This window comes from Melanotaenia boesemani, chromosome 22, assembly GCF_017639745.1.
Source record: "Melanotaenia boesemani isolate fMelBoe1 chromosome 22, fMelBoe1.pri, whole genome shotgun sequence".
NCBI classification, from domain to species: domain Eukaryota; kingdom Metazoa; phylum Chordata; class Actinopteri; order Atheriniformes; family Melanotaeniidae; genus Melanotaenia; species Melanotaenia boesemani.
Window position 1 is genome coordinate 8528232 of NC_055703.1, and position 65876 is coordinate 8594107.

The 65876-nt window shown below is 38.7% G+C and overlaps 3 protein-coding genes across 3 annotated transcripts; all 3 read left to right on the plus strand.

The window, feature by feature from the left end:
* The first annotated feature begins 15174 nt into the window (after nucleotides 1–15174).
* On the plus strand, nucleotides 15175–25112 carry snw1 (SNW domain containing 1). Its single transcript, XM_041976344.1, has 14 exons — nucleotides 15175–15236; nucleotides 15725–15878; nucleotides 15995–16156; nucleotides 16514–16609; nucleotides 19304–19410; nucleotides 19814–19918; nucleotides 20166–20235; nucleotides 20317–20382; nucleotides 20536–20652; nucleotides 20743–20884; nucleotides 21471–21573; nucleotides 22143–22260; nucleotides 22410–22573; nucleotides 23889–25112. The coding sequence occupies exons 1-14, from the start codon at nucleotides 15223–15225 to the stop codon at nucleotides 24088–24090; spliced, it is 1620 nt and encodes a 539-aa protein (XP_041832278.1). The 5' UTR covers nucleotides 15175–15222; the 3' UTR covers nucleotides 24091–25112.
* Nucleotides 25113–35357: 10245 nt separating this feature from the next.
* On the plus strand, nucleotides 35358–49775 carry sptlc2b (serine palmitoyltransferase, long chain base subunit 2b). The gene is made up of 12 exons (XM_041975996.1): nucleotides 35358–35624; nucleotides 38044–38238; nucleotides 38588–38742; nucleotides 39903–40051; nucleotides 40476–40600; nucleotides 42154–42247; nucleotides 42767–42872; nucleotides 43792–44011; nucleotides 44291–44417; nucleotides 46456–46591; nucleotides 46733–46862; nucleotides 47584–49775. The coding sequence occupies exons 1-12, from the start codon at nucleotides 35475–35477 to the stop codon at nucleotides 47695–47697; spliced, it is 1701 nt and encodes a 566-aa protein (XP_041831930.1). The 5' UTR covers nucleotides 35358–35474; the 3' UTR covers nucleotides 47698–49775.
* Nucleotides 49776–50168: 393 nt separating this feature from the next.
* On the plus strand, nucleotides 50169–60615 carry ism2b (isthmin 2b). The gene is made up of 6 exons (XM_041976837.1): nucleotides 50169–50830; nucleotides 54112–54363; nucleotides 55335–55662; nucleotides 57195–57332; nucleotides 57451–57519; nucleotides 57642–60615. The coding sequence occupies exons 1-6, from the start codon at nucleotides 50720–50722 to the stop codon at nucleotides 58157–58159; spliced, it is 1416 nt and encodes a 471-aa protein (XP_041832771.1). The 5' UTR covers nucleotides 50169–50719; the 3' UTR covers nucleotides 58160–60615.
* Nucleotides 60616–65876: the final 5261 nt, after the last annotated feature.

Here is a 65876-nt window from a genome sequence, read left to right on the forward strand (position 1 = left end):
CCTCATTTCAAGTCTTCTCCCCAATTTTGTTGACAGTGATGTTTAAGTGGTCATATCCTCTGATAAAAACCTGTCTGTTCAACTATCATTTCAGATGTGCTTTGAAACACTGTAAAGAGTGTTTTTTCCTACATTTTTACACTTATTTATAATACAAGCTTACATTTCTATATTTTGTGTTTATGCTTTAAATGCTCATGTTTTATTTTATTTTATGTAGTTTGTGGAATAGTTAGACATACATGTAAATGGCGGTTGATGTGTGCAGTTATAAATAATATATCAAGAAGCAGAAGCTGCAGCTCAAACTATTAAGTATAGTTTTCTCTGGATCATTAAAAAAGAAATAGCATAGCTGCTGGACATTAATGTCACTTGTTTGCAATCTGTCACATTCCTTTGAAGAGCTAATCATGCGCGATTAGTCATAAGACCTGTGCTGTGTTAAATGTGATTTGTGACTATAGGTTCACCTAGCTTTGCAAAAGCACCAGATTGCTCATTCAAAAACCTAAATATTAAGGTAGCAATATGTAACTTTCTAACCTTAAAATTAAAATAAAACCTTACATTTATTGTGTACATTTCTGAAGCCGTTGTTGCTTAGGAGCATCTAAAGGCTGAAAAACTGCAAGTTTTTCTTCCAGGACACTGTATCACTTTACAGCTGTACTTCACTTTATACAGCACACTACAAGCCATCAACCAGATATCAACACACTTTAGACACACATCGTGGCTGATTCACCAAACACAAGAGGACATTATTGAAAAATGATAGGAAAAGAAAGAAAGAAAGAAAGAAAGAAAGAAAGAAAGAAAGAAAGAAAGAAAGAAAGAAAGAAAGAAAGAAAGAAAGAAATGACTTTTACTTGCTGAAGAGACCTCAGAGTACAGGTTGGAGGAAAGATGGATGCCAAATTAGCCACCTTAGTTCGAAAATCTGTCATTTCTGTAGTGCTTGTTTAACTGAAAGCATTGCATGATTTAATAAAGCTTTAGTTTCCTCGGGAGTTGATTTTAAGATATTGACCAGTTGGTCACAAAGCAGCCTATCATTAGAAGGTTTGGTGAAATAAAAGCAAGCTAACAATCATTGACTTCAGATTAATTGAGTACATAGATAATGTGAAGAACATCTAAAGAAAAACAAAACAGCACAAATACTTCTGGGTAATTTATCAATTTCAAATTGCAAATAGGCCTTTCCCATAACTGCTAGTATGAATACATTTAAATGAAAATGTTCACATATAAGTATTGTGCATTTTCTTGTAATTTCTAGACTGCATCCCTAGGGTCTTTATAGACTAGAACTTTATTGCCATTGCAACAATTAAATACCTTAATTCTCCCTAGAATCATAGAAAATTACATTAAGCTGCATTATTATGTTTCTCTATAGCTTGTTTGTCAGAGAAAAATAACCCATAATATCTTTATAAAAACAAAACTAAAAGTTATTAAATCTGTAACAATAAATCATAATTTTACTTTTCTTTATGTTTAAAAACAGCCTTGTCTTCAGATTTTCTAGCTATGGCTGAGACTTGTTCCTATGAACTGAAGACAGCCAAGATAATAGTAATTACTTCTTTTCCTCTGTTCATTCCTCCTCTCAAAAACAGCCCAAATTCTTGCATTATCACCACTATCTCAAACTTGAAGGCACTTGGCCAAACCCTAAATTATATCTTCCTCTCAAGCTTGGAAGCTGCTCATTTCCACTTCTGTCTCTCTGTTCATTTCTCTTTCTTGTTCTATACTTATCTCGCTCTCTGGTTTTCTATGGTGACATTAATTGCAATGAGGGGTATGGGTGGCGCTCATTGCTTCAATGTCATGGCAGGCGTACTCAGCAAATGCACAGCCCAATAAGTGTCCACTTCACACTGCTCCCAGATTTATCACTTGTTTCTGTCACAGTGCTTAGGCCAATAACTCTTATTATATGCCATTTACTGCCAAGACTTCATATATCTCATATGCGAACAGTGGACTGTGTCATTTCTAGTTATGTATACTCAGTCAGCATGTGTGTTTTTGTCTGTATGCTTGTGTGTGTGGAATGACATCAAAGAATGTAAGTATCTGAGCTCAAAGAAAGCTTATGTAACCATGTGAATGGTCTGTCAAAAATATTTTCTAGCAGGGTTTTATTTTCATCATGCACATGAGTGGGCTTTTTTCAAATCTGAAGACACATGCTTGTCATGTATGTGAACATGCTTGCAGGGGATGAGATTCTGTTTATGGTCTGGTTGAGTTGGTGCTTCTAAGGCAAAAGTTAAAGCAAATGTTTTGGTAATTGCTGAATACAACTTACAGACCTTTGAGGTTTTATTTGAAGCTCAGTGTAAAGTGACTTCATTCACATCCAGTGATAATGTTTCATCAGGAATCAAGATGGTAATGCACATCTTTTGAAGTCCTTGTTAAGCAGTTATTTATAAACTAAAAACTCAGGTGGGCTCCTCAGAATTGTACATATTAATTAGGTTTTTTTCCCAACAAAACAGAAAACAAAAAATGGTGGGGTATGATTCTGTACCATTTTCCCCAATTCTGTATACATGGGCTGTTTTACATATTATGGAGTACATACCATGTACTACATCCATTGCTTTCATGTAGTATGTGACCTTACAAAAAAATGGCCATGACCATTTTAAGCTGTTTGCAGTTTAGAAAGATGGAAGTAAACAATGGTAAAGCTGCTTTTAGCTTACTTAATGCAAGAAAATATAGAAGAAATTTTAAAAATGTGCAGTTGTCACTTTATGTTCACATAACAAAACAAAAAATGTGACCAAAACAATTCAACCCTTCAAACATTTTCATTATACAGCTTTAATATTTACTTACTTAACATAGGGGTGATGTTTGTCTGAAGCTTTAGAAAAGGTGAAGTACAGCAAATAAATACAAGTGAACAAAACTAGGAAGTTATTATTATGGGATACAGCATGGGTAGGATGCATAATGGAGATTTTTTTAAATGAGTACAAAATCCAGGTACTTTTTTTCTTATACCACATTTTTTTTTTGCATACTGCATACTTTTGGCTAAATCAAAACATATGATTGGTATCGTATATGTTTTAGAAAACAGCCTTGATTTTATCATGCAATCTGCTGCACTGAGTTGTGGTCAGTTATTGAGAGTAAGTGGTAATAGTGGGGTAAATAAGCCTAATACCTCTATACCAGAGTCTGATTCTAAAAGAAACTAAATTATACAAGTGTGACTATCAAAATAGTCATGGACTCAGCAGACCTGCACCGCTCACTGGCAAACAGTGTTTGCAGTTGCTACTAGCTAGTTTAGCTAACAGCCAAGCGGCTAGGTAGCTGCTCATTCTTGGTATGTGTTTTGTTTTCCTCTTCCCAGGAACTGGAAAAAGCAATAAAACTTTTTTACATTTGTTTGATTTTAAGAGAGCACACATTGTGGGTCAAAAATCTAGATGAACAAAATGGCAAAGAAGCTGACAAACTGCTAGCTCGATAGTCCCAATTCGTGAAAATGTCAGGGTGTAGTCTATGTATCAGAAGAAATTATAACCAAACACACATTTGAAAAAAGAAATGCATTTGAGAGCAAAAATAAAAGAAAGAGTTTTTTTCTACAGACATGTGGGACAAATATGGCAGGAGAAAAATGGACAGTTGGGAGAACAAGACACCTATGCAAACAAAAGAAACTGAATGAGACATGGATTTAAGTGAAATAAAGCAGAAGGGAATTAGATGCAGAGATTAAGATTGAAACAAACATATGAGGAGGAATGACAAGCATTACCAACGTGTGATTTATCCATTTAAATTAGTCCAGACTCAGAATTTTTAATCCTTTCCCCCTCAGGTCTTAAATCACCTGCCATCCACAAAGTCACCATCCTTCCCACAGGAAAACACTCATTATGGGCTGCCATTACGTTTGACTGCATCTCTCTGCATAACCTTGAAACACTGTTCACTCAGCCAAAAACACTTCAATCCAGCGGGGAGCCAGGTCAATTGAGTCAATTCTTAGTGACTTCTTTCTCCCACGGGCAGCACAGATGCCATGTTTTTATTATTTTATTTATTTATACAAGCAGGTGCAGGTACATCACGTGGGAGCATAAAGTAATGGATGTAACTGTGTGCATTGATCTCAGAAAGTCCGTCGAGGGAGTAAGACCAGAAAAGAAAGTCCAACACAGACAAAAATCCTGCAGAGTCCAAGTCCTTAAAGACTTACATAAAGATGTCCTTTTATGATAGCTAACATGTATTCTGCCTTGTTATCTGTCAACTCCTGCTATAACAAAAAAGACACAACCACAAAAACCAAACCTGCAATTGTTTACAATGTTGTTTGAAAAAAAAAAACAAGATTTCCATCCTGCCTCATTATTTTATTGTGTGCCCTGGGTGATATTTAACTGTTTGAAGCAGTTATTTTTTAAAATTAGAGATCAGTTTGGTCACGTTTCAGACATTTTGCACCATTTCTTCCCTCTCATAAACAATTTTATACAGCTAATTCAAAATATTTGCATGCATCCAAAATGCACTAACATTTCACATTTCTTTATCTTGTGTAAGAACAAATTATGTCCCTGCGTTTTGGGTGCAACTACACACAGCGCCGCAGTGCTAATCCCTAAGAACAAATCTAATCTGCATTTTTCTGCTGCTTCATTTGTAATGGAAAATACAGCAAAGAAATTAGACCAGGGTGCAAATTATTCTAGGGAGACAGATCACAGAGGAAGGGAACTGTAGCTAATTTCATGCTTTGTATTTACTGCCATACATGGTTAATTTGCGGTCACTTTAAAGAAATGTGTGCCCTGTGAACTTTTATGGTTCCCCCCTCGCCTGAACTGTAAATGGCAGAGCCTGCGTGGAAGCCTTAAAGTCTATATTACAGTTTATTTCATATAGTCCTGATTCAGTCTGATAATACTGAGTAGGAGACAGTAGTGGAAGTTTCATTTGGGTTTGTCACCCTTGACTGGCTCTGAGATGTAAATGACTATCCACCCTCACGCCAATGCCCAATGTGTTCTCAGTGGTCTTCAACCCTTTTAATGCCATCTGTAGAACAAAAATAAGAAGTCAAAGAAAAGAAACAAAATATGAGTTTATATGGCAAAAAAATAAAAAAAAATAGAATCTCAAAGCTTGTTAATTAAATTGGTCTTTATTCATTTATTTATACATTTTTTGCATGAACTACATATGATTTTTTGGTTTGTTTTGTTTTGTTTTTTGTTTTTGTTTTTGTTGTGGCTCAGCCCAGCTCCATTAAAACACCAACAGTCTGCAGACCTACCACTTCTGTGTACACCTACCACTTCTTTTACACACCTTTCAGCTAAGATAAAAAAAAAAAACCTTGGTGTTTCTTGTTAAATGCTGATGTTGATCCAACTAAAAAGCAGTGGTAGAAAACAATTTCAGAACCTGTACATATTTTTTGAAAGAAAACTTCAAATACAGCTATTTGTAAATGTTGAATTGCTGCCTGATTTAAAAAAATCTGCTTATGCACAAGTGCATAAATATTACCAGTAAACTGCAATTAAGTACTGTTTGGTTCCTCTAAAAATTCTACAGCCACTGGGGAATAAAGTAAACCCTTTCAGTTTTTCATGTAAAAACATAATGAAAAAAGATACTTAGTTTTTAAAATTATACAACCTCAGATGAACAACAACATCACACAAATTACACTGTGAAGTTATTTATTTTACAAAAAGTAAGCCAAATTGGAGAAGTGTGTTGAAAAATGATGTGGTTTGTGTTTTGTATAAAGCAGGAAAAATCACAGCTTCAAAACCGTGGATGGCATTTATATCAAGGGCATTGGATATTAAGTCATATTCATGAATGTAGTCAAGATAAAACAATGTTGCATGTAATAAAATACAATTCTTAGTTAAATGCAATTATTTTCATCTCCTCTAAAAGACACAACACTGTCTGGCTTTACCAACGAGGAGCTGTTTTACTCCTCTTAACAGAAGCTAAAAACACAACTCCAGCTCCAGGTCATAGATTAAATATAAAGATGGACATCATGACAGCTTCCTGGAAGGACATTGATACCTCGTCTCAACCACCATGATTTTTGCAGTAGTTAAAAATGGCATCACTGGCGCACGATGGCAGTTCACAGATATACTGACCTCGCTTTTGTGCATTAGAAGGAAGCAGAGACACTTCTTCCATCTTTATATCTCTGCTGCAACCCATATGCCAAGGTAACAGTTAAATCGATTAGATCAGCCAGAGAAGAAAATGATACCAACTTATCTAAGATGTTGTAAAACAACAAAATAGCAAACTCAATGAATCTAAAATGACAAGACGACTGATATCTGAGGGGAATGTTTATGGCACATTCCCGGTTGTGATCCCCAGCTCTACATCTGTTTGAAGTTGCATGCCCAACACTGAGCTCTGTTGTTTATTGGATTGTGATTACTCAAGTTGGAGCTCTCCAATAATTTCCTCCTGCCTCAGGTCCATGCAAAACTACAACACAATGAAATGTGTTAACCAGCTGCTGGTGTTAATTCCTTTGCCTCATAATCGGTTGTTTTCCTCAGTGTTATTTGAGGGTATCAGTTACAGCCTGGATCTCATATCACATCTGATACAATATTATACAAAGAAATATCACACGTTCTTTCTTAATCCCTTAAAACCTGAATTTATTATAAAAGCCGAATTACTCAGACCAGTTTGTCTGGCACCAACAACCGTGTTCAAAGTCACTTAAATCCTCTTTCTTCTCCATTCTGAGTCACCAAAAACCAAATGGAAAAACATGTATTCTTTAAAGAAAATTGGATTATTTGTTTGTGTCATTTATGGTACATTAATTAACCAGCCAGTAAAAAAACAGACTAGCTTGTTTTTGATATTCTGATATTAAATCCTTAAATACCTACTCTCTGGGAGGAAGAAAACCTGAATATCGAGCTGTGTCCCATCCTCCTCAGGAGATGATGCCAGCTGACCTACTGCTAGGTGTGTGCAGAGCACAGCTGCATATCCCACTTCCTGTCTCCTTGAACTGTCGAAAACAGTTAGAGCCGAGTTGCCCCATCATGGCACCCACTCCCAAAACATGCCATCTGATTACAGCAGTCCCCCAGTGAACCTCACTGGCACTTATTATGATAATGAGGTCCATTTCAGAATCCTGGCTGCCTGTGGTGGAGAAGTAAAGCGTTGGCTGCGGGTGCATGAGCAGAAGAGGATGAATCGGAGATTGAAGGAAAATGCAGAAAATTGAGGGGTGGGCCGCCTCAGGAAACCTCCATGCATAAAGATGAAAGCACAGGGGCTAATGTTGCTCCAACAAATCAATCAGACAGTGGTTGCAGGGCACAGCTGGCCTAGCGGTTCACCATAGACACAGGAATTTGTCCAACATGCAGCTGCACATTTGACTATAAACAGATTTCTGTCATCGTGTCCACTTGCACATACTAACACCAGATTCCTCCATCACACAAGGAATTTCAGTGGCTTTAAAAATTGATTATTATGTTATTAATTTATAGAGCTTAAGACTTCATACCATATCATTATTTTTAAAGCACTTTAACAACAACATAAGGACTGTACATTTAATGTAAAAAATGAGAAAAAAAGCATAAAAACAGTACAAATAAAAAACAAGGATAAAAATGCAAACGTTAAAACAGAACAATAAAACAGCTATAAATGACCACATAGGTAGGAGCTATAAGAAATTTAAATAAAAAGAAAGTGCATACAAAGACACAGATGACAACTCACACTTGTTTGAAAGACAAGGAGGAAAAGTATGTTTTCAAACAAGTTTTATAAATACCAAGAGAATGAGCCTGTCTAACCTGCAGTGTGAGCGCACTCCATGTTTTAGAAGCTAAAACTGTAAATCTTTTCTGGATTTATAAAATGTTTTGGGGGGAGTTAAAAGCATCTGGTAAGATGATCTAAGAGCATGTGATGGCATGTAAGGGTGAAGTAGCTCAGACAAATAAAATAGGGCAAGACCATTAAGAGACTTGAAAACAAAGAAAGGAATCTTAAAATGGATTTGTAGATGAATGGGAAGCCAATGAAGGGATGCTAAAACCATAGTTATGCTCTCTGTTCAACCACTGGTTACTGACAAGGTATGCAGAATACCAACTCTGAGTGCACAGCATGTCCAACCTTGAATCAAGTTGGCTACGGCAGCAGAAGACCAAACACTGCTTTGTCCATTAGGGTCACAGGGAACCCAGCATTTAGCAGGCAGGAGGGAGGGTACACTCTGGACAGGTCACCAGTCCACCACAGGGCCAGCATGGATCCATCTTGCCTCATTTCAATGGTCAGTCTGGTAGTGTAATCATGTAGGGGATATACCCTCGGCATATTTTGGGCCCATTAGCACCAATTGAGCATCTTTTAAAAGCCACAGCCTACCTAGGTTGATCGTGTTCAGCCTTTATGACCACATCCTGCAGGATAATGCACCATGTCACAAATGTCAAATCACCTCAAATGCATTTGCAACTTGGGCTTAAAGAGTTAAATTGTGTGCTGCTATATGTTTCTGTTACTTCTGTTTTCTATTGAGAAAAAAATGTACAGGAGCTCTCTCATTTATTGATCACGTTGTTGTGTTGTTCTGTTCCTGCAAATTGAAGATAAATAAATAAAAGAATGGAAATTTTGGCCTGTCAGATACATTGTTCTCTGGGACAAAGGGAACATGCTTATGAAACAATACATTTTCAGCCCCTCCACCACCCTAATGTCCCCCTTTGTTGTCTGCCAAGGCTGCCCTTTGTCACCAATTCTGTTCGTAACTGGACAGATTATGGGCAGAATTTTTAAGTGCAGCCGAGGTGTTGAGGGGGATCCGGTTTGGTGGCCTCTTTGTGAATTATGTGGTTCTGTTGGCTTCATTAGGCTGTGATCTTCAGCTCTCGCTGGAGCAATTCACAGCCAAGTGTGCAGCAGCGAGGATGAGAATCAGCACTTCCAAATCCGAGACCATGGTCCTCAAACGGAAAAGGGTGGAGTGTTTGCTTTGGGTTGGGAATTAAGTCCTGCCCCAAGTGGAAAAATTCAAGTGTCTCGGAGTCTTGTTCACAAGTGAGGGAAGGATGGAGCAGGAGATTGACAGGCAGATCAGTGAGGCATCTGCAGTGATTCAGACTCTGCATCAGTCTGTCCAGTAGGTGTCTACATGATTTACCGGTCAATCTATGCTCGTACCCTCACATATGGTCACGAGCTGTGGGTAGTGACTGAAAGAATGAGATTGCGAATACAAAGGGATTGCTCTCCATTAGAGATAGGGTGAGAACCTCAGTGATCTGGGAGGGGTTCAACGAAGAGTCACTGCTTTTCCACACTGAGAGGAGCCAGATAAAGTGGCTCGGGTCTCCCTGGTGAGGTATTCTGGGTACGTCCCAGGACAAGCTAGAGGGATTACATCTCTCGGCTGGCCTGGGAACGCCTCGGGATTCCCCCTGACAAGCTGGCAATTGTGGCCGGGAGAGGGAAGTCTGGGCTTCCCTGCTTAGGCAGCTGCCCCCGCAACACTTGGATAAGTGGTAGAAAATGGGTGGATGAATGCATTGGAGTATTAGTTACTGACAAAAGTAATGCCATTACAGTAACGTAATGCCTTTACAATACAGTAAAATAACTAGTCTAGGATAAGTAACACCTTTAAAGGCACATAGAAGAAGACAGTAAACATGTAGACCATTTTTAAGTAGCTACCTGCAGTCATCACTGCACCTTAAGCCACTGGATCCACTTTCAGATATTTCAGACATGTGAAATACTGTGGACACTGACAGTCACCGTATATTCACAATTGTACTTGGTATTTGAAGTAATTTCTAAGATTATCTTTACCACTAGATTTCAGTAATTCTTACACTGTACCTTTAAGCTACATACCAAATTTTCGCAGCCTCCTCTGGCAGTATAGCTACTGCTGAGCCAATTTAACTGGTTGTGTGGTGTTAAATGTGCAAGTGCAGTTCTGCAGACGTACAAGTATGTAAAGCCAGGTCATTTTTTACTTTAATAGCTATTGCCTCTAAATTGTAACACCCACCACCAGATGCAGACATGCGGTATTGTTTTTCCCCACAAACAGCCTCTATAAGTTTTCATACCTTCCAATGAACCCAAGAAAGAGCTCCCTTTACTCAAAATTGAACTATTACCGCATCTTAACATCAAAAGGTGCAAAAAAATGAGGCTAAATGGTGGATGCTTAAAAGTTGCCTTCAAATCCTTTACTTCTTTTCGAGGGCTCTGCCTTAAATCTGGAGCGATATATATCTCCCCTGCTGGAGACACTGCAGCTGCTGCTGCTTACTATCAGCACTCTTCATCAAGCAACAGGCTCTTGAGATCAGCCCTGTGTGCTGCTGCTCCACTAGCTCTGCATGCATCTTCCCTTCCCATTTTCAAGGTCAGATCAACGTTGAAGGGCAGAGCAATAGCCACACGTGCAAAGGCATGGACACTGCATGAAATGGGGTTCATCAGAGAGCAACTCTACTTGCTTGTTTATATATTCTGAGCAATTACGTAACAGCGGCAGTCGATGTGTGCAGAGAGCATTTTAATTAGCTCTCAGCAACAAGCTCTATCTATATTATGAAGCAATTTTTATTTTCGATTGGGAAATTAATGGCCTCCTCTCCAAATTGGGAAGGCCACTGAGACTCTGCTGCTCATGGTGGTTCATTTTTCCTCCCAGCATCCTGAATGAGATGTGCAGTGTCCAAGTTGGAGAGCACCCAAATAGAGAATAGAGGGAATAGTATCTCCAACAGCCTGCCTGCTGATGTAAAAAGGGCCTGACTGGCCGCTGCTGGCTCCCTCCATCTCATTCTCAGCTGATGCATTTTCTGTCACTCACACAGAAGTGTGTACAAGCTCACTGACTTACCAAACATAGGCTGCAGTCGCCTTCATCGGCACATCATCAGCTCGCTATTTTTTGTCTGCCTCTTTCTAATGCAAAGCAGATGCAACACAGTAGAGCACACGCTCGTGAAAACACATGCAAGCGTCCTTATTGTCACTTGTGAAAGTGTGTCTGGTTGGATTTGGGCGTGAATCAGTGTGCAGAGCTGACAGCCCTTCTTTGAGTAGTGCTGCCATCTAGTGGTGAATATATGAACTAAATTCGTGTGTGACAGTGGAAAAGCTCTAATTTATGCAATTTGGCTTAAAGAACAAAAATATCAGTTGAATTGTTGTGTGTTGATAGAGTAAACGTAATTGCTTTATTTACAACCACAAGAAGACAACAAAGGCTTTGTGATTTGTTAACTTGGTGTTGCTTCTGGCATCTCTGCAAACATTAAATAGCTTGCTAAAGACCTAATTATCATTACTCCAAAACAACATTTTTTTTTATCTCTTCAGAAATAAAATATTCAGACATATTTCTTGTGCCGAACATCAACCATGTTTTCCTCCTGGTGGCTCCCCATCCTTTAGGTTAAAGGCTCCACTCTCAGTGCCTAGAGTTTATTTAGCCCTCTTAAGCTCTGCAAGTCCTCTGCTAACCTCATTTGATCTAGTCTGTATCTGAACTCCTGACAGCAAAAAATGGAGCACTGAACAGGAGTGACAGCGCTGCAGGAGGGCTAAATAACATTGCCCCTTCACCAACACTTGGTTGAGGTCAGTGAAAAGAGCTAAAGGGAATTCAGCAGCTAATGAAATAGCTTCATAATAGAAGAGTAGCTAGATGGTAGTGGATGCTATGCACTAATGGCCAGTCAGGGAAAGCCTGTTAGGCCAGTAAACAGTAGTTCTCCTCACCTGTCCACTAGATTTATGAATTATATTTTTCCCAATATACAGGAATTTACATCCTTGTAATTCAAACTGATCCCTTGAGAGTGGAGCAGCACTGATACTGACTGTATAAGCTCATTTGGCAGGTAAGGAGTAAATTGAAATAGACTCACACTTGTTTAAGACCATCTCTCTGCCCTCTAAAATCTAAGGTGACACAGTAAAAAGGCCATACGAGATTGTTAGATCAGCTGGAGGACTGCAGTGCAGCAATGAATAAACAAAGTGCCACGTTGGGATTGCCTCACTTTGTCAAACGTGCTGTGCCTCCTGCAGTAAACGTCCTCTGGAGTATCTCAGTTTGTGTGTGCGTGCATATTATGCGTGCATATTATGCATGCAAATACGGATGTGCAGGCGCCTGTGCGTGCATTAACTACACAAGGAGCTGTGTAGTTAGTCTGCTGACCCACTTTGAGTTGTTTTCATTTCTCATTCTCTCCCTGTGAGTAGACACAAGGCCCCTGCTTTCTCTTCATGTCTTTTTAACATATTCCCATTCTCTTACCAGCATTTACCTGTAATAACTGTGACATGCATCACTTCCAGCAGGGAGGAGCTCAGCATTAAGAACAAGTCTCCTATGAAAGCCAGGGAGAGGAAGGAAAGTGTTCCTCTGATTACCTTAGATCAGCTGATGAGAAGTACTCCCCTTTGTCATATTTTGTTTACTGGTTCTAGTAGAATACTTCTTTTTTCTTGCAACATGAGATACCGTTTACTGTGAAAGTTTTAGTTCACATCACAATTAAGACTGGGATACAAACACTGACATAATTGTAAAAACAAACCTACAGCTCTTTCATTCTATATAAACTGGTTAAATCAATGCATTAGGTTTTTACAAAATGAAATCAACAAGTTTATTGTCTCAATTTTTAGATAATTTAAAATCTAACCTTTATCAGGTTGTTTGTGAAGGGTATAAATGCACTGAAGGTACAAGTGAAAGCACAAGGAAACAGCAACTAAATGCAAGAAAATGTCATTTTTGCTATAAAATGAGAGGCAGTGGTCAGTACATGTGCATTTTATGAAATGTTACATTGTGTTACTTTGTGAAGTTTTATTAGTATGTTGTAGCATGATTTAAAAAAACACATCTGTTGGTAAAAATCAGTGGGTTAGATTTATGTGACTTCTTCAGATTCCGCTGTGAAATTAGGTTGTCTCCCAATATACTTTATTTAAAGGTGCCATGTGTTGTTACTGTCACTGTTGACCAATTGTACTGTTGACAGCTTTATGACAGCAGCACAATAAAAAAAAAGTTGGGAAAGAATGTTTACCTATGTGTTACTTCATCTTTCATTTTAATTATACTTTTTAGTCATTTGGGAACTGATGACTCTGATTGTTAGGTTGATTTTTGCAGCAGTAATTTGTGTCAGTTCTTGCTGAATAAATTATTTCAGCTGCGCAACAATAATTCTTGTCTGATTACCTGTTTTTGAGACACCACACAGTTTTAACCATATATATATATATATGTGTCAGTTTGTTATGCAGAACCATGTGGGAAGTTATTATTGGAAAAGCTTCGAAAAGGTCAAGAAATCTGACAAAATACTTGGCAGGTGATCAAATTAAACACCCATCTGTCACCCATCTATTAGAGGCTTCCTTCGTCAAATTAAATTAATGCCGACCAGCATTAATGCCGACAAGCTGCAGACCAGAGAATATAACAAGACCATTGATGTATCTTCCCAAAAACTGGGTCCTGACATCCATTGTTATTCTCGAGGAAACACTCACGCTTAAGTCTAACTTACAAACTCATTCCAGGGATATTCCAGCTGACTGCTGGACAATACTCTCTCCATCAGTAATCCTGATCCTGCTTGTCAAGTTGGGGGAGGCACGATGGTGTCAGGCTCCTCAGTGTTAAATGCCAAGCCTATTAAAAAAAAGAGGAGCACCATGATGATTGGGTTTATTAAAAGCTTTCCTGTCTCGTGCCACAGCCGGTTGTGATTGATCTCCTTTGACGTGTCCTTTTACCCTGTGTCACATTAATAAACTATCTCTCTTCTGAGAGACTGACAGACTTTGGAGAAACCCAAAGGTAGAAGAGGGAGGAAAGATGGGATGGGAAGCAAAAGAAAGAAAGAAGTCAATGACAGCAAAAAGAAAAATGAGAGGCCATCACAACACCAGTCTTTCACTGCAGGGGTGTCGCATTTACTGCTTATCATTATGGCAGGAAAGTCCGAGTCAAGATATTCATCGCATTCATCATAACAGCAGAGTCTATAGGGTGATGTTACATAACGCCTCTCTTCCATGACAAAACTCACTTTGCAAGCTTTTATGTTCTCCATTTGTTCAGTAGTCTGAAACAGCCTGGAGTTTCCTACTGGCTATTTTACAAAGGATCATTTGGCTGCACTTTCTGCTTGTGCTGTTTACTTGTTTGCTGGTAGAACAATACTGAATTAATACTGTGGACCAAAAAACATAAATTTATAAGCATTGTTTAAACTTCTAGTGTGAAGATCAATCCATTTACTAATGTGTTTACTTTAAAGGGTTTCATTTCTTTTCTGTGTCATGGGCCTGTGTGTGTATGTTTTGAATATTTTATTTTTGTAAAGTAAACTAAAACTTGGTAACAAAAAAAAAGCTTAGTTAAAAACTTTAATTTCCTGAAAGCAACTACTGTGCAAAAACTATTCTATATAATTCTAAAAGAGGTGATCAGTGGACATTCAGATGATGTCTTCAGAGAAGCCTGAGTACATTTTGAAGATGTTGTTTTTTGTTTAGTTCTTTTTTTTCTAAACCTGAACTGTACTGTAAAGTTTATAGTATTTTAGTAAGTTGAATTCCAGGTAAGTGAATCTGCTTCAGAGCTTTTTTATTGGTTTGACTGTGCATTGCAGGAATTGTAGCACAGTTCAGTCAGAATGGGAGAATATCTAGTAGTAAAGTCCAAGTGAAATTCAACTGAAAAAAGCTTAAAAAAGGTCTCAAGAAATCTTAATTTATCTGTCACAGTTCTTATTCAGCTGACACCATTCTCACGAACTGTATTATTTATTATCATTTAACCATAATTATAACAGTATCTTAAAATGTGAGGAAATTTGTCTTTTGTCTGCTGTAACTAACACTTCATGTTTTTGCAACTTTGATGCAGACTTTATACTTTGAGATATCATACTGAATATCATATATAATAAAATTTAGATTTAAATAATTGGAAGTAAAAAAAACTACCCTAAATAGCCTACTGCAGTACATTATAGTGACATTATAGTGTGTTACGTTCGGTTCTATCACAGAGCATGCGCACTTTACGCGCAGTTCATCGCTAAGGAAGAAGAGGGAAGGAAAATGTCACTCGCGAGGTGAGTCCACCATCAAGGCCTTATGTGTGTTAAGATTAGTTTAATAATAATCTGATATTTATTTCACTAGGCAATGTGTAGCGTACACAATATACTCAGTGTTTTAAACCGACGTTCATTGCCCGCTATTGTCAGTTTGTTGTGATTAATGCTAACGGTATTAGCTAATGCTAGTAAAATGTCGTTAGCTCTACGTAGCATTAGCTACTGTAGCATCATGCAACTATGGTCAATAGACAAGTTAATCCAATTATGTAACGGTGTTATGAGTTATTGTGTACTTCAGTTTGATTTGCCAAAAACATAATAGTATATAGCTTAAGTTTGACTGGATTTATAGCAGTTTCCCCTTTCATATAACGCCGTAATCACTCCTAAAGTCAAGCTAACCATTGTTGTTAGCGGCTAGGGACAGTTACTGTTTATAGCTTTTGGTTACAATGCGAAATAGTGAAAACGCTAAAGGCATGTTTATCTTGTTTGTTAAGCTTTTTGCCGGCGCCGACCCAGCTGTCACAAGACCAGCTGGAGGCAGAGGAGAGGCTCCGGGCCTTGAAATCCTACTCCACCGCTCTGGTATCGTCCCGCAGAGAGCCCCCTCCATACGGACACAGAAAAGGCTGGGTGCCACGCGCTCTTGAGGTAAAGCCTGTCGTCAGATTTTAACATAGGATTTCTCATTTTGTGCCGATTTAATTTGTTGTGCGTTGTATCGTCCCTACAGTATCTAAACATAAACGTCTCACAACTCTGTGCAGGACTTTGGAGATGGAGGAGCTTTCCCAGAGATCCATGTGGCTCAGTTTCCTCAGGAAATGGGCAGGAAGAAGAGGACATCCAATGCCCTGGCAGTGCAGGTGGATGCAGAAGGAAAGATTAAATATGATGCCATCGCCAGACAAGGACAGGGAAAAGATAAGGTATAAAATTAAGTTTTTATCGTCAAGAAAGACCCTATTAAATCAATGTCATGGTTTGCATGGAATTTCTTTAAAAGATAATACTTTTTCACCATTTGTCGATAGCACTGTGCGTGATACAATCCAGATTATGTGTAAATACTGTCAGTCGAGTTTTCATTGTCTTCAGACAAAACCAGTGAAGCTGCAAATATTATTTTATGCCCTTAGAGAACTTAATTTATAGTTACAAAAGATGAAGTGTTTAGTTGGATGTGATGATTACCCATACTCTTGTTTAATTCTTTGAGGTGCTTACAAGAGGAGGCTTTTTTCCAGGTTTTGTTTCTAAACATTTGTCTTGTTTCATTACTATAGGTGGTCTTCAGTAAGTACACTGACCTGCTTCCAAAGGAAGTTCTTAATGAAGATGCTGCAGGACTACAGAGGCCTGACGAGGAAGCTGTACAAGAGGTAAAATATTGTGCAAAGGGTATTTATTAAAAACTTTTCCAGTTTTAGTTAGAGGTTGCTATCAGATAGAGCTGCAACTAATGACTATTCTGATGGTCGATTAGTCATATTAGTATAAGAACGACTAGTCGACGAATTGGATTTTGTATCTCATAATTATTAATTGGATCTTATTTCTGTTTCAGCTTTGAAATCTTGCATAAGGTTGTTATGCAAGTCCGACATTCCTCTTTAAATGTTCAAGCATTGCAGAAGTACTTCGTGGTACGCAAGGTCCCCTTTACAAGTCTGACATTTATTTAATTTATTTTGTAAGTTTAACGTGAAGTTATTTCAGACTTTTGAAGTTCTCTGCCGCCGTTCTATTCCCCGGTCAGCCGCCATATTTTTCCCCTTGCGGACTTTATTGCGCAAGTGCAACTCTCAGCAGAGATAAGAAAAGACGACGATGTCTCACTCTGTAGTTTTTTTATCTTTTTTTTTTTTTTTTTTTTTGCCAAAAATAGTTGACGGTTAAATTAGTTGTCGACTATTTTCATTGTCGACAGCGACTAATCGTTGCAGCCCTACTATCAGATTAAATAATTAGTGCTGGTCAATGATTAAAAATTTTAATCGCGATTAATCACATTGTTATGCACAAAATGTCTCTTTCCTTTAAAAAAAGACCTACTGCTATATAAAGAAATGCAGTAAATTCTGGTTTACAAACACCACATCAGGGGTCTCCAACCTGCGACTCTGGAGCTGTGAGTGGCTCTCTGGACCTTCTACAATGCCTCTAAATATGTGGCTAAAATATTTTTCTTAAATCTATCTTTCTTGTCATTAGGTTGGAAACCAGGAACTTTTTTTTTTTCTTTTACATCATTTTCCACAAATATTTACATCCTTTAGAAGAAAATCTGTTTATCCTCTTCTTATAAAGGTTTTATGTTTTTCTTTATTTTAAAACCTAAAACTGGAAATTAAAATGTGGTTCTTCAAAAACAACAAATATCCTATGGTGGCTCTTCATTTAAAATATATATTAAGTTGCCTTTTCAAAAGTCTCGTAACATTTGCGGCTCTAACGGAGTTTTATTTAGCTGGCTGAGGGAAAAATGACTCTTTGGATTGAAAAAAGGCTGCAGACCCCTGCACTAAACACATAAACAGGTTTTACAGCAGTTTTCTCTTTAAACAGCAACAGTTAAAATATTTCTTCATATATATTTATAAAATCAAATATTTATGAGAAGGAAGGATGAAATGTTCAGGATTTACTAACTAAAAGGTAAAAATTCAGCAGGATGAATTTAAAGCTGTGAAGCTGCTTCCTTTTAAACACAGAAGGAACAATATGTGATGAATATCAGCATCAGGTGAACAGACAGAAAGCAGGATTATAATCTCACAGCTTCTAGATGGTGAGGAGAGAGAAATAATCACAATATGCACAATAACTTTCATCCATGCACCTCTACTGCTTAATTATCCAGGTTTTTGGCTTATAAATTCATTAAACTTTCATTCTTAGCTTGACTGCACCTGCAGCCTCCCCTACCGGGAGTTAAGGTTTAACATCTCGTTTCCAGGTGTAGCGTCAGGTCTGTAAATGTAACTATAAACATGTGTGGTATCCACAGAAAGTCCAGAATCTCAGCTACCAGCTCAGTAAAACTATTTCTATGACCACGAAACACAGCTAAGACAACAAACAACTCAAAGACCAGGTACACAAAGTCTGAAAACTATGTAAACACAGATGATGTCTCCCCATGAACACGAACAAACGACTCCTCTACTGAAAGCTCACATCTTCCACAGCTGGAAGTTTTATCTCGCTATGACCAAGATTCACCGAACCAGAGGCAGAAGAAGGCCCAATTTATGCTTTACGTTTGTAAAAGTTAGAAAGCGTGTCTTACCTTTCCCGTCTTGCCTAAATTAAAACCGCATTTATTAAAAAATAATAATAATAAATAAAAAGTTTCTTAGTGTTTTTTGGGAGCAGTTTCCCATCCAAAAATCACGATGTTCTTTCCGTCTGTATGAGTTTAATTTTAAGATAATTGTCGGTTCTTCTACTTTCTTAAGTTCCAGACAGAAAACGTCTCTTCGTTTTAATAAACCCGCTCTCTCCTGATTACATCAGACGCACCGCTGCAGCAGAGAAGGGAGACATGGACGCCATGTTTCATTGATCAAAACCAGTGAGCAAAAAAAAAACCTTAATGAACGATTAAAAAATTAACGACGTTAATTAAACGCGCAGCACTATAAATAATATATTTAGACTTTTAGTTAGTTAGAACGCGATTTAACCAACTCTGCATCATGTTCCCAGGGCATTCACTTTCTGTTTTATTTTATTAACTCATAAATTACATTTTGAGTAATGCTTTTTAAATAAGTGTCCTTATTTCTCTGTACATAATCAGTCATACATGTAACTGTAATTGTTTTCTAACAGATTGAAGGCGGCATTTCAAAAGCTTGAAATCTTTTCTGCCTATAGGAGCCAAGAAAGCATCTGATCTCAAGATGCATAAAAAAAGTTTAGTAGCTTTCTGTGGAAGCATTAAGATGTTTATGACTAGAATCACAGACAAAATGATTTTTGACAAGCGTTTACTTAATTTTTAGCCTTACTTTATTTACTTGTTGTCTGGATTATTTGTTCATGGTTATGGTTGTGTATGTGCTTTGTAGCTGACAGAGAAGACTCGCTCTGCCCTGGAAAAACAGGTGTCTCAGAAGATTGCTGCTGCCATGCCTGTAAGAGCTGCAGACAAACAAGCTCCTGCACAATACATCAGGTATGGATTTCAGTTAGACAGTTACCAGTAATTACCATTTTTACATGTGAAAGATCTCAGCAAGGCAGTTGGAAATGTTGCCGATGTTGTCCTGTAATAGGGCTGTAGCAAGAGCAATTTTGATTTAAGGCTTTGTTACCACCTATTTGACAATTAGGATAACAAAATGTCTTATTATCCCTGTCATCCAAAAAACATAGGCCTTCCTGGGATCCCATAGCTGTTTAGTATACCAAGTTATTTTAGTCAAATACTGCCTGAAACTATCTGAAATGTTTAACATCCCAAGTTCAGCTATAGAATTGCCCAGACTAATGCTGCTTTTGCCAGCATTCGTGTATGTGGATGAAAGCAGAGATGTATGCATGATGATACATTTCTTCTTTCTTTGTTGTTTTTTTAGATACACCCCCTCCCAGCAGGGGGTGGCTTTTAATTCAGGGGCCAAACAGAGGGTGATCCGTATGGTGGAAATGCAGAAAGACCCCATGGAACCTCCTCGTTTTAAGTAAGTAAACACATAAGCAGTAAGTCACGGCCAAATTAAATCTTCTAAAGCCTGAGTGGATTACTTAGAATCATTTAGAAAATTTTAAAGCCATTTTTTTTAAAAAATGGGTTGTACGTTTTATGTTATTTTTTAATCAATACACATACAGTTTACATATGGATTGTTAATATTACATTTATGAAGGTCATTTCTTTGTAAAAAGAAAGCGATTATGGGATGTAATGAGGATGATTGTGTGTTTCAGAATCAATAAGAAGATTCCTCGAGGACCACCTTCTCCCCCTGCTCCTGTCATGCATTCTCCAAGCAGAAAGGTAGCATGTGGTTCTTTAATGCTGGATATTAAATCAAAGTGGGCTTTCTTGTGTGCCTAATACTTTGTCACTTTGTTGTAGATGACAGTCAAGGAGCAGCAGGAGTGGAAGATTCCTCCATGCATATCCAACTGGAAGAACGCTAAGGTAATCTGACACCAGAGTTTACTGGAACGTTTATTTTGCTCGTTAGTTGAACATTAAGTTATTTTTGCAAGTTCTTTCTTAATACATAATAATACCTGAAAATATTCATTTTTTTCTGCTCACTTTTTTTCTCTTGTGCTTTATTCGTTTCAGGGTTACACCATCCCTCTTGACAAACGTCTGGCTGCTGATGGAAGGGGTCTGCAAACCGTTCACATTAACGAGAACTTTGCCAAACTGGCCGAGGCCCTTTATATTGCTGACAGAAAGGTGACATGATTGGGAGAAGTGGGTTTGAAATGCTGTACAGTTTGAAATGTACACATTGCTTGAATCTGAACACTGGTTTTGTGTTTTAAGGCCAGAGAGGCGGTGGAGATGAGAGCCCAGGTGGAGAAGAAGATGGCTCAAAAGGAGAAGGAGAAGAAAGAAGAGAAACTCAGGGAGCTGGCTCAAATGGCTCGAGACCACAGGGCAGGAATCAAAAGCCACGGTGACAAAGGTGAGTCCTCAATAAAAGAGCCAAGGAAAAGGTTATTTTTCCGCTTTGTTAATATTCAGAAATGTATGAAAAGTATGTCTGTGTGTATTTGTGGCATATAAATTTTTTGTTGTGTGTGCTAATAGAGCAGACTGTTATCTCTGCTGTATGATGAGGACATTTTGTGCACAGTAAACTGAGAATTGAAGCCTCCCTGACAGGGTTATTTTTGTTTTTTAATGTTTACAAGAAAAGTCAGCTTTGCATGTCATGTTAATTTTTAAGGGATAATTTCAATACAGGGCTTTGACTACAGCTATAAAAATTTGATTAGTCTGTTTTTATTTAGTTTTATATTTTCTGTGATAAATAGAATAGATAATTAGATTTGCCTCTTATAGAAGTGCATTGTCTCATAAATCTTCCTCTCCTTTGCTGTCCATTAGTCTTCTGGTTCATATTTCTTGCATTCTTGTACAATTACTTTGTCCACCTGTTTTTCTCCTACATTTTCTCCCCTTCTTTATGTTATTTTTGTTTAAAATTTGTTTATTTGCTCGCTGTTTTCCCTTTTCTCATCCATCCATCCCCCTCTCTCGTGTGGCAGGTGGTGAGGACAGCGAAGCGAGGGATCGTGACGTGATCCGCCAGGACAGGAGGAAAGACAGACAGCACGAAAGAAACATTTCCAGGGCAGCTCCTGATAAGAGGTGCTGGACACACACTTAAAAACACACCACATGTGAACTCACCTATTCCTCACTGAATTATTCACACAGACAGCAGCGATACTAAATAATCACAGCAGGATCCAGCAGAATACTCAAGCAGTTCCTTGTCTGTGACTCTTTTAATGTGCGACAGCATGATCAGCGTGTTGTGTGTGAAGTCTCCGTGGGCACTGTTGGGTTGTCTCTTGATGGGGTTGTGGGTCCCTGGAGAAGTGGGGAAAGTGAGAACTAATTACAGTCACAATTCTAGCTATCAGAGAGTAGAGACCTTATTATTTAAAGATTACTTTCACTTCGCTTTGAGGTGGCTGTTTGCTTGAGTACTAACACGATCCTAAAGTCACTAAGTACACAGGGGAAAATAGCTGATTTAATACATAAACATATTAAAGCTCAAAGTGCAGAATCCCATTACTTTTCCTGAAGTCAGCCACTAGTCTTGCTATAAGGTAGTTGTGTAATGGTAATACAGCTACTCACTAACAAGTCTTCTTTTCTGAGTTGTGTTTTTTTTTTGCTAACAGTCTATTTTTTGATGTCTGTTCCAGATCGAAGCTACAGAGAGATCAGGACAGAGACATCAGTGAGCTCATTGCTCTGGGGAAACCCAACCCTCGTTCCTCCAGTGAGGCTCAGTATGACCAGCGGCTCTTCAATCAGAACAAGGTTTAATAAATTTTATATATAAACGTTATAAAATAGAAACCCTAAGCCAGGTAATGGATGCATACTGCAAAAATAGTTAAAGCTGTTTCATTTTTACTTGTCGAATGAGGTAAGACTCACTCTTCCTTTTGTTGCCTGTGTTTTTTCAGGGTATGGATAGCGGTTTTGCTGGCGGTGAAGATGAAACGTACAACGTGTACGACCAGCCGTTCCGCAGCGGCAGAGACATGGCCTCCAACATCTACAGGCCTACCAAGAACATCGACAAGGACGCCTACGCAGATGACTTTGACTCACTCATGCGGAACAACAGGTATCGTGTTTCTTTTATTATCATATATTTTAATGTAATTCATGTTTATTTTTACTGTGCTGTATACTTGTCTGCCTGTTTACCTGATTTCTTAACAAGGAAAATGAATGCCTGGTCTTTTTGCTGGTGGTAAATGCCAACAAATGAAGCACTGAGGGAAGAAGAAACATATTTAACTGGCTCATGAAAAAGTTAAAGGTTTCTGATAGAAATCAGGTCAAGATTTCAGGTCAAGACCAATATTTTAATTTCATTTGCAGCTTGTTATTGTAGTTGATTGTGGTTTAGGGATTTATAAACATATCTCAATCAGTGAAATAAAAAGGAATTGTTCATTTTGTTCCTAAAAAAAGTGTACATAAGACCAATAAGGCTTTTATGGAAAATTCATTTAAAATTTACTTTTATTTCTTTGTATTTAGTTCAAACCCAAGATATATATTTTTTTATTTCCCTCATCTGCTTCATTTAATTAATATACATTTCATGTTTTCAGTTTTAGTCCTGCAGCACATTCTCAATAAAAGTTAAGAGCTGTAATACCATTTTATGCTTCCATTTCTTTTCACAACACTTGAGACATTTTATGTTAAGGAATCCAAGAAATTGGATATTTCTGTTGTCATTTTGTCCTATAATTCCAGTAAACTTGCTTTATAACTGTACAAGATAACAATCACATTTAAAAAGTGTACAAATTCTCCTAAAATTAGTTTAGTTTAGACAGGTCAGGACTGCATGCAGGCCTGTATCCTCTTCCTCAACTATAATGTCTGCAGTTTTTAGTGTTGCATTGTTTTGTTTTGTTTTTTTTTTTTATTGTTTTTTTGTCTTTTTTAATGCATGGACTTTCCTCAAAGATATCTGCTCTTGAACACATCACACATTGCCTTAAAATCTGTTAAGAATTTTTGAGCTTTTCAAAGGCCATTGATACAGCCCCACAGTATCACAGATCCTGGTTTTTGGACTTAATTCTTTTAAATGTCTGGATGGTCCACACAGAACATCTATTTCCTCCAAAAACTACCTGGAATACTGATCGATCTGTCCAAAATACATATGTCCAAACATGTGACTGTTCAGATTTCTCTGATTGTATTACAAGAACAGCAGCGAAACCCTAAAACATTTTCAAGGCCAGTTCATTTCACTTTTAGGAATTCTTAAGTACAAACATTTGTGGAATAAATGGAATAATCTTAAAGTTTATAAGTTGTTTCAGTCTTGTCATTGAATGCAGTGAATTGAGTAAATCCATTAACATAGGAAGTAGCAGGAATTTAAGATTTTTCTTCTCCTTTGCATTGCTCAGGTTTGCTCCAGACAAAGAGTTCTCAGGCGCCGACCACGGTCAGAGGCGGGAAGGACCAGTCCAGTTTGAGAAGGATGAAGATCCCTTCGGTCTGGACAAGTTCTTGGAGCAAGCCAAGCAGCACGGCGGCAGCTCCAAGAGGCCATCCACCAGCAACCGCTCCAAGGATGACTATCACGACAAGAAACGCAGGAAGGAGTGAGAGCAGCTGCGAGCAGAGTCTGCATATAACAGCTGATGGACTATTAGATGATGAGAGGGTAGTTGTATCACCTGCTCTGTGGCTCAGTGAAATTGTACTATAGTTCAATCATAAAAACTTGAGGGATTTTTTTTCCAGACCTTCAGTAAGACCATGATGATGGATTGTGTGAAATTTTGTTTTATTTGTCCCCCTTTTCTCCCTTTGTTTTTTCCACAGCTGTCACTTGGCTCTTTTAATCTATGCTGAAATTCAAGTGTTGAGCCGCGTGTGATATAAATGGACAAGTGGGGTTAAGATGATGTAAAATCTTCATTAGTGTGTACAGTGCAGCCGATGATATTACAGATGTGGCCTGTGATATTTGGCCTCTGGAAGTGTACTATTAGGTTGTTTTTGTTTTCTTTATACAAGTACTATTAAAAAGTTACAAATGAACCTCAACAGCAACTGTTAGTGTGGGATTTGGGGGGTTTTATTTTAACAATTCTTATTTTCACCTCCCATCTTTTACTTTTCGTGAGCTTGTTTTATTTAAACCCCTGGTGTATTTCTTTACATACAGTGCATAGAAATTGTACATCGTTATAAACGTACCCAGAGGATGTAAAGCAGACCAGCTCTGTGTATCTTGTACATTATTATAAGTACAATTAATTTCATATAACGTCTAATTGAGTGGTTATTTTTTAATGAGTAAACGCTTTTGTATTTACTCAATCTGAATTTTGACTCGCTAGTTTTTCCAGTCCAGGAGTTGCTTAAAAAAGTTAAATTACAGTGGAAAGTTCATTAGTTTTGTAATTGTAGTTGCTCATTGTAGATTCCCATTACTTTAATTATTTCCTGACTAATGCAGCCCATTAAAACGGATGATTAAAGGCCTGAAGTGCATTCAGAAAAGCCATCAATTACAAAGCCTGAGTAGTTGCACTTTTTTTTTTTTCCTAGAAAGTGGTCCTCAGATTTCTGTGATGATTACACCAGAGCTGGTTTAATTAATTACAATTAATTTTGATTTATGCAGCCTGACAGTTTTATTTTCCCATGCTTTGGAAAATAATCACCATGGCATTACACAGCCCAGCAGACTCAAAAATCTGCACGCAGCCATCTTTCAGTCAAGCCTCAGCAGGGCTCAGACAGTTGTTACATGCGCAAGATTTATGTTTTCTTCAGTGGCAGTGTTTGTAGTTTTCTGTGTTCGTGCAGTGCTCTGGACTTGACTGCAGTGTTTTATTGGCTTTCTTTTTATTTATTTTTTTTACCAGCCTCTGAGAAATTATAGCTTCAAGCTATGTCTGCTCAGGAGGCGAAGCGTGAACAGCATGTTGTCACTGCCACAGCTTGAGTACACTGTCAGGTTGCGTTCAGGCAGTGCTAAGTTGAGTGTCACCTGCATTTTGCAAGAGCCCAACACTGTGCTCCAAATCCGTTACAACATTAAAATGAATATACACCTTAAAACCACAGATGTGAAAAAGGTTGGCCGTGTCGGCGTATTGCCATATTCTGCTTTGAAACTGAGATTTGGCATTTATGTGGATGTTTCTTTGATGCGCTTCATCCACCTGACATTAGAAAGCAAGAACTGCCCAAATGGAAACCGCCTAATCAAGCACAACAGTTCCAATCCAATCAATCTTTATTTATATAGCACTTTCACATACCAAGAGGTACCCAAAGTGCTGCACAGGCAAAATAACAATACATAAAATGGCCTAATGATCGTGTTCCCTGGAGTTAAAAGCCAATGTAAAAAGATGAGTTTTTAAAAGAGATTTAAAATCATTCAAAGTTCTGGCAAACCTCAGAAAGAGGGAGACCTTTCCAGAGTTTAGGGGCTACTGAGGAAAAAGCTTTGTTTCCACGAGTTGAGTCCTAGAGACTACTAACCACATATGATCTTTTGACCTCAGAGCTCCACAAGGACGGTGATGGTGCAGTAGCTCAGACAGATAGGGGGGAGCCAGACATTTAAACATTTAAAAGTCAAAAGTTAAGTTTTTAAAGAAATTCTAAAAGAGACAGGTAGCCAGTGAAGGGAGCGCAGAACTGGAGGAATGTGCTTCCACTGTCTGGTCGTGGCGGGCAGCTGAGTTCTGGATCAGCTGCAGACGGTGGAGGAGAGACTGGTCAGTCCCAAAATAAAGCGAGTTGCAGTAGTCCAGTCTAGAAAGGATAAAAGCATGAATGACTTTCTAGGGCATCACGAGGAAGATAAGGCTTGATTTTCCTAATGAGCCTCAAGTGGTAAAAACTAGTCTGGACTACTGCACTGACCTGCCTGTCAAATTTGAGGTTAAAATCAAATAAAACCCCAAGATTTTTAATAAAAGGATGGGTATATGAGTCCAGTCACTCCTCTAAAACTCATTTACAAAAATCTCAAACTCCACAGTAGGGCTGTACGATGCCATTAGTTTATGGTACTTTAATTTATTTTAATTGATTTCAATGCAGATTCTTATTGCCTCAACCACAGTTGAACAGTGGTTTAATATCTTTAGTGCAAGGACCATTTGACATGAATAAAACTCATCTACAGAAATACTCAAAAGACATTTTGTGAATGCACTGTGTATTAACTAAGTACAGCACTTCAGGCAGCGGTGGCTGTTTTAAATGTGCTGTATAACTGAACTTGACATTGACAAAGAAAATTGTAAATTATAAATGAGCTGAAAAATCTTTTAAAAGAAATAGAAGTATCATATCACGATGACCCAGATTGTGATTCAGTTCAACAAGATGCAGCAGAACAACTTGGGCCCACAAAGCCGAACATTGCCAGAGACTCTCAGTTATCCTTGTGTTATATTGAGCAGGTAAAAAAACAAATGTGTTCGGCATGTTGAATTACATCTCATGAAACGCGTCAACTAACTAAAATAGCCATCACCAGGTCCAAATAAGTAGATATAGATACAAAAAAAACAACTCTTGGAAGCTTTTGGTCCCATTCACAGAAACAAAGTACATATAAAACGTGCTGCAGTGCAGGCTGTGTGGACTGGTAGACTAAAACTGGAGTAAATCTTTCTGTGATACAGATAAAACATGTGATTCTTACTGTTAACCTGAATGAATTCAAGCCAAATTGAACTAAATGGAACTGTGTGGAAAGCCAATGTTGTTTACCAGAATTTTATTGGGCTTCACCCTACTTATTATTTGAGCTTAGCAAAGATCATGAAAGAATACTTCATTTAATATATTCTATAAAGAGCTTCTTAATAATACACAAGTCCCTGAACTGCATATTAGCTTGTCATTACTGGGCTGTTACTCTGTCAGGAGACAAATTTGTTGTCCTTTCAAAATGCCTGTGATTTTCTGCTTAACTTGGATTTACTGTAGGAACAGTGGCCAGCCATTCGTACTACTGTAAGGAGATGTAACTGATGAATGCACTTTATGTCCGCAGCAGAGCATGAATAAATGAAAATGTAACAGATTATAGCTTTAAATTCATTCTTTTCACCACTGATGATCAGAGCCGACACAGCTCTCACCGCCTGTTGGGCCAAAAGAGAAACACTTTGAAGCAGTCGGGCTTCTCGCTGCCTTCTGTCTTCCAAATGAGGAGCCTGGTAAAAACATTCCTTCACTCAGCTGCAGCCCAGTGGCTCTGAAGTGATTCAGCAGTGACCTATAGTTGTGTAGAAAAGCTGACACGCTTCTTTATCAGCATGAGGCAAAAACACTGTACTTTGTCCCAATTTTTTCTGTGTTTGTAAGGAAACTGGCTAAACACAAAACCAAGCCTGTGCAAGAAAATGTAGCTTTTAAAATTGATCTTTTTATCTTTCGTTTCTACCCAAGTTTACTCTCTTTTTTTCTTTGGCTTGATGAACTGGTGTAGCATTCTTCTGTTTATTTTCTGGTGTGAAGAAATCAGTGTCACACCAGTTATGTGTAACTGAATAATAAAGGGAGGCTTGATAGCTGCAGATTACTAGATTCCCATATAAAAATTGCAAAAATGCAAAAGTCACCACAATCAATCCAAGCTCTTTCATTTAGCAGGCTTCCTATCTTAAAACAGCAGAGAAGAAGGTCCTCCATCAGTCTGCATTTGTGCTTATTTTGTTACACAACTGCTGAAGACAACTTGATAATGGGCCACCTCTCAGCTGCTGTCTGCCTTTATAAATGCACACAGAAGAAGATGAATGAGATCCTTTATTCATGAAGGTAAGAGGAAATTGGTTCTTTGGCATTGCTTTTGTGTGCTGTTGGATGTAAAACTTGAACATATTGTTCAGGCCATAATGGAATCCTCAGGTCGCTGACAAAGGCCATGATGGATAACTCCTTATCTCTGCTCTGCAAGCAAACAAACCCAGAAATAATAAACTATATTGAGTTGTTGCAGCACATCTTTCCACTCCGTGGACTTCCAGGAGGATAGCTTAGTTTATTTTCAGATGCCTTTTGTGATCTTTCACCTGCATTTCTCCATCTGGTGGCAGTGAAGCAATAAGTTTGGTGATAAATTTTGCTACTGCTGCTGTTGACCTGTCGAAGTTGGCAGCCAGAAATCTCTCCTCAGAGATTTATTCTCTTCAAGTACCAAAAGTTCCCGTGTTAAGACATTGTTATTGACATTGTTATTGAGCCACATAAAGAAGTTAGTCATTTAAACTGTATGAGACGGGTAAAAAATGCCATTATATCCAATGTGATGTCAGGTAAAGAATGTAAATTGAGCAGCTAGAGGTAGGTAGAGTAAGATGGGTACATTTAGCCTTTATGGCTATCCCTCAAGGTTTGTGTTTCTGATTTTCCAAACTGAGAGAACTCTGAAAGGTATCTGCAGGGTAGATATTTCTGTCCATAGAGATGTTTCAGAACTGAACTCGTAGAGTTCTGCATGATTTTCTTTGAATGTTTTGGGGTACTTTTTGTTTTGTTGTTCAACTCAAATGATCCAAAAAGACTGGTGAGTAATATTGCTGCTATTCAACTTTCTTTGAATGAACAGTTTGGTTCTTCTTCACACAGTTTAGATACTTTCCAACTGAACATTTTGTTGAATACCCTGTGCAGTCCGCTTCATAAGGAAACTAGTGGGCAATAAGAATATACACTTTATCGGTATTGGTAAGGTTATTTAAAAAGTTGTCAGATAAAGCTTTAATAAAATTAGTAGCCTTCTCGCTTGTGCCTGTAGCGTGTAGATTATCTAAAATATTAACTGAGATCAACTGAGATCTGAGATGGTTGTCATCTGAGAGCACTGACAGAATTCCTTATACTGACTGGCCCACAGAGAACTCACCAACACCCAAATAATGACCCAACTCTACAATTCCTCACAGCTACAGAGCATTTTATTATAATTTAACTCATTGTTTTGGTTTTAAGTTTCAAGCTAAAGTTAGCAAGTAGCCAGAAAACAAAAGTGAGCATTTATTAAACATTATATTAAAATACAGATAAAAGGATCAATAATTTAAGTGAAAGTAGTGAATTAAATGCTGTGAATGAATGTTCTGTACTTACTTGGCATGAGGTGTTTGCCAAGGCAATAATAGTATCAGTATTGTATTTGAAGTATTGTTTGTCATTTTAAACAATGAATTCTGCTCTTTTTTTTTAAAAAAGTTATTGTTTTCTTTGTATTGAGGAGTAAAACTTGGTCTACATTATTACCCTGCTGTGTAAGATTTATTTAAGATGTTTTCTCCATATAAATGTCTGCAGATTCTCTTGGGGTTCATAGTGTGAATTTCTTGTGTGAAGACAGGATACGGAGCCATAATCAGTAAATTAAACCAGTCAAACCTACATTCAGCACTAGCAGTACACACTTGAATAACCTGTCTTTCCAATGTCACCCAGACACTTTTTCGTCATTAGTTCCTCACCTGTGCATATGCAGGGCTGGAGCTCATTCATCATTATACTGAAAGTCGAGAGCTGGACAGACTCTACTGCTCTCCGTGAAATAGTCTGCCTGTCAATCTGTCTGTCACACTTGCCTTACTTGATTCCTAGAGAGAAGAATATGTCTTCTCCTGAGTGGCTTCCAATATGGATAATCATTTAAATAGGGAAGATTAGGCAGGTGTAACAATCTCTAATGGTTTTGTCAGTAAGAATTCAGCCTCCCTGCTTCACACTGCCAAAAAGGGCCTGTGGTGACAGTGTATGACGATTCCTTTGGGATTTTTCAGTGTCATGAAGTGATTGATGCCTCTGCCAATATCTATATTTGAGTAAAGGGCTGCAGAGGAAACACCCTGCAATAATATGTGGGATATACAGCAGATTTTCCTATATTTGTCATGTTGATGAGGCAATAAATTTTCATTTTGTGTAATCACTGCACTTATCTTTATTGTCTACCCTTTAACTTCAACTGGCTATTTCCAATGTTCCAGACAGTTATTAAAATCTTGTAACACAGTCATTTAAAAAAAGAGAGGAACTACCAGAGAGCTGGAATGGGTCATTGATAAATACTTGACTTTCAAATACACTGTACATAAGCATTGGTTATGTGTGTACTATTGTGATTGCATCATTTATTATTTACCACATTTAGATGTCAGTGAAATATAAAAAAATGGCCACTTGCCAAAACTCCCTGTAGCAATGGGTCTTAATAGGATGTCAGGGGGAAAGGAGGATAAATTGATTCTCCTGATGATTTAATTAGATCACATCAAAGCAGGGAAACTGCAACAGAGAGCAGTCATTTGAATATTCCTGTAAGAGCATCAGTTGTGACACAGAGACACTTCAATTATTAAACTATAATAATGTTTCCCCCAATAGGGAAGTTATGCTGGCATAGATATGGTCACATTCATTGGTAATTTTCAGGTTCATGATGCAATGGCAAGCAAAGAGTTCTTATAGTTTCTCCAATTGCTTGAAAAATATGTTTGAATGCAATTGTTAAATAATCATGGAAAATGAAGACGCTTGTGGCCTGTCAAGACACAGCGTGAGAGTGTTTCGCAATAGGACCATATTAGTGTATTGGAAACTGCACAGTAAAATTTTACTGCCGCAGGAGTAATTCCCATGTTCACAAATAGGTTTGTCACAATTCACAATTGAATTGCGTAATAGATAATCACTTAAGATAATTGTGATCATTGCTGCATAATTATGATTGCTTTCATTTATGTTCATTCAAGTGTTCCTGTGTTTATTTTCAATAAGCAATGCAGCTTTACAATACCTGTGAAGCACCTGTGAATATATCAGTAGTGACAAGGGCATGGCCAAAGATGGGTCATCACTGACAAATAACCTGAAAATATCAACTGTACATTACAATAGTGAACATATTATGGAAAAGTATTATATTTAGTGGATTCAAAAGAGGACAAAGCCATTTTAGCAGCACAATGTGAAAACAGCAAACCAGGCACCAAGTGGAAACTTAGGAACACAACCTCAAATGAATGCTAATGTTCGTATATCTGGAAATCTGCAGTTGGCTAAAACATTAGCATTATGATGTATTTTGTGCCTAAATTCACAAAGAATACTAAGTTTTAGCATTTTTAGCTGATTTGGGCTAAGAATGCTAAAGTTACTGATTTGTAATAAATAATAGCAAATTAGTATATTTTTTACTCTATTAAATTTAAAACTATCCTATTGTTTTTAATCAAATAAATGTGTTTAGCTTTATGTTTTTCTACTTAATTTTGTTTTGCTCGGACATTATGAACACTGAGTTTTAGCATTCAGATATAGTGTGCAAGTACCTTATTGTGCTAACAACAAAATTAGCCAAGCAAGCTAGGCTTTTTTCAGTTTTAAAGCACATGCTGCAAATTAGTAGCTTTGCTAAGGTACCTGATTTAAAACTTGTGTTTGATTAAAACAAATTACCCTTTAGCTTAATGTTGTTTTCTGCTTAATTTTGTTTTGCCTAGCGGCTATAATGCTTGCTAGCACTCATGCATAGTGTGATGGTGCCTTATTATTTTTTAGCCTCGCAAGAAGTGCTTCTTTCACTGCAAATGACTAACTTTGTTAACATTCAGTCTAAAAGTACTCTATTGTCTTTGATACAAATTTATCTTTAGATTTGGGGCTGAGAAATAATGCTGATAACACATTTTTAAAGATTACAAGATTTGTTCCACTTCAAGTGAAATTGTTTTTTTTTTTTTTTTTTTTACTTTATACAAAGCAGTCCGCTCTTTAGTTAAAATAGTTTAATAGCGGTGTATAATTTCTATCAGCTACTGGGTATAAGGAATACGATTTTTCAGTAGAAAAACCTTGAACAAAAGATTTCTTACAAAATAGCCTATAACAATAATAATGATAAAAAGGTCGAAATCACACTCCACTTTTAGCATTTATAGGAACAGAATAATTCATAAAATATAAATGCTTCTGAAAAATATATTAGATAAGAAAAAAAGGTTTCAATTAGGTACAGAATAGTCCTGGACAGTGTGTTACTTACGGATAGTCAAATGATGCATCACAAATGAAAGCTTCATAGCAGAAGAATATTACTGGGACATAATTTTGGCTAATGTTAGTGGTCACAAAGACTAATCATCAGCTTGAATGTACTGAATTTAAGTAAGATATCCTCCAGAACCTGACCCATATTAATCATTCTGTAGTCACAGAATTATAGGCTTTGTTATGTCTTACTGGAAATTAATAATTTTTTTTTTTTTTTTTAAGGTTAATAATTTAATTGAAAACGTAACAGTCTGCAAACAGCTAATGTGCATCAACTACTGTAAATTGTGACTTTTTTATTTCTCTTGCTGAAAAAACACAAAGTCTGACTGACTGGCAGCTGTAGTCCACCATCAACTTTTTGTGTGTTACTGAAACAGACAAATCATCTCAAACTTAAATGTGCTATATCCTCTATTTAAATAGGGATTTATAACCATCGTGTTGATGAAAGATAAATAAGTATATTGCTTTCTTAGATACATTTTTCTCTTGTAGTTATTTGCTTAGAATACTTGTTTTTTTCTTTACAGTTATTAATTTTTATTCATGAAATAAATAAAACCAGGAAAACATGCTGTTAAGATTATGAGAGAAATGAATCCCTTGTCACTTCATCAGATCTCATAAAACCTTTTTAATATGGAAATCTTCTGTAAGGACTACATATAAACTATATACTCTGTAAGCAAAACATAACTGGACATAGCCAACAAAAACATAGCTGCAAAGCGTTTTAAAAATCAATCCATGAGTAAATAAATTGCCTGTTTGTTTTGAGTTAGTATGATTTTCTGTCTCATCCCAATGAATTAGTCATTGTTAAAGCTGATTACAGGGTGTGTATCAATTAGAGCACCTCCTGTCTCCCTTTAACCCTCTCTTTGATGCTGTTATAGCTGGATCCTTATCAGCTCTATCAGTTTGGGAATGGATAGGTTATTAACAGCCTTTGTGCACACTGGTAAGAGCTAACCAGGCTGATGTTTTATTATCCCAAACTCAAGGTTAAAACCTTGAGAGGAGGGTTGAAAATTGATTAGAGAATCAAATTATAAGATGTTATCGCCATTGTCTTAATCATGGATGTGACACCAATGAAACACTGGGCTGCACACCAATTCTACTTTATACTGAACTATTATCCTTTGCACCAATGTAACCTTGTCTGATTGCAGGTCTGTTAAGACAAACTCAACCTTTCTGCAGCTCAGCAGTGCCATCTAGAAGGGTGACAGAAGAAACAGCTTTTTGGAAATCTGGAGCTGATTTTACTGCCTGCAAAGAACTTTCTCTGTTTACACATGAACATGATTTGCCAACCAACAAATACATGCAAATAATGTGGGGAGGATACTGCTGCCTTATGAATAATCACACCATCACAGACACATACAGAACAACACAGCAGGGCCTGTGCTTGTAGACACGTTCCACCAGAACACATTTAACAAACAGGAAGAGGACAGGATGTTTCAACTTGGAGGAAAAGGAGGAAATTCTCTTGTTGTGGTAATCTCTCATGGCAGGGGCACTTTTCTTATCTGTGTATGTGAAACATCAACTCTCACAAGTCTGCTGTGGGATGTACCAGGAAGTTACCGCAATAAGCACTGTTATCTAATGGACACATTGAGCAGTAGGTGTCAGTAATGAATTGAAATGCTTTTTATAAAAGATAGTTATTTCCAGTCTTGTGTTCTATAAAACACAATAAGATTAAATTCCTAGCTTTTATAAAGCCCAGTAAGGCTCAAATAAACCCATATAGCAGACATGTTTGGGCTAAATTACTAAGTGGCACTTATGGCACTGGCAAAATGTGTGGGCCAGAAGTGGACCAGATGATAGTTGCCAGCCTGGTTTGGATCATAGCAAGTATCCTGGGTGCCACATGTGGTCCAGATGTTATTTGTTGGCCTGGACATGGATTACAGCAAATATTTTGTCAGCCAAATGGTTCTAATGGAGAGCTTGTCTGGACAGATTACGGCAATTTCATAGTGGTCCATGTGTGGTGGCCATGTAGCTGAGTTTTGGCAGGCACACTCACTCCGTAAGTCAAGGCTAAATTTGGGCCAAACAAAAATGCACATTTGAGCCATATTTGGGCCAAACGTTTTTTGCTATCTGGGAAAGGTCTATCACAAGGAATGTATGCAAAATACACTGTTTTTACACCATTATATGGTATGAAAATCCACATTTTTTGTTTACTTAATGTCAATAGGGAGTTGGAAAAACCACACTTAAACATTAAGACAAAAGGACCAGCTATTTTTAACATTTTTTCCAGCTGAAATGCAGGTAAATTGACTGTTAATTCAGAATTTTCTATAGTATATTTCCATATTTTTACTTTCTTAATGAGAGACATCTTAGAGATATTCTTTACACTTGTTATCTATCTTCCCAGCCCAGATGAGGAACAGCGTCACTGGAAAAGGTTAATCAGCTGGCTTGGGCAAGGGTTACTGTAGGTTAGATCCGTGGGCTTGGCCCCCGGACGTCCCACACCGTAGAGAGTATGACGCCCAGCAGAGAGGGAGAAGTAAGGTAAGAGCTCTCATTCTGCTCCAAAATTTGTTTGACACAAGACCGAGACACGCAAAAAGAAAAGGTACAATGTTTCGCGTAGTTATTAATTGTAATATTAGTTGTAATAACATGCACCTTTTTTTTTATTCAGGAAAAGTTAATGTGTAGATTATTTGCAAGCGTTATTCATCTGGCATGAAAAGACGATCTTTGTACTGACGTGACGCCATTGGTCAAATAAACCAGCCAGGGGCGTGGATTTCCGCCAAGCTCGTGTCGTTCATAGTGCGGAGTGGGCGTTAAATCCGTCTTCCCTACATCTCGTACTCAACTTCACGCTTAACGTTGCACAAGTTGCGGCACTTCCTAAAATTTCCAGGCGCGGTCGGCCGATGAAGATGACACAAAGCTCCGCCACCAAGCTGCTAAACGGAGATATCTGTCACCAGACCTCAAACGGGAAAAATGCGAGTAAAAATGGCTTCGTGAAGAAGCGCTGCCTGTTCCAACAGCCACAGAATTACCAGAGCCCCAGGGAGAAGGTAAGGCCCAACCGTCAAGTGTAGAGGTTGGTAGGGGAAACCATCAATGCTAGCATCTGCTGAAGCACATTTTTGAATGGGTGTTGTTAATTAGGGCTTGGGAGTTAACCGTGTGTTTCTCCTGTGTTCGTTTTGTGACTACCAGTTCGTATGTGGGGTGTTGTTTTTTTTTCAGCGGGCACACGGAAAATATGAGCCGACGCTATGTCAAACGCTGTCTCCTGAGTAAACGTTGTCATTAATGAAATTACCTCGTAAAGGTCCCGCCTATCATTTTTAAATTAATGGTTTATTTGATACTATATATTTATGCTAGCAGCTATATTGACTATTTTATCTAGTTAATACTGCATTTATAACCAGCTAGCTTAATCTAGTTAAGTGTTATTATAGTAATGACCAATTTTAACATTATGTTTATGGCTCAACCGTGAGTTCGTCTGATTTCAATGAAAGCCACACTTAACTTTTGTGCTTTAAACTTGGTTGGTGACAATGCCACCTGATCAGGGATGATTGTAGTGGTGGCTTTTTTGTTTGTTGTAACTTTACACCCTGTTGTCTCCCTGCTATCTGTGGTGAGGTTAGGCAGGTTTCTGTTTACAGACTCTAGTTTGAAGAAGACCAGAATCCAGTTGAGTTGAAGGAGGTGTCCTCAGAGGTAGAATAGGGTTGCTGTCACGTGCCACATTTAGCAGTATTTGAAGGGTGTTGTACCACCAAGGCTGGATTTTAAACTCCCATAAAAATGACATGTATGTGGTAGTACAGTGGAGGTTGGGTACTCATATTTGTTTATTATCTTAAGCTCTTATTTGCCTCCAGTTTTAGACAAACACTGAAGAAAACGTCATATTCTGTAGCTCTGAGTTGTAGACCTGCTGATTTAAACACCCAACATGTTTAGTCAATAGAGTCCAGATTCTGTGGTTGCTACACCAATTATATATTTATCCCACAAGACGGTTAGGCTGAGCTACATATCATAGGCATCAGAAAATTTGTTGTAGTACTTGAGAAATATTTGAAGCCATAAATGGACTGAATTTCAATTTTATGAATAAATATCTGATCTCATTTTTTATTATTGTTGTGATATGATCTTCCTTGTCTCTTGGTAAACCAACTGAGAACTTCACGGGCCTCTTTCAGAAGTATTTTTACTGTTTCTTAACTTGGTTAGGAAACATAGAACTGACTTATGTCTGATTACTTCTCACAAAAACTGTCTAGTTTGAAAATGATTTACTGTAGGCCTGTGTCTTGGTCAAAGATCGATAATACATTTTTCTATGGCCTGGTCTCTTAGCTTTGAAACTGATCATTCCTTATCGTGCTAATATAGGGCAAGTAGTTGGAAATGGGAACAGCTTTCAGCTGGGAAAGTAGAGATGGTTATCAATTTAAGTTAGCTTTGCACTGAATCAACATTTCACAGGGAGACGACTTCCTCCCTTTTGCCTAATGTAAACCATACACCTTATGCTTACACTACAAGCTTTTCCTATTATGTATACAATGTAATATGATCATTATCCACTAAACTGTAGAGCAGGATGGGGACAATTTCTCTGGTACCAACTATAAAAGGATGGCCAATATCAAAGTCTTCACAGTCTTTTGCTTGACCGCAGGTCTGGAAAAATAAACAAATTTGATGTCAAACAAACTGTGTTTAGCCACTGTGGTTGAGATCAGTATGCTGCAGTCTCACAGAGACATGTATTTGGATATGAATGTGTTTTCTCCCTGCAGTGACTACTGGTTTGTTGGTCTTCCAGTTCATTTCTTGAAACTTTTCAAGAGGGACCAGTGTAACAGATTTTAATCACATACACAATACTGTTCCCTAGCTCAGAGGTATTTCTTGAAGAAGCATGACCGGTCACATGAGGAGCGGTTGCTAAGCTGCAGGGCAGAGCCTGTAATGAGTGGCTGCCCTCAACTAAAGTCACACATTTTATGTTGGAATTATGCTACTATTTAACTTTGTGCTGCTCCCTCAGTGCGTCACTACATTTATAAGGTTGTGCAATTCAGGATCAGTATTTTCATTCATAGAATATTCTGGATTTATACCCATTTTACCCCTTTTCTGGTACATAAGGACATAGGAGCGGCTTGGTCGAAATGAGGGAACTGACTTGTTGCAGCCCATATTAGCCTTTTAATTCATTCAAAGCAAATCAGCCCAAATGTCTTGTATGCAGATTTGTATTGGCACTGTCTGGTTTTTTTTCCAGTTTAAGAATGGAAGATTTAATGAGTAAACAGTTCTCAAGTATTGGTTAAACATTACAAATGCTCTTTGGTCCCAGACATGGTACAAACATTAGTCTTTGTTTTATGTTTTTAAGCTGTATTAAAATGTTGAAACATCTGACTTGTGATCATAACCTTTTAGTTTTGCTCTTCCCAGAACCAAAATGTCCCACATAATTCCAGCTTGTATAAGAAGCCCTTTGCGGAGTCCTTTGAGGAGACACCTCTGCTGGTCGCTGTGCTCACCTACATGGGCTATGGCATCCTCACCATCTTCGGCTACCTCAGAGACTTTCTCCGCCACTGGAACATCGAGAAGTGCCACGTGGCTAGGGAGAGAGAGGAGCAGAAGGTAGCGTGGTATTCACGTTATACTTGAGTACTAGGTACTGTTGCATTTTAGGCAAACTTAGTAATATCAAATTAAAAAAGCGACCTATTATTTAGCTTTTCTTCGATAGGTTTATTTAAGATAGAGCTTTATATTTACAGTGACAATGTGTTTCAGATCTGCTGGTCTCAAGTGTCCTTTTGCATCAGTAGCTGTCAGCATTTTCTGTTACACTCACTTTCACACCCAATTTATCGGTAATTGTTTGGTGTTGGTCTTGTTTGTACAGAAGAAACATTTATGTGTGTGTATATGCTAAACTTTCCAATAGATATGAATAATAATCTTATCTCTTATTTTAACTTTGCAGGATTTTGTTCCTCTCTATCAGGACTTTGAGAACTTTTACACAAGGAACTTGTACATGAGGATCCGAGACAATTGGAACCGACCTATTTGCAGCGTCCCTGGCGCCAAGATGGACTTGGTAGAGACAGTTACTCACAACTACAACTGGACGTTTGAGTAGGTTGCTGCATTGTGTGTGATTGTTGGTGTTTTCTGTTCTGTGTGTACATACAGCATCAGTCAGCCCTCTTTTTTTTATGTCTATGGTCTACTTGAAATTCATAGATGAATCTGAGGGCCATTCTTCTCTCAGAGCTGTGTATTTATGTACATTTTTTTTATATTTGTCAATTATCAGTTGATGTTACATTACAATGACACACCTGCTCTGTGTGATCTTCTCCAAGCTTTTTCGATTCATTGTTGTGGCAGCTCATGTCTGCATTGTGAGTCCCACAGTCCAGAGTAGATGAACGTTCAGGTTCTCCTCCTCCAACTTAAACAATCTGCTAAAAAGCCTCCCACAGAGCTGAAATCAGTGTTGCTTAGTAAGTCCCAACATGGACAGTGCTTCAAGCTGCTCAAATGATTCTTACTTGGGTTTTGGTTCAGTTTGTTTTGGTTTGAGATGCCTCAACTTTCACACCACACCCAGTTCTTTCATGAGGTCATATATCACACCCTGAAGTCACTGACCTTGTAAGACTGATAAGCACGATGCAAGCCATGATTCAGAGGGTTATTTTGAAAGCACTGATATCTGTCACATGTTTTTGAAAAGAAAGACACTTTTCCCTAATGAAACAACAAATGATAAACTCTGTAGCGTAAATGCACCAGCTTGTGGTGATGATGACTTTAGTATCCATATAATCTGATTATGGAAGAAAGTTAAAGCAACATGAATTATTCCTGAGATTACCCCACCTAATGATTTCCAAGAATTGCTCAAGTTCTCTGTTTGAAAGCCAAACGTACATAGTATACATGAAAGTTTATGTAGTTGATTATTAGACAGGGCTTCATATGAGCTAGTCAAAAGGAATGGGGAGAGTTTGTTTATGTTTCTCTAGTAAAATTGTCATATTCTTTCTGGTTTCACATTAGTATGTGAAGTATCCACAATGCAGCTGGATTTCCTCTACGTGATTAACTGTTTATACTGTATTTTATCAGCATACATAGTAACTCTGCTGTTCAAAGAGTCAGGCTTGAGCAGTAAATAAGAGGGTTGCCAAGCAACCGGAGCTGACAGGCTCACACACTGACAATAATTATGTGCATTAACCTTGAGGCATACCACCAATTTTCAGTGTGTGACTGTTGATTTCTCTTAGGCACACTGGTAAAGTGGTGAAGGATGTTATCAACATGGGTTCATACAACTACCTTGGCTTTGCTGAAAACACTGGAGCTTGTGCCGACGCTGCTGTTGAAGCCACACAGCTGTATGGAGTCGGAGTAGGAAGCACCCGCTGTGAAATGGGTAAGGAAGACCGTCTTTGAACGGAATCAGTTTTTGACTAGCCTCCATGATTAATCATTTCAAAGTTTTTAAAGTGAATGCTGTTTTAACATCTCCGCCGGTTTTGTTTGCTACTTGAGGAAACGCCACAGACTGATGTCACTGTCAAGGACGGAATAATTGAGGAAAAATGGATTAGTTGTGAGATTTATGGTATTTTAGCACAGTACTTCTTCTGCTAAAGCTTCAGTTTCACTTTTTTTCTTTTTTTTTTAATTAATGAAAAAGCAGGGGTTGCATTTAACCGAGGGGGAAAATGCACACTTCCGCCTATCTCTGTTTCTTTAAGTGGTTCAAGTGTGATATAAACATATTTCCTATAAGGGAACACTTAAGTGATGGAGTGCAGCGACGTCGGATTAAAACAAAGTGTTGCCATTTTCAGGGAACCTGGACATCCATGAGGACTTGGAGCAGTTGGTTGCCAGGTTTCTGGGTGTTGAGTCATCCATGGTATTTGGCATGGGCTTTGCAACAAACTCCATGAACATTCCTGCTCTTACTGGAAAGGTGAGGAATTTCATTCACTTCCTTTTGTTCTTTGCTTTTTCCTGAGCATGACACATGTGTCTTTATGTGTGCTTATATCTGCACATTTTTCCTGTACTAGAAATTGTTTGCCATTAACAAGAAAAAGACCTCTTCCTGAGTAAAGTTAAAAACAAGAGATGTTTTCAAAAGCGTTGCTGAACTTGAGGAGTTTTGGCTGTTTTCCCAGTATGTTAGCATCCGGTACAAGCTTTCAAAACATTCAGAGTGGAGAGAGGATTTTTGGCCAGTCCCACTGTTCTAACTCCAGTCCTAACAACCCAGCAGACAGAGAGAAAACACATAAATACTGAGAAATCCAAAGATTTGAGTCATTTAGGTTCCCTTGTTGCAACAGTTCAGAAATTTTAATCAGTGGAAGTTGCTTCTCTTCTTGCTCACATCCTCATGACCTCATAGCATTCTGCTATATTATGTAACAAGCTTGATTGTACTTTCACCAAAAAATCTGGAGACTATGTGGGTGGTCAGGTGTGTTATTTAATAAACTGGATGTGCTGCAGTAAACATGCTGGGAGTGTATCTGCCTGTTTGTGCATTTTATTGGTTATCAGTTGTTTTGTAATCCTTTGTTACAAGATCTACAGTCTGTAAATTAATGTTTTTTATTATTATTTTCAAATAGAGAAAACCATCACAGTAGACAAAGCATGTATACTAGTCTGAGTAAAGATAAAATCTATGTCTTTAGTTTGTCACATCACAGATAAATGTGCCGTTCACCATCATGTAAACAATATCAGGCTTCAAAATCACAGGAAATCAGTGCTTTCTGTTAGACGCAGCGCTGTCTGATTGACAGGTCTCATCAGCTTAAGTAAAACACACGGAGCATAAAGATCAGTTAATTATAACAAAAACAGAGTGCTGAGATGTGAAATTACTGACAGATGCTGCAGATGTTGCACAGCACAAGTTCTACCGATTCTGGATTACAGGAACAACGTGGAACAGTTTGATAGCTTGTGGCTAGTTAATGCGTTTATCCGGCCTGCTTATATCATTTGAGTTTAAGAGATGCTTACTTTACAGTATATGCACAATCACCCATGTCATGGATTTGTAGATTTTTTTTTTATTTTTTATTTTTTTTAAACCTGCTGCAAAATGCCTGAGCAGATCTCCTTTTTTAAGGAAGGAAATGTTGATGGTTCAGCTCATGTCAGTAAAACACAGTTCTGTCTCTGAATGTGTTGAAATCAACAACTGTCTTAACACTGTATAACTTGCTTCCATACTAATTTCTGAATTAGCTTTTTTCCTGGCTTTAAATGCAGTGTTGAACTCTGGGTGGAGACATGTAGCGTTTCTCAAGGAAGAATAACCAAATACTGGGCTGTAGAGTAATTGCTTAACACTTAAACCCCCAGCTTGTGAAATCCTGCATGATCTTGTAAAACAAAGCTCTACAGAAACAATAATACTCTGTCTATAGGAGCTGGTGGGACCTATGAGCATGTGTGAACTCCTTTAGTATGTTTCAGATATCAAGTATTTTTGTCGTCTTGTTGTAGGGTTGTCTCATCTTGAGTGACGAGCTGAATCACGCGTCATTGGTGCTGGGTGCTCGGCTATCAGGTTCCACAATCCGGGTCTTCAAACACAACAGTGGGTGACTTTTCCTCTTTCCATTTCATAAGAAAAAAATGCCACTCTGACCTAATACACACAAAACAAGCAGAAACAGAACACTCAGGATTAAAATGGCTCTTTCAACACTTGAAAATAATTAGCTGTAATTGCGTTTACCTGAACAGGTAGTAAATACCTATTACAGGGTGTGTGTTGCTTTTCAAAAGTCCACCTGTCTCTCTTATTCTTGTTTAGTCATGTTACACAGATCTGGATTTTCCTCCTTACCTTTGTGTCTTTTTATTTATTGTACTGAATCACACAGCAGTGGGTGTGGTGTAAAAACCACTCAGAGCACACAGACGGTCACCAAACACCACAACAGAGAGATTAAAACTAAGATAGCAGCAATTAACCAGGCTGTCCGGCTACTGAGAAATTTGTTTCAGTGTGATCATAAAATATTCACACTTAAAGAAAATGATTATATTTTTGTAGGGAAAAAATGTTTTTAACTTTTATTGTCTTTAATTCAATAACTCTTTTGTGTTATAGACATGCAAAGCCTGGAAAAGCTGCTGAGAGATGCCATTGTACATGGGCAGCCCAGGACCCACAGGCCTTGGAAGAAAATTCTCATTGTGGTGGAGGGAATATACAGGTACACACTTGACATTTCTGTAAAACACAGAATGTTTCTGACATTGTTAATTCAGTTTCTTTTCTTCTTTGACTGGGACCTTTCATTTGGTTGAGATCCCATTAATCCTCAGCTTGACTGGTTTTGGGGAAAAAGCATGCAACCAATTTCAAACAGCTAATGTTATAAAAGCCATACTCTCCTATGACGTTTCTTTTGTTGTCTGTGCAGAACTCATTTAACACATTTAGGTCACGGTGCAAAGATATTGACGTTTTAAACTGATCATTGGTCCTGGAGGCTGTTTTTATGATAGGAACACGGCTCTGTCTTTACTGTTGCAGCAAACTCATTTGCAGTAAAACAGTGTGACGCATTTACACGACAACTGAAACATTATTGCAGCACATTACAGTTCAGTGGGAGAACATTTGTACGGCAGGCTGATTGCAAAAAAGTATTCTATGGTGACAACATACACATCACAAATTCACATCTTCTAGTTTACTTTTTTTTTCTCCATAAAAATGTCAGATAATTTTCAGTTTAAAGTGTGCTCACTTTCCTGGGTGCATGACACACCATTTGTTCTTTGTAATTAAAACAAAGGTAATGGGTTTATTGATCAGTATAGTACTGAGAGGAACTGTCTGACAGAATCGGTGGCCCTTATTAATATATTAGTTGACTTTCAATTTCAAAGGAATTTTTAAAGCAAATATTTCATTTGCTTAAACAGTGCTTCTTGCTTTTCCCACCTTATCATACTAAAGCAGTAGTCAGGTGATTTCCAATAAGGTGAAGTTTCCAATGTAGGTTTTTGGTGTTTTTTTTTTTTTTTATATATATAACAATTGAAGCCAGAATGATCAGAAAGATGAAATCACAGTCAAATTATTGTTATCTAATTTGTTTAAATTATTTGTTTTTAAATCCCAAGTATGGAGGGGTCCATCGTGCGTCTACCTGAAGTTATCGCTCTAAAGAAGCGCTACAAAGCATATCTGTATTTGGATGAAGCTCACAGTATCGGTGCCCTTGGACCCAATGGCAAAGGAGTTGTGGATTACTTTGGCCTGGATCCCAAAGATGTGGACATCATGATGGGAACATTCACCAAGAGCTTTGGAGCTGCTGGTGGATACATTGGAGGCAAAAAGGTTAGTGAGAAGTTGGCAATAAAAAGCAAAACAAAAGAAAGTCAAACCGTTTTCCCTGGTAGAAGTACTGGGGCATCTTGATTACAGTGGACGAAAATCTTACTCATCTTCAGGAGCTTGAGCATTTTTAACAGAACCTTAAAGTCTATTGATTCAGTTTAAGTATAAAAAAGGGATCATTATGTTTGAGGAAAATAAATGTTAAATGCTACTATTTGTTATTGATATTATTATAATTGACATGTCAGCGACAAACTGTTTGATTAATTTCTCTTTCAGGAGCTGATTGACTACCTGCGCTGCCACTCTCACAGCGCCCTGTACGCCACCTCTATGTCCCCTCCCGTGGCTCAGCAGATCATCACCTCCATGAGGATAATCATCGGTGAGGATGGGACATCACTGGGTAAGTGCCAAAAACCTTTATGATATACGTACCACGCAGTGTCAGTGTTTAGTTTTTTATATGATGTCATATTAAAACTCATATTTTGTTGTGGTTTTCTGTCTGCTTGTGTTTTTCATTTGAAAATACCCATGATTCGAAAGAGTTACCAATGTTACCCATGAGCTCCCAGTTTCTGCATGTGCTGGACTCGGCCACATGATGGCAGTATAGATCCATTGCTCAGATTTGACTGGCTATCAGACAAAAGCGTTCTGTTTCTCTCATCTTGCACCAGTTTTGCTGGCTTCTGTGCATGAGCGAGGCTGTCTGTTTACATTAGACGTTTTTTATATACAACCATTCGATAAGAGCCCATGTCATTATCCAGTAACCAATTATTTACCAGCAGATAAAAGGGTGCTGGGCAGTTTTATCAAATATATAAGGCATATTTTACCAATTTACATCTAAATTATGTGAAGGTGTCATTTAAGCTTACTCTTTGTGACAGTGGGTGAACTTTATTATTTTGCATGTTTGAAGAGGTTTTTGTCAACTTCTACAAAAGCCTCCTCCTTTCTTGGTGGTGCATCTTTTATAAAAGGGTAAAAAAAACGGAGTAGTGGGTACTGCCTTGTGTTTGTTAGATTTAGGCCAGACTGGTGGAAGGGCTTCTACATGCGGCCTTTATCACTTTCACATATGTTTCTTTGCCTTCACACTGTAGGTGGCGAGCAGCATGGTGCTCAGCACCAGCAATCTGACCAAACTCTCTTGGACTCCTCTGCACACACAAATACACAACAAAGTCTTGTTATTCTTGGAGGGCGGCACCCCATTGCTCTTTACAGAACTCAACTGTTCCAGCCTCCCTCAAAAAGCTGATATAAGATCAGGTTACGTTGCCTCTCAGCCATTCAGTTGTTGTGTGCAAAGATAACGACTCCAGGGTAACCTTTTATTGTGTTGCCTTTCGTCTTCTGTATCACTTCTGAGAAGAGAAAGCCAGTGTAGCTGACCTTGCAGCCTGAGCATTGGCTTGACAAGTTTTCCCTGTAGAAGAGTAACAGTGACCGTCTGATTGGTTGCAGCCCTGTCTCTGCTTGCAATTCAAGCCTTTGAAGATTCAGATGCTGACACAAAGTCAAAGTGACAGCTGAGCTGCCCACTAAAGGTTTGTTGTTTCTTCACGTTGCTAAGGAATGGGCAGCAGAAACAGGCCTGCTTCAAATGGAAGCAATGATTAAACATATTGACATGGAGAGACAAATTAAGCTGTCTTTAAATGAAAAGAAGGCAACAGCATGTGAAAGGCTAAATATCACTCAGACGTGGTGATACCTGTGGATTTCTTGACTATGTGTGGATAAATATGATGCCAGACTTTGTTGTATTTCAGCCTACTTTGAAGCGTTGTTGTTTCTGAGCGCAGTCAGGCAGATGTGTGTTGCTGTTGGCACTGTGATACATACTGTTATTTGTTTTCTTAAGATGCTATCTCTGCAGGCATGGACTGAGGATTTAGTGAGAGAATCCACAGCGTGCATCAGACTGACGTGGCAATTGATGTCTGTTTAGTTTCGGCCTTTTGACCTCAGACTGAGAGAATTTTGTTTGCCTTCAACAAACATCTGACATTACATAAGAATTACAAATGTAATCAAATCAATTTTAATGTTGAGAACTCCAAGACTTACATTGCCACCAAAGATCCATCCTCCTATTATTTATTAAGGAGAAAATAGTTCAGGTTTTGTTTTGTTTTTTTGGTGATAAGTAATACAATAATTCAAATATTCAAGCTAGGGTTTAAAGGGTTCAGATAAAAATGTATTCAATGTTTGGTCCTTTTGAGCAGGTCTGAAATTTTTTAAAATGCTTTAAGAAAATAAAAAGCAGGAAAAAATATTGTTTAATGAGTTTATAGGGGTCTTTGTGCAGACATTTTTACCCACAAAGGTCACCAAAGGGTACTACATTTGAGAAGGGCATAGGAGTGTAGACATATGAAGAAGAAAAACATCCTCTAAAATAAACATTTATTTACCTTTTCTAGGTGCTAATCGTCTCAGACAGCTATCAGAGAACACTACCTACTTCCGCAGGAAGCTCCGCGACATGGGCTTTATCATCTATGGCAACGATGACTCGCCTGTTGTACCCATGATGCTTTACATGCCTGCCAAAATTGGGTATGTGATTTTATCCTCCATTATCTGATCAAACTCTTTCCTCTGGGGACACTAAAGATGTTCCTCACATGTTAACTGCTACCTTCCCATTTCTTCTTAATCTTAATGAAACAGCAAACTGATCCTTTCTTTGCTTTTCAGGGCATTTGGCCGAGAGATGTTAAAGAGGAACATTGGAACAGTGGTCGTCGGCTTCCCAGCGACTCCCATCATTGAGTCGAGAGCACGCTTCTGCATCTCAGCTGCGCATACCCGGGAGATGCTTGATACAGTAAGTTTTCTTTCTTTCCCTGCTGGATTGAAATCAGTACAGGCTAGTTCACTTGTGAGGACTGTATATTATCTTCCACATAACTTTGTGATCATGGATCCAAGACCCAAGGTCATCAACCAGATCTGCTTGCTGACTGACTGATTTATGTGCTTTTATGTCCATGTGTGTGTGTGTGTGTGTGTGTACCTGCTGAATAATAAAAGCTTCCAACATGTGCTTTATTAAAGAACCTAGAAGGCCAAGCTGTCTTTAAAGATTACAGCATGGCCCAGACTTTGATTTTTATTTGAGCTGCTCTGTTTCTCCAAAGACACTTCATTCATCTTCGTGAGGAGCATGTCAGCACCGTTTGTAATAATCCATTTAAAGGGCATCAGCCTGCGTTTGTAAAGCACATGGAGGAGCCGCTTTTTCCGTCTTTGGAAAAGCCAGCCCTCGCTATTTCTCAAACCATGGAATCGGGGGGGGAAAAAAAAGGTCAGGAGGAAGGTAAATTGTTTCCAGGTGCCCTGCAGTGTGTTGCAATGCTGATACAGTCTCTGGTGGAAAGAAGTGGAGGGGGCTACGTTCGGTTGTGGTTTTTTAGCGAGCCTTCTGTTCACCTTTGTTTTTGGAGTCCTCCACTCTGACATGTCAAAAGTCTTCATTTGATTTTGGCTAAAGAAAATAAAGTCTCTTTGGATTTGGATTAAAATCAATCTTCTTGTTGCTTTGTCAGGCATTGGAAGTCATCAGCGAAGTGGGTGACCTGCTGCAGCTGAAGTACTCCCGGCGTGAACAGCCTCTTCCCTCACTGGGGTGGATGTCTGAGGAGAGCCTGCTGCAAGACTGAGCCTCATCCTTCCTTCCATATCAAGCCTTCTTCTCACATCACTGTATTTCCCTTTTGTTTGCGTGTGCTTCTGATAACACTTCTTTCCCCCTTGTCTTCCTATGAGCCAGTTCCTCCACTCAACTGTTCCATATCTTCTCACATTAAACTCCCACATCCCATGCAGTCTGTGACCTGTCCAGCCAATTTACTCAAACCCTGGCAGGTTAAAAAAAAAACTCACTCACATTTCTGCCTGTTGTTACAAAGTGCATTATAGGCTATTCTGATTGCATTGTCTCACATCAAGTCTTATTCCTGTGTGCACATTGAATGTGTATTTTATTTGTGCAATAACAACAACAACGTGTAGTTTCTTTGTAATACAGACAACCTGCAGCAGTGTAAGCAAAGCTCTTGGAGGAAAAGGAATCTGATCAGAGCCACTGCTATGTTGCACACAATAAGAAAATATGACATATGTAAATATTATTTTTCACAATGTTTATAATACTGCTTTAGAAAAGTATCCCAAACCTCAGAGAGATGCAAGATTATTTGACAGGGATAAGCATGTGCTCTTCATATTTATTGATCTGATTGCTTTTTATCTCACAAGTTACAACAGTGGATTTCCTTAATCACATTTACTTGAATGGTGAGTATAGATTATTGGTTTCTTTCCCTAACCAAAGGATATAAATATAATGATATATTTTCTACCTTTTTTCTCTTGAAATGCAAAACAGATGTTCTGAAAGAAAATGTGTAACGGGGAAAGAATTCCAGGGAGCAAGACTGACAAATATTTTTTTACTGCTTATTTACTAAGAATAGATTTCAGCCTTATTTACTGTTTACACCTGCACTCAAAAGTTTGAGCCTAATGTCTTTAACATTTCTAAAAGCCAATGAGCTACATGTGTGATTTTTTTTTTTCCTCATTCATTCTCACTAAAGTGCTTTCATGTGTATCAGTAATCTGAGCACAAAGACACGCTGCAACTAAAATCTGTATGTATGACGATGCTCATCTGACGTACAGGCAGCTTTATTTATTTATAATGTGCTTGTTATCCTTCGCCTGTTTCTTTTTATTTCTTTTTGATAAACTATTATTGGAAAGGCAGCTCCAAATGTGCCCCAGTGAAGAGTATATTTTACCTGATTTCATGTCTTTAGTGCTGCACCACTGACGGGCATGTTAAATGCTCAGATGAAGTATGCAGTGCAGTTTGTAAAGAAAAAGTTTAGATATTAAAATATTATTTTTCTTTTCCTCATAATCTGTGATCATCCTCTGGAACATTCCATATCAACCTGTTTTCAGGTTTTACTGTTTGTTTTGGTCTTAATTTTCATTGCATACACACCACTGTCACACTGGTTTGATTGTTTTATGCTCATCATCATTCTGTTGATGTGAACTTGAGGCCATGTCTGGTGATGTGTCAGTCTCCCCCTCCCAACAAATAAGTTCGAAGTGGTGAAACTGAACATGTATCCAAAATTAATTAATAATGTTGGCATTAAATTGCAGCATGATGGCTATTTTTGGTCTTCTTTTTATACAGCAGTGACACTTTTCTGTGATAAATACCACTGTATTTTTTTTTCATAGAAAACTGAATAATAAATCTGTGATGCATTTCATTTTAATAAATCCAAAATGTGGAAATCCAGACTGAAATCTGGATGCAGTTCCCCAAAAAGTGCTCCGACAAGAATTTTCTCCAAGTCAAAGTTTCCTCTCAAGCAGAGTTCAGTAACGGTCTCCACATTTCTGTTAATGGATGCAAAAAAAATTTAATTACAAACAGCAACATGGCTGCTTTCCTCACTGAAAATGCAGATTTCACATCAAGGGAGATTATTCAAATGTTTGCAGCTCTTGGGTGCATGGTGACATCCTCCTAAGCTACAACACATAGGCTAAATGTAAACTATCCTGCTGTGACCAATGGAAACTTCTCGGCTGCTTTTTACCTTTTGGAGTTGTATTTGGGTTCTTAAACCTCATGGAGAAGTTTGAAGGCCTGATGTTTGTTGACCATGATGTTGGAAACAGTGCTGCAAAGATTAAATCATCCAGTTTGAAACCAGTCTTGGAGTTGGTTTGTTTATTTACCACCCATACACACAAACTAAAGTAACAACTTAAGTACTCGCAGCAAACAAAGCCTTTGTAAATGGTAATTCACTGGCATGCTGAATTACACAGCATTCCACGTTGGCTAGTCATTACAGCCTCCACAGTGGATGTTAACTGTGTGAGATGATGACTTGTGGCTACACTGCCTTAAAGAAAGTGTCTCGCTACTGCTGCATACGGTCATTTCTACTAAACTAAACCTTGCACCTTATCAAGTACCCCAGTGGTCCCAATGCACCCCCTCCACACAGCTGCGAGCAATCCCACCCCTTACTCCGTCAGCATGAAACCTCTGAATGCGTGCGTTAAAGCCAAGTCTACCGAGACCTGATGGTGGGGCGAGACGCACACACTCGCTCTGTAAACCCGTTGGATGAACTTAAGCTTGATTAATGGATTAATGCTCCAGACAAAAAGTTATCAGAAAACGCATACTATGAACTCCAGATGTCAATGTATTGGAAGAAAACACCCACCCACCCACGACGAGTGAGTCACGGTTTAAAGTAGCTGAATAAGCGAGCGCCGGTGCGGACGGAGAATCTGCGTTTTTTGTTTTTTTGTTTTTTTCTACCTCTTTCTGGTACTTAAAGCGCTCTCCATCTGTGGTTTTTATGGGGAAGAGACGCGCCGAGCTCGAGCCGCCTCACGGACTGACAACTGCTGCGCAAGACGCTGGTACCAGATATGGATAGCGCGCGGGATACCTCTGGACACTGGTGCGCATCTTCATAAAGTGCGACGCTCTGAGCCTGACGAGGCTTCACATTGTATTCGTCTCAAGCTAAACTTTGATCCAAACGGAAGACAAACAGTGAGCTCACTTAAAGACAAAAAAGAAAAATATTTTTTTTTCTCAAATCTTAACGGGAAACAGTGAGGTGAGAGAAGATGCGCGAAGAGGTCGCGAGGAGATTTCAGATGCTGCTCGTGCTCTGGTCGATATTTCTCGTCAGTTTGGGGGCAGGGTTTCCAACCAGACGCAAAAGTTTCGCCCACAGAGTAAGTTATACATTCTTAAAAATACATCTTAATCCTGTTTTGTCTTTATTATTATTATTATTATTTCTTCTTCTTCTTCTTTTGTCTTTAGACAGTTGGACATGTTTAAAACACATCTGCTACCCACTGAACATGTTTTATGTTTTCACTTTACTTTTTAAAATTTTTTCTGCTAATCTAGGCGTTTGCTTTTTAGCTTTAACCAGCTATTAAATTCCCTGCATACGCCGGTGTTTTTAATTTATATATGTTTGTGTGTGTAACGATAAATGCAGTCATTAGCAACATTACTAGCCTCCAACAAACAGGGTCTTGAGGAAAAGTCAATTTTATGTTTATTATTTTTCAACATTTTAACCATACATATTTCAGTTATCATTCTTAAATGAGTGGATTTCCACATATGTTCATGTTGCTTTCTTATGCTCTCATTTTCTCTCCATGTATAGTAACATTTGCCATCACTGGGCATACACCCTGCTATCATAAATCCAAAGTCCCTACATACACATGCTGCGGAGTGTGTGGTGTGTGTCTAAGGGAATGTTTGTGTTACACACAGACATATTTGGATATCAAAGTCTGTTTGTGTGTGTGTGTCTGTGTGTGTGTCAGGGTTCAGTTTTTGCCTTTGAACTCCCCATCTTGTGTGGCCTCCCATGGATGCCCTATTGAGACTTTTTCTCTCATCATCTGTCTGAATGATGTCAAAGCAAAAAAACAAAACAGATAAACAGAGAAGAAAGAAAGAAGGAAATCGTTGGTGATGGAAAGAATAAAAAAATTATTCTGGCCTGTGTGATTCTTTACCCATTTCACCAAACGTTATTAAGGTCTTTGTCTTTGCCTGTGACCTGCTTGGGTGTGTGTCCATATGATGTGGATGGAAAGGGGAGCTTAACGAAGGAAGGGAAGATCAGGAAAAAAATGATGCCCAGTAACGAGGTGCTTATGTAACCAGAAAAGGCAAGCCCCTCAGCATCTCTCACACAGAGCTCAGGTCAAGTGTCATTCATCTGATTGTTTACATTGGCTCTTTTTTGCATTAATTTGGAATTTCCTGTTTTTGGCTTCACCCCCATCTGCTGGCAAAGAAGAGAGGAAGGAGAATTGTGTCCTCTTTTCCAAATATTGGGACCTTTTTGTCCTGTTTACTCTCTGCTTTGTACCCCCCGTTACACACCCCAGCCTCTACAGCCTCACCCCGATTCCACCAGGCATGCATTTGTTGTCCCGTTTCCATTTCCAAAAGATGGCGATCAAAGAGCGTCCATAGTTTATTGTTCTTCTGTAATGGTTTGGAAACAGCCAAGTGCAGGGGCCTTTGATATCTGCATGCACATAAATCAGGGCTGCCACTCTGCATGCCTTCCCAGCCTGCCCCCAATCCCACCAGATCTCATCCCTGCCCCTCACCTCCGCCCCCTCTGGCCTCATCCAGTGTCCCAACCTCCTCTCTCTAACCTGAATGTGTGTCATCAACAGCAGCTGAATGGCAATGACAGTAGCCCACAATGGGTCCGGTCTTTTTACGCCACCAGAAAGCAAGACGCAGTTCTTATCCAAACATATGAGGAGATGATGCAGTCTTCAGGACAGACTGAGATACCCCACTGCATCCATGTAGCCTCCCTGTTAAACGCACCGCATGCCATCAGCCATCAGGCCTTTGATCAGAGGAGCCCCACTACTGAGAGGAGGAGAGTAGGATCAGAGAGAACAAGGGGGAGGAAGAAAGGAGGAGGAGAGTGATATACAGGGCGAAAAAATACAGGATCCAGATGTGAAACAACACAAGATGAGGAGGGTGTGAAAGTATGTGGCCCCTTTCATGACTCTGGACTTAGTCATTTTGTGTTTGTGTCTATCTGTTAGGATACGTTTGTGAGTGTTATGAATATATGCACTTGGCCCAGGTATCCACTTTAAATCTTACACAAAACATCATCTGCAACATGAAAGAAGAAGGACTGAGCCGGTATTTGCTAGTATGCCCAAGAATGACAGCCTTTTATCATGTGGTTTTTAAAGGGTTTGTTTTATTATTGCACAGTAATGGACATGACTAACTATCTAAAACTAAACAATATAATTAAATCAACAAAGACAAACAGCCAATAGTAGTTCAATTGTTTGTTTATTTTACCTAAAAGGCAAGGCAAGTTTTTTAATATATCGCATTTTGTACATTAAATCAATTCAAAATGTAAACAGTGCTGTTTTATGTATTTGCATGTTGAAAATTCCTGCAGTATTATTGATATTGTGACTGTTTTTTCTTTTTTTTTTTATTGGTCACTCTGGATTTATTGAACTCGACATCACGTTTGCTTGAAATCTTTCCAAAGTGCGTATTCAGTTACAGAGAGAAAGGTTGAAATATTCTTAAAAGTTTGCCAGTTTGCCACCATGAGTTTACAGATACCTGAGAAAGGGGGACCTCCTACATCATTTATCATGCCTGACGCAAAGTCTTTATGGGACAATCACAGCAGTCACTGTAAAATATGCCCCATAGAGACCATAACCATAAATCAACTGCCTGGCTGTGAATTTGGATATTTCTTCTCCTCTTTAGCCTTTCAACTGCCCCTTGTTTTACTGAGCAGACCACAAACTGGCTCAAGGCCAATCTCAAATTCTTGTCCAATCATATGTGTTGGCCAATTTGGCCTAAGACACAGACACACAAATGAAATTCAAGCGACTTTATTCTCACTACAGTACCCGGATCTACCATGTCCCTCTATATATTTATCACCATTAGTCTCAGAGGTTAACATGTTTTCCCTTCAGTTTTGCTTCTGATAATCTGTAAAAACCTGAAAGGTCACATGAAGTAGTGGCCATAATGGCGGCAGCACAGCAGGTTCAGACACATTTGCATCAGCCCAGGGGTCCCACGCCTCCCAGGCCCTCTCATTAAAGCTAAAAGAGGATCTCTCTGGCACAGGAGCCTCTTTGTCCACAGCCTGGATGCCATGACTGTTGTGGGAAAAAAAAAGAAAATGAAATGAAGGCTGGTTGATCACTTGGCTGGTTAGTTGGATGCCTCAGGGTTTTTTCTTTTGGGGCGGGGGGATTTGCTGACAATGCAACGGAAGCTACCATGGTTTCTTTCTGATTTTGCCGCCCCTGTTCTTTATTTTATTGAGGATAGTGTGTGCTCACATAGAGCTTACAGCTGTTTTTTTCTCTCTCTCTTAAATGATTTTAGAGAAACAGTTCGTGGTCGAGATAAACAGTTTAACTCTTGTGTTTCCCTCTCCTCTTTCCATCAGGCTCATGACCACCTAGGACATAGTGGTGGGGTCCAGTATGTCTCTGAGGCTCTGGAGCAGCAGAACCAGGTTCAGAGTCTTTTGCCTGTGCCTCACAGCCACCAGAGGCGATGGTCTCACCCCCAACATCGCTCTGTTGGGGTTCTTCCACAGCCTGAGCCTGAGGAGGAGACCAAACCTTTCATCTTGGACCTGAACAACTTTCCAGACCTGGCCAATGCTGACATTAACTCCCAGAACCCCAACATACAGGCAGGTTGAAATGAGAGGAGTCACATAAATGTATTTTAGCATTACTGTTTTCATTTTTTAAAATGTAATAGCAAATTTATGTTAAATACAGCCTTATATGCCATTGTACTGTTCCCTTAATATCTATCAAAATCAGCACTGTCTGAGAGACACAGGTGGGTCTTATTTGCTTCTGTCTTATTAAAATCTAATAATGGAAAGACAGATCTGTAACCATTCATGTTTAAGTCCTCACCAGTTCCTTTCAATTATCCCAAAATGTTAAAAAAGTTCACCTTATTTCAAGGCACTTATTCTCCTCGGCTCCCATGAGTGTAGTCAGGATGTGGCCAGAGGGACAAACGATTCAGACCTGTGTCTATTTCATGCACAGACTGAGTAAATCTCTTGTTTTCATGTAGCATATAGAAAGACTGTCCTCCTTCTAAAACACACCAAGGATAAGCTAATTGAGACAAGCAACAGCACTTCTTGACATTTATGTCCCAGCAATTACAGGAACATAGTTTAGATCTCTTGTCTCATTGTTGCCTGGACTTCAAATCAGCTGAAGTGAGCCCTTGGAAATACTGTAGCATCTAGGATGAGTCATGTTGAGGTAATGAGAGGTACTTATCCAGAAAAAAGGTTGACATTCTCTCCTTGAGCAGAGCATTTGGTTGGCTGAATGCTCATGCTCACTCGCTAAAATGCTCTTCCAAGGATTTGACATGGCTGATTTCCTGAGGAAAGCTTGTAAGTGAAGCGCTACAGCTGCAAAAATGTATTTTCTGAATACATTTAACTACAAAAGCAAACTAAATGCATCACAGTTGAACTGCTCAGTCGCTAATTGTCATTCTCTTCTACAGATCATAAAGAAATCATTAAAGTCAAGTTATGAAATTAAGAAAGAGCTTATCAAGTTTCAATTTCAATTTAGTTTCAAGTGAACGGTATAGGTGAACATGTTCTCTTTTTGTCCTGCACAGGTAACCATAGAAGTGGTTGATGACCCTCAGATGGAGGTAGAGATGGACCTGGCCAGCGAAAAAGACTGGCTACCCTCCTCCTCCCCCTCTTCCACAGTAGATTGGCTTGGAGGCAAGAAGCTTTTCTGGCCCCTCTTTTGGAGTTACACCGACACTGATTCCAGCGAGGACAGCAACAACCGCTCAGGCGTAGAGGAAACTGGCGAGGAAGAGGGGGAGGAAGATTACTCTTTGGATTATGGGAGTGAAGAGCCCTTACCCAGTGGGGTAGGCGGAGACTGGGATACTCGCTGGAATGAAGGCTCGGATCCAATGCAGAGCTACTACGGTAGGTTTTGCCAAGTGGCACATACTTTGTCTGTTTGTAAAAACATCAGACATTTTTCACAGAAATTAAAAAGTAATGCAGAAAATGATGGAATTAAAACTGTTGAATTTATCATATAAAAAATAGATAATGGTCAAAGTGGCTAATGGAACCGAGAGATGGAGAATTAATGCGGGAAAATCCAAAGAGGCACATAGAGGCTGCTTGATAACTGTCTTCATAGTCACCGAGAGCCAAATGATGCCAGCATGCGAGGCAGCATGAGCACTCGACCATGAGGACATTGTGGGTTATGGGTACTTTGAAGTCGACACTGGTAGTGCTGGTCGCAGAGGCCCGCCTTTTGAAGATGGCTCAGATGCGCTCGCTAATGGCAGCGTGAGGCCGCCACTGTTTTCCGGGACAAAACATCCCTCTGCTTGCAGGACAATTAGAGGGCAGATTGGGAACACAGAATGACAGGGGCCATTTGGTCGGCTCTTTCATTCTTCCCCAGGACCCCCTTGTCCCCCCTCCTCAGACCCTGGCGGCTCTAGCTGCCCTCTGTGGCTCAGTCTTTTGAATTTTGAAGGGGTTTAAGGGGGCTTTATAACTTGTGTTGTGTCTCAGCGCTGCACAGACAACTTATTCAGTGATAAATATAGTGCATAATGAGAGAAACAGAGAGGTGAGATGTACATTGTTACTGATTGAAAGAAAAATGAGTGCACAGTCATGGAATAACTACAGCAAGAAGCTTGTATTCTTAAAGAAATTTCCCATGGATTCAAAACTTCTGTTAGCAAGTGTTTGAAACTAGTTTTACTCCAATCCTTTTTTTCGTATCCACGAAGCCGATGTACAACGTTTATCTGTTTGACTTTAGTGCATGCAGACAAGTCAACAAAGGGCAACAATGCCCATTAAGCGGTCACATCTAAAGACTTGGTGAACATAAATCAAGGATGCCAACCTTAGCTTCTTCTGTAATTATGATTCTCCTGAGACCTCATACTCGTATGGCCACATAGCAAGCTGGCACTACCCACAAAGTCAAATTGGGTGCTCCCTACACCCAAGCTGGTATTTCTGCACCCACCTCGTCTTTAATCAAGAATAACTTGTTTTCAGTATTATTAACACCACAAAGGAAATGTGGTGCGGAGGCGGACAGCCACAGTGCAGCTTCTCTCCCTCTAATTTAACTGAAGCCTGCTTGGAAAGATCATGGGTTTGCATGGGAAAGGTTAAAACAGGAGAAACTTGTCATTTGTAAAGACTGAGACGTTAAAAGAACTATGAAAGCTTGTTTTTTTTTTTTTTTTATTAGTCCATGTTGTTTTATTTTACTCCTGTGAACACGTCAAATGACTTTGATAAATCCAGCACAACTACCACGGTATAGCATGGCAATAATGATGATTTCAACACCTCAAAAATTCAATATTTCTTTGGGGCGGGGAATGGATTTTGACACATGTGGAATGAATCACAAGGTTATGTTAAGTCGTAGTCAAGGTTTTTTTTTTTTTTACATTTTTACCTCCCCACAGAGAAGGACACAGATGAATGGACTCCTTGGTCTCCCTGCTCGGTGACTTGTGGACATGGTGAGAGGAAAAGAACGAAGTCCTGTGGCTACTCCTGCACTCTGACAGAAGCTTCTAAGTGTGACCTGGAGCCTTGCCCTGGTGAGATATTACATATACTTAAGAAAAAGAATTACTAGACAAAATATTTAGATATTTACAGTCTGGGTTGTCATGTAGTGTCTAATCTAAAGTTGATTTATGGCTCTCCTCTTTGCAGGTGATGTCAACACTGTAGTAGAGCCTTTTCCCTTTGAAATGGAGAATGGCACAGAGCCATTTGGGACAGGTGAGTTTTTTTTCTAACAGTAGGATTATTTTAAATTATGTTAATTGTTCAGACTCAGAAAAGTTATCTAGATGTTTATGAACGCAAAGAAAAGGACTCATGTTTGTCCTCTTTCCCTGCAGATGTGGATAGCTGTGAGAAATGGCTCAATTGCAAGAGCGAGTTTCTTCAGCGGTACCTCCACCAGGTTTTGTCTGAGCTGCCCAGCTGCCCCTGCTCCTACCCGTCAGAAGTGGCGTACACCGTGGTCAGCATCTACGACGAGACTCACAAGCGGCCGTTCCGCTGGCGCGACGCCAGCAGCCCCAAAGAGCGACTGGACATCTACAAACCTTCAGCCCGCAGCTGCATTCGTTCGGCACTTTCCAGCGACTCCTCGACTCTTGCGGCGCAGCACTGTTGTTACGACGATCGTGGGCAGCTGATCACACGGGGGAAAGGCGCAGGCACGCCTAACCTGATCAGCACAGAGTTCTCACATGAGCTGCACTTCAAAGTGGACGTGCTGCCTTGGATCCTGTGCAAAGGAGACTGGAGTCGCTTCCACGCGGTGCGGCCACCCAATAAGGGATTGAACTGCCCAGAAAACCCCCATGAAGATGTATTCATGAATGAACTGGAGGAGGCCAGGGAGTACTGAGGGACCACAGCCAAAACTGTTTCAATCAGAGATCTACAGGTCCCAGTCCTAATTTGAGAGGAGACAGTTTACCTTAAATGTCATAAAATAACTCTTAAAAAACAACCCATCAGCTATTAAACACATGAAAAAGACTCATTTGGGTTTCTCAATTATGGTGCAGTGGGATAGTCTCAAATTAGGATTGGGCACATTGTCCTGATTTTGAGCTAAACTAACTAGTTTTAATGAATGGACATAAAAAAAAAGAAAAAAGGATTGTTCTCTTGCTTGCTGACCTCTTACATATTTGGCATTACGTCAAACTCCTTATATATGCTACACTCTCCTGGGTGCATGTAAGCATGATATCTACCTACTGGCTTCTGTTATGGTGTCCTGGATCGCTTGTGGTTGGCAGTAGCAACAAACAGTCTACATCGTGATCGTGCTTTTTTTTTTTTACAGTAGGAAGTAGTATATGAATATTGGCTGGTTATTTGGAGGAAACAAACACAGGTATGGACAGAGTGGGCAGAGTCCATCAGATGAATATTCTTACTATGCTGCTACAACAGAAATCCCTCAGGCTTTACAAAGGATTTAAGGGGAACAAGACATGAGTAGATCCAAAACATACTTCATGCACATGGCTGGACTGGGATGGGGGGAAAAAATACTGGTGTTTTAATTACTTGGCATCAGTTACAGAAGTTTGAGTATGTCAAACTGCTCCTCTGTCCACTAATTTCTGCACCTGTTGGTATGCTGGATTATGTTCAAATAAGAAAATGTTTCTCTGTCATCCTTAATTCGTAGCTGATGTTAAAAACACAACTCCCCAGACCGATTGTCAAGCAGATATTGATTAGCAGTGGCTGCATTCCGATTGGTCAAACGGTGAAGAGGAGGATAAAGCAGTGGAGTTGAGATTTTTGCACAGTCAGGTTAATTTACAAAGAACCAAATTCAGTTATTTACTCAAGCCCTTGTTTTGAGAATGGTGCATTATACTTTATTGTGCCACCTTATGACACTATATTACTGTCAGTACGGAAGACAAAAAAACTGGTCAGACTTTGGCAAAAAAAAGAAGAAAAAGAAGAAAAAAGTTATATTGGTCCTTCAGGAAAATGGCCAGTATGTAAAATGACCAATCAAGCCTCCCATTTGCTTTCACTATCATGTACATTTCAGCCACTGCTTTTAATGGCTACAAATGCAAATAGTTGTGAACCAGAAGGCAAAGATAAAAGGATTAAAAAACATTTTATCATCCTTGTCAAGCTTGCCGAGGAGTGCAATGAGAATTGCCCTCATGCAGTAATGATACAGAAAAAAAAACATTTGATTTGACTTGTTTCTCACACAAATTGACTTCATGTGTTTCCTCAAGTTTCCCTTTCACACACAGGAAAATGTATGATCTGGGTGCCAAAGACATAAAAAAAAAACTAATCAAACTGTTGGTGCCAGTGTAAATCCAGCCTGAACGTCTCTACAGTACAAATGTAGGGAAAGAAAACCGTGATTAGATTGTGCTAATAGATACAATGTTCTCAGGGGGACTAACTGACCATGACAAACAAATTTGGTCATTTACCTCGTCAGCATTCTGGATCTTGTACAAAGTGTTTTGGAGTAAAGATTAATGGAAGTGTACTGGCTATGTAATCCGGATTTATAAGTGATGAACAGATAATGCTTTTGTGCTCTTTCAGAAAGGAGTGGGAACTCTTATAACTGAACAGGTGCTGATGAATTGTGTGGCAGATACATGTTGCTTTCAAGCTGTCGGTTTATGATCTTTGGGTTTATGCGCAGAACTTCATTGGATAGAAAGGACAATTCTTCTTAAATAAGTCAGTGGCCGGTACCTTGGCTGATGCAGGATATTTGTACTGGTAACAGCAACGAGTTGGCACTACCAAATTTTTCAGAATTTTATCATTATGTACGGTGCGTTAGATTGAAAATGCTGCATCTGACTTACTCACATAACATACCTAATGGATGAATCCAAACCTTGTCCTTTCTCTCCAGTCTAATTCTATGGATATTTGCTCTAAACCTCTGTTCAGGAATTCTGCATCCAGATGCAAATATGTGTTTGGATTTTGGAATCACCAATTTCAAAGGAAGGCACTTTATTTTTGACATAATGCTGATAAAAGTGAAGTGGAGCTCACCAGAAATGCTGCGTTATTACATGAAGGTGCATAATATACATATAAATGTTGAGAAAAGCATGATCTTTTTGTGATTTCTGATTCTAGTATTACATATATGGTGTTGTACAGTATTTATTTGTCAGTTCTCTCTTTTTTTAAGTTTACCGAAGCTTTGAAATGACTATATTCAAAATGGTGCACCAATCAGAATGAAAAAAAAAATGAAGGCACACATTAAGGAAGGGAAACCTCTTGCCTCTTATCACTTCATGCAGCAACAGCAGGTTTCTGTGTTTCATTATTTGTTGGACTGCAGTGCTCTATGAATATGTTGTTGCATCTATACTGAAGATTATATATATATATATATATATATATATATATATATATATATATATATATATATATATATATATATATACATATATATATATAATATGAATATATAAAGACCTTGCATTCATCATCTGACTTAATGTGTCGTGTCTTTCTCCACACTTCAGATATTGTGTATTGGAGCCAAGCAAAGCACAGTGCTGTAGAGCAAAATGCTGTAAAAATAAATTAAACTCCCAGGAAGAAGGCAAATTTGTGTATTTTCCAATGCCAAAGTACTCCTGTAAGTGTTGTTTATTCCATTGAAAAGTACTTTCATGATCAAATATAAAGTCAAACCGTTCAAAGAAGGCCCCTGGATAATGTTATGAGGCCTGTCCACTAAGCAGAGCCGTCGGAGGCTGAAATGCTTTGTAATCTGTAAATACCTTTTGTGGTCTTGTAAGTTAGTGCCTGCGTTCATGAGAAGTAATGAGAATGCACCCATAATGTTTCTTGTCAAAAACTAAATTTTCCACATTGAAACAGATGCTGAGCTCAGTTGGGTATCGCTTCATTTCAAAGCAGCTGAGAGTGTGGTTGCTGTTTCAGTCAAGGACAATCAAAAGTTTTTATCAGCGTATAACCAGTTTAGCCTTGGTTTTACCCCTCAGGTTGAGCTGATGCATCTGCATTTACTAATGTGTTGTGATTCCCCCAAAAAGAAACACATTTTCACAAATTTGAGTTTCAGTTGTGGTTTAGACCCAAAGTTTTATAAGACACTTGAAAGGAATATTGGCTGAAAAGTCCTGGAAAGGCTGGATATGAAAAACATACATACTGAATGCTCTATTTACCAAGTCTGAATAAAATAGACTGTGAGCTGTTACCTCTTAAGCCCTTTTATGGCTCTACTTGCAGCCCACATGATCATGGTTTCTAGGCTGATGTGTGCCTGCTACAATTTTGTCTTAAGCTATAGTCTTTCCGGATTAAATTACACTGAGATTAAAAGTTTAAAGGTCAGAGCAATGCAAATCCATAGGCTTAGGCAATCTGAATAGTACTCTCAGATACTCTATGATTCCACTCAGTCATTATATCTGTTGTTCTCCTGTTTTGATTGGCCCAAAGTAAGACAGGTGGAAAACATGGAAATGCATTAGCAATAAAAAAATTAAGCCGAAAGTGGGGCACAAATAACAGGGGTGACATCCTTCTATCTGTTCCCATGGTGTGTTTCTGCCTTCGAGTGAACAGAGCTTGGTGGGTCCCCCTGTGGCTGCTTAGTTGACTACAGATGAGTACACTGTGGAGGGAAGCCAGACACATGTTGACCACATTGCTGCCACAGAATAACAGATAAATAACCGCAGATGTGTAGACAGAGGAGAAAGCTGGGGTTGGGAAAACAGAAGAGTGCAGCTGAGAGGAAAAGAGGAACATAAAAGAGAGAGGGGAGGTTTAAAAATGTTAAACATTGTGGCTAAAAGATGTTATCTGTCATATTGAATGAAGCTGTTTTTTGGGGGGGCAGATTGCATTTAAAAAGAGGGTAAATCTTCTCTTCACAGCTTATGGAGGGCGTGTGCTGACCCAGTTCACTTTTACGCAGTGGGAATGTTTTCACATAGACAAAAATAAAGGTGACAAGACTGGGCTACCATTCAAATGGCTTAATGCAGGCTTTGCCATGTACCCTCATGTTTGAAAGTAAGCATGTTATATGATTCAATCCTTTTAGTTATATTGCTAGTGGCCTAGGTCTGGTGCCAGCTCTTGGTGGCTACAGAAACTGTTTACTTTTGTAGGCTGGCAGGAACATGAGATTTCCTCTGGGTGTACTGTGGCTAGTTGACCTCCAAACAGCATGGCCCTTCAAGTGTCTGGCTGCTCCCATTACAGGCTGCTTTGACCCCAACCCCCCACAGCGATGCAAGGAAAACAGCTCCACACAAATAAACGTAAAATTCACAGAGGCTGAAGTGAAGCCCTTATAGATGTACTCACACAACTAACACAACGCTCATACACATAACACATGCTTTAGCAGCTCCACCTATATAAGAATGCCAGACGATCTAAGGATCTTATGGATTATCTGGAGCTTGAATTATCCCATTCCTTGGCCAGCTTGACACAGAGGAGGGTCTTGTTCTGGGATGATCAACAAGACTAATCTCAAAATGCAACATCTATCCAAGAGAGTTGGAAAAAAGATAAAATAAACAGTGAAATCAAACGTACAAATGCTTTACATGATACATACACCACATCAGGTCCAAAAAATTATTTTGATGTTATATTTTTTAATTACATTGTGAGACTTGCCATTTCTTCCAAAATTATTTAAAAAATGTTAATGGGTTTGTTTGAGTTCGGCTATATGCAACACAACCCACCTGGAAGCAAGGGATTGTGGTCCTGGAGTATTGCATGCCAGTTAGAAATTCTGTCTGACTTCAAACTGTGCCTGGACTGGACTGGAAAATGTGACTATACCACATGACCATAAACATTGCATGTATTATTATTATTAATAGGACAAAATGAATTCAAACAGCCTTTGTATTTCATATTGCAATTAGGCTAATCTTTACAAAACGTGGACAGGCTAATGTTTGGCTGCTTCAAAGCAACACTAAATGTATTGCAGTCTACAAGTTATTACACTTACATAAATATGAAGTATAACTGTAGGTTATGTCAACATAACACATGGGCAATAATTTCACAAATCCTCTTCATGGTTTGAATTTGTTTTATTGAAAGACACCCACAGAGCGAGGACTTACTGAGTGTCCTGCCTTTCCTCATGCCACATTTGAGCTCCTCCCTCATGTTATCCACAGCCACCAAAACCATTATTATTATTATTATTATTATTATTATTATTATTAATAATAATAATAATAATAATAATGTATAGATGCTTTTCAGACCCTTAACACATATAAATAAATAATAGAACTGAAAGTTAATTGAAAACCCAAAGCGCTGATCTGAATTCATCAAATCCTGTCCTGTGTAAGTATTTGAAAGGGTTTTGTAGCCCACATTTATTTCTACCCCATCCAAATAAATATTTCTATTTCTTTCATTTGTTTTGAATTCCTATACCCTGTTTGTTATTGGCAGGCAGCTGACAAGGCAAAGCATTAAAATTTTGTACATTTGAGGTTGAACATTTACCAGATTGCTAACCTTTATGCTGTACCTTAACAGGCAAATAATATTCTGTCTGTCAAGTTCATGTAATTAGCACCAACCAGTGGGCAAGTACTTCCAAATTGATAAACAGACATGAAGCATCCATTACGTCCATAAATACTATGCACTACGTGACTTCGTGTTATGAAGTTTGCATTGAAATAATAATGTGAATGACCATGGAAAAAAAAAAAAATAATAATAATCGGATTTCATTAAAAAAATCGGATTTGAGCATTAAGACCTTTAGTGTGAACGTAGTTTTCATCTGCAGTGTGAAGCGGTGACATGAACCATTTTTGAAGGAATTATACTTTTGCTGCATAATTACCTCGTCCTGAAGAAAAATGGGCATCGATTGAGTCAGATTAAAGGCTGTTTTCCTCATTTGCTGCTTCATATAAAACACGACTTAACATATAAACTTATTATTTGACTGTCCTCCTGATTACACAGGAACGATTATGCTTCCATTTCTTGTTGCATGATGAATGTTTGTTCAAGAATTAAATGAATGAAGACCATTTTTAGAAACTTTAATGTAATTTCTACTCTACTCTTTTTTGCTTGCTGTCTTACAGACTTTTCCAGATCATCTTCTTGCCTTCTTTTCTCAGGTGTGCAGACAAACATAAAGATGGATGGGACATAGGCTGGGTTGTCTTTTACCTAGGGGAAGAAAAACTTAGCTTCAATTACATATCCGTTAACAACAGACTAAGCTCAAGTGTCTGGTGTTGAGGCGCAAAAACATTAAACCACTGCAGTTTGCTGCATTTTAGTAACGCATTGTCTTTTATTATTATTATTGTTATTATTATTTAATATTTCATGTCAGCCGGAGACCATTCCCTGACCATTCCCTTCTGCTATCGGACTTCATAGGGATTATATGAGAACTTTTTGGACCAAGACAAACCCAAATTAAGTCATCATTATTTAAGAAAAACTGCTATTTCTTCCTCAGTCCTCTGTGTCATCTGCTTTTGGGTCCGTATTCTTGCTACTGTTCCTACAATCATGACAAAATTGTTGTGTTCCTCTCTCAAACACACACTAAAATACGCTGCTGTGATAACTTTGGTCACATTAGGGCAGGAGTGCCCAAGTCCAGTTCTCAAGATCTACTATCCTGCAACTTTTCGATGGGTCCCATCTCCAACACACCAGAATCAAAAGAATGGCTCGTTACCAGGCCTCTGCAGAGCTGAATGACATGGATGAGGGAATTCATTCATTTGAATCAGGTGTTTTGGAGAAGGGATTCATCTAAAAGTTGATGGATAGTAGCTCTTAAGGAATACCTTCTGTAGCTAGCTCCACGTTGGGACCTGCTCATAGTGGGGCTAGGGTCTGTCTCTTCCTAATCTATGTGCTTCCTCTTTACAAAGAAGTCAGAAATATCTGTTTCTCTCCATTCTTATACCTTCCTATACAAAATCAGACTGGCTACAGGCCAGTTCTCTACATTTTATCCTGTAGCTTACTTTAAAGTCAACTAGCAGCCTTGCTAGCCTCCTATTTAAATGAAACGGGATCATGTAACCCAAACTCGGTCAGCGCTAAGTGAGATACTGAGGTACTCTTTTAGCATCTTAATTTATTTTCAGCTCCATTTTGAAAATCTTGATTGAGGATATTCCAGGATTAGATGGTTGGGAACAGCTGTAGCAATCAACTGTGTAGTAAAAGTACAGGTAACTGAAACAATACAATTACTTTGATAGAGACTCTCCTGTTTTCCAATGAACACTATTTAGCATGGCCTGGCACTTGTCACCAGGACTAATTCTATTTGTATGGATGCAGTGAGCACAGACTGACATCTTTCTCTCATTCTTGATTTTCACGTTACTACTAAATTTTGTGATGCTATCGTGAACTTTTTCTAGCAAAAATTAAAAGTCCTAAGAGAAAAATTTTATAATTTTATTGGCTTTAAGAGGACAAATATAAACATATCCTGACCACTAAAACATTACCCTTTAGTCTTATCCGTAACCCTTAAGATGGGAAACATATAGGACTGTGGTGGCACA

What these genes read in the sequence shown, in the direction of transcription:
- snw1 (XM_041976344.1), top strand. An exon ending in GCTCCTGCACAATACATCAG is followed by an intron (nt 19,411 to 19,813) that starts GTATGGATTTCA and finishes TTGTTTTTTTAG; the next exon opens with ATACACCCCCTCCCAGCAGG. An exon ending in ATGGAACCTCCTCGTTTTAA is followed by an intron (nt 19,919 to 20,165) that starts GTAAGTAAACAC and finishes TGTGTGTTTCAG; the next exon opens with AATCAATAAGAAGATTCCTC.
- sptlc2b (XM_041975996.1), top strand. Translation starts at nt 35,475, where the DNA reads ATGAAGATGACACAAAGCTCCGCCACCAAGCTGCTAAACGGAGATATC. An exon ending in AACTACAACTGGACGTTTGA is followed by an intron (nt 38,743 to 39,902) that starts GTAGGTTGCTGC and finishes GATTTCTCTTAG; the next exon opens with GCACACTGGTAAAGTGGTGA. An exon ending in TGAGGATGGGACATCACTGG is followed by an intron (nt 44,418 to 46,455) that starts GTAAGTGCCAAA and finishes TACCTTTTCTAG; the next exon opens with GTGCTAATCGTCTCAGACAG.
- ism2b (XM_041976837.1), top strand. Translation starts at nt 50,720, where the DNA reads ATGCGCGAAGAGGTCGCGAGGAGATTTCAGATGCTGCTCGTGCTCTGG. An exon ending in GCAAAAGTTTCGCCCACAGA is followed by an intron (nt 50,831 to 54,111) that starts GTAAGTTATACA and finishes TCTTTCCATCAG; the next exon opens with GCTCATGACCACCTAGGACA. An exon ending in TCCAATGCAGAGCTACTACG is followed by an intron (nt 55,663 to 57,194) that starts GTAGGTTTTGCC and finishes ACCTCCCCACAG; the next exon opens with AGAAGGACACAGATGAATGG.